This window comes from Arachis hypogaea, chromosome 1 (assembly GCF_003086295.3).
Source record: "Arachis hypogaea cultivar Tifrunner chromosome 1, arahy.Tifrunner.gnm2.J5K5, whole genome shotgun sequence".
In the NCBI taxonomy this organism is placed as follows: domain Eukaryota; kingdom Viridiplantae; phylum Streptophyta; class Magnoliopsida; order Fabales; family Fabaceae; genus Arachis; species Arachis hypogaea.
The window spans coordinates 19,077,945-19,150,033 of NC_092036.1; the positions used below are offsets into that span (position 1 = coordinate 19,077,945).

A 72,089-nucleotide genomic window follows, 5' to 3' on the forward strand; every position below is an offset into this window, starting at 1 on the left:
TTGAATTAAAATTTGGCCAATTTTAAAATGACATAGTAAAATAAATTAAACGCATGCATGTCATTATACAGGAGTATGAGGAAAAATCACTTATATAATATCAGAAATAATTTTGTTAGGTAGATAACAAAAATTATAAACAATATAAATAATAGACTATATTTAAAATTTATTAAACATGAATAAATTTAATTAATTTAAAATTTAAATTTTAAAATTAAAATTAATTTTTTTAACCTATTATATAGGTTATTCATAAAAAATTTTATTCCCCTATACTTTTTCTATCAGAAATATCAGTTTATCAAACTTAAATGTTTGAATTAGATTGTTTTGAATGAGATTATGATTTAGTTTGACAAAATTTTTATTTTTTAAAAGTAGTTTATAAAAATTAATTTTTAAAAGATAGCTTTTAAAAGATAACTTTTTAAAAAGTGTAGTATTTATGTTTGGTAAATTAAACTAAAAATGACTTTTAATAAATACAAGTAGCAATAATTATATTTAGTAAAATGACTTTTAAAATTAAAAAAAGACTATAAAAGACATAAATTTAAGCGTTAAATTGAAAATTAGTTAATATATGAGATTATATTAAACTTTTAAATTTTAAAAAGTACAAGCCAACTTTAAAAAGCTCCATCATAGTTGCTTTCAAAAGTATCGTGTAAAACACCGATTAAATGAAAATTAAATAAATAATTAATTAAATATGGACCGTTAGGGGTGAAAATTTTTAGAATCATAATTTAGAAATTTAAATGTGATATTTGGATTAGGAGGATTTTTTCGAGTGAAAAAATATACTTTTCTGTGAAAAAATGTGTAAGGACACGTATTTTAAAATTTAATCGACAGTACCGGCTTAGACTGTTTGATACTGTAAGTGAAAAAATAAATTATGAGCCAGAAATATTAAAAAAGTAAACTTGATGATTTGGAAAAGTAAAAATAATTAAAACACGACTTAAAATACTAATCTCAAAAATTTTGGTCTAAAATTGAGCCAACGAGTTAAATCAAGTGAACTGGCTCCAAGTGGCTCAAGCCTATATAAACCCCTTCTCATCATAAAACAACACATTCCTCCCCTTTTTGAAGAGAGAACAGGGTGAAGAAGAAGAGAAAGCCTTATTAGGTGAGTGACATTATTTACTCTCAACTTTAATCCTCCATAACTTCCTCTCCGCTGTTCCGATTGACAAGTCGTTTGCAGCCACGTGTCGCTCTCCTCACTTTCTTCAATATTATCTAGGTATTGTGGTAGGTATCTCATTGTCCTATATCCATTTTTGTTTTTCTCTCTGATTTTGTATTTTAGTTTGAATTTTGAAAAAAATTTGTGATTTTTGTTGTTTAGAAATGCTCTAGTATGAGCTATTAATGAGTTTTATCAACTATTTCTATGGATTAAAATAAAAAATCCTCAAACCCTTGTGATTTATGAGATTTTATAAATCTTAGGTTGATGTATGTATGAAATTGTGTATATTAAAGTATTTGGTGCTTTTGAGTACACATTTATAACTTGGAATTAGCTTGTGGAGCTTTTAGGTGAGTCTTGGAGTGAAGAACTCAAGTGTTGGGTGTGAACTGCCGTCATTAAATGTACGGTTTAAGTTTCATTTAAGTACCGTATTGTGTGATGAGAATTCCTAGGTTAGATGCCTCTAGGATTAAACTTGAATGGTATGTTTGAATGAATTGATATGTGTAGTGAATGTGTAGAGAAAATTGATATTGCATTTAAGAAATTGATGTAGGGTAATTATTGTGCATATATAAATTTGTATTGAATTGATGAATTTGGGTTGGAGGCTGTGAATTTGGGCCAGAGGTCGGAAAAATGTAAGGATGAAAAATTCGTATTGAATGTATGAAAAATTGAAATAATTAATGGATTAGTGAAAAGTGTGATGTTGTGGTATTGGATTAATAGATTTTAGTTAAAATATGAAGATCGAGTAGGTTTGAATTTGGTTGAATGTAAATGTGTGTTTGAGTTAGTTTGGGATCATTTTGTAGTATTGAAAACTATTTTGTCCTGTGAGCTTTGAAAAAATTGGTGAATTTTTCTTTTTAGTAAAAATTAGGAGTGAAAAAACGAGTTGAATCCACCGGGCTGACCTGCTAAACCCGCTAAAAAGGCGGGTCGGGTTAGGATTTGGAGTCCGCTAAATTGGCGGGTTTTGGTGGGGCGGGACGGGCCGGTCCGTCGGGTGGAAAATTTTTATTTTTCTTTTTTTATTAAATAAAAGAGTGATTACTATTATAAAATTAATAATTATAGAATTTTTAAACATTCTTTTTTTGTTTTTGTTTTTATTCTTCTTTTTGTTATTAACTTTATTTATTTTATTTTACAATTTCGTATATTTGCTCAAATTATGTGACTTATTTTTTAAAATAAAGATGATTCTATTAACAAATATTATTTTGAACAATTTTATTAAAGTTAAAAATTAAAAAAAGATAGTGAAAAAAATTATATTATAGTTTGACTATTTTTTATTTGTATTTGATTTTTTAATTATTATTTTTTAGTTAATTTTAATGATTTTTTTTCAAAAAAAAGAAAGAGTCAAGCGGGCTAGTCCGGCGACTCGCCAATCCGTCATAAAGGGGAGCGGACTAGCATTTTGAACTCATCTTAGTTGGCGAGGCGGGCCGGCCCTCTCCATTTATGGGGTGGACCTAGGCGGGGCGGGGTTGGGGTGGGCTAGCCCGCATTACCACCTCTAGTAAAAACTGATTTTTTAGCCAACTTCGGCAGGCTGTATCTCGATCCTTGGAGATGAAAATTTTATAAAACTAGATTTTTATGAAAGTTCAATTATCAATATTTACAATGCTTCAAGAATGGTTGAAAAAGAAATTTTGTTAAAAAAGATATGAAGATTTGAAAATTAGGTTCAGAAACTGAATTTTTCATTTATCAACTTTTTGCAATTCTGCAACATCATACATACACGGAGGTGCCACGCGACCTAAGCATTGGGTGTTATCCAGTGGTCTCGTGTACGCGGAAGTGCCATAATTACAAACTCGCATACGCGGACATGGTACGCGACGCGAGCATAATCTACTGTTTCAATTCTTACGACGCGGGTGGGGTGCTGCGTACGCGACATGTCAAAGTTTCACCTCATGCGTACACAAACCATGCGTGCTTATGCACAACCTCTAGATTTTGTAAAAGTATTTTTTTAAGTCTTTTAACCATTCTTTTGGCCTTTTTAAACTTTTATACACCTTAATGAGAGTTTAGAGCCTGTGTGATTAAGAATAGAAGAGTTGGAAATGAGAATTAAGAAGACGAGTTGGTAAACTGATAAGAGGAGGACAAATCGTGAAGTGACGAAGGACAAGGAATAAGGTAATGATGAATAGTAAATGATTATGATATTAAAGGATGGGGAGGAATGAATTTGAATGAGATATGATGAGTGTGAGCTTGATGTTAAGAGGTGATGAACGATTGATTTTGATTGGGGAATGAAGAAAATGGTTGTGAAAATGATTTACTTGCAGCGGAGTGATTTCACTCGTTGCAGTGGAGTGATTCCATTTGCCTTTACTTGCAATGGAGTGATTCTACTTGTTCCAGCGGAGTGATTCTACTTGCCTATGATTGCCATGGAGTGATTCCATGTGTCGCAGTAGAGTGATTCCACTTGCTCCGAATATGTCGGATTTGACTGTATAACCGACATATGATATCATCAGGCATAGGACAGGCATACATCATTTGTATATGTTTAATTTGTTTGGATTTTCTCTTTTTGTCTTGACTTGCCTATTTGTGTATAATTAAATATATATGTGTTAAATGCTTTACTTGAATTTACTTGTGTATTATTTGTTTATCTTGCTTGTGTTTTCACAACTGAGAGATCCCTCATGCTGGTGTCAGTTGACGCTGAGAGCTGTTTTTGTTGAGATAAAATGATGTGATAATTAAAATAACAAAGATGAATAATGAAATGAACTGATGGAAGTTACATGGATTGATGTGGTGGAGTGATTCCACTTCCTACTGGTGGAGGTTTGAGGTGTTGCTATAAAATTACTTAGTCAAGTTAGTTGAGAGTGAAGCCATTTGACAATCGAAAGGCTGCAGAGAATTAGGGGATAGTTAATGAGATAAAAGAGTTAGATTAGAATCCTCTAAGTTAGTTGCCTAATTTTGAATGAATGAGAACTTAGGAATGGAAATGACATGTTGAGGTATGGAGCTTTGGAAAGCTTAGTGAGTTCCTATTATAGTGCATTGTATTTATTTGGCACTTTTAATGTACTGAGAACTCATGGGTCGGGAATTCTCATTCCGTATATATCTTTTGTTTTTCAGATGCAAGTGTAGGTGCTCAACAGTGAGCTGTGGTTCATTTGAGAGATGATGAAGATCATTGGACTCTTGTTTTGTATTTTGTTTAAAGTCTTTCTATTTTTATTTTGAAAAATTTATATTATATAATTATTTCGTTTGAAACTTGCCTATAGAGGCTTTATGTATATTTTGGGAGAGATAAGACCTAATGTTGTCAAACTGATTTTTATTCAATACCTTAACTGGCCTAAACTTTGCAGGTCGCGACTAGTGGCTATATATATATATATATATATATATATATATATATATAGTCTTTATCTTATCCTTCTTTACTGCTTATCTTTACCTTCACTATAAAGACGCGCTTTATCTATCTGGTTATCGATATGTGAGCATTATCCATTCGTGATTTTATTTTTCTTTTTTAATAATAATTTCTTTCAATTATATATATATATATATATATATATATATATATATATATATATATATATATTAAAAATCTACTTTGAGAGTTGTAACACTTTATTATCTTGAATTATGACTCGAGCATAAGAATTTGATTATTAGAGTCTTACAACTCCAATCTTTTAAAAGCTACAAGTACAAACACATAGTGTTTTTAATTTATTAAATACAAAATGAGAAGCTTGTGCTTTCAAAAAACACAAACACCTCTTCAAAAATTTTAACAAACAAACCTATATATACTTACAAATTCATAAAAAGAAAAACTAATATAATGTCTCGGCAGCTTTTTAAAAATAAAAATGTGCCTAATATATTATATAAACAATCTACATACATATTAATTTCAAATTTTTATTAGAAATGGAACATGATATTTGTATGAAATATGAAAATTTCTATAGATAGATTATAATAATATGTTAGTATTTAATTTTATGATATTAAAGTACAAGAGTTAATAGTTAAAATCGTCCCTGAAAGATACTCCGATATCCATTTTAGTCCTCGAAAGATAAAATTAATCAAAATCGTCTCCGAAAGTTACTCACGTGGATCGAGTTTGTCCTTCCATCATCTCAGTTGGTGATGTGGCTAACAGTTGCTGAGCTGGAACATTAAGTGCCAGCGTGGTAGAGAGCAAAACGACGTAGTTTTATTCCTCCACCCCCAAATCAATGGAACGATGTCATTTGTGGTCCAGAGTGGGATATTCAAACGTTCTTCCCATCGCTCCTCTCATAACAACCCTCTTCAACTTTCGCTCCAAAACCTCTCGTCTTCTCTCTACTCTGGTATTCTCTGCCTAAAGATATTTCCACCCTCTATGTGATCCGGCTCATAGTACAGATTTCCACCCTCATCCTTTTTAAACTTCTCACCATGATGAAATACAAACGTCATAGAAGGACCCTCCATCTACAAGTGCAAAAATAAATAAATGTAGTCAACAACAAAAACTGAAACAACTACAGCCTTACAACTGCATGTAAACACATAGCAAACAACATAATCATAACCATCGCAAACCCTCCATTCCCCAGAAAAATCCACCGCATAATGACCAGTAAACCCCTAATGGCAACCGCATACAGAACATGTTCTTCCTAATCCAAACCCTAGTCTTACTAGATGGTTCTTAGAACTAAGTCAACCTAAACCAACGCATACCAACATTGCAAAATCAACAGAAATTGTCAAAAAAATTAAATCTTATCCTATGGCAGTTACTGTTCCTTCCTCCAACAGCGTAACTCCTCCGCGAGCTCCTCCAACTATCCAACGTAGTAGAGCCAACTCTTCTACAAGCCTCGACATGCACAAGAATCGTCAATAATGCTACGAGGTTCTGATCAAAGGCAAGTATCTTTGGGCAGAAAGTACCAGAGTAAAGAGAAGATGAGGAATTTTGGAGCGAAAGTTGAAGAGGGTTGTTATGAGAGGAGTGATGGGAAGAACGTTTGAATATCCCACTCTGGACCATAAACGACGTCGTTCCATTGATTTGGGGGTGGAGGAATAAAACTACGTCGTTTTGCTCTCTACCACACTGGCACTTAACGTTTCAGCTCAGCAATCGTTAGCCACATCACCAACTGAGATGGCGGAAGGACAAACTCGATCAACGTGAGTAATTTTCGGGGACGATTTTGATTAATTTTATTTTTCAGAGACTAAAATGGAGATCGGGATATCTTTTAGGGACGATTTTGACTATTAACTCTAAAGTACAAACTAACTTTTCAAATGTTTTTAATATCTTATTTATATTAATTATTATATAGAGTATTTTAGATAACTTTTGTATTAATAATATTTATTATTTTTAAATTTATTTATATCATATTATTAAGAATAAAATTAGACACATTAACAATGATTATATTTAAATGTGATTATAAAAATATGTTTTATGTAATTTTATTAAAACATAGTTAAATACAAAAAAAATACACCTAAGACAAATATAGTGTCTGAAATTTATTTAACACTTGAACACAACTCGACCAAATTTACAAGCTTTATACATATTTGAATTTAAACTAAATTTCCACCTAAACGTTTTCTTTTCTTTTTAAAATTCTTGGTCCCCAACTGAACTTATATTTTCATGACGAAAGTGCCAAGCACGATAGCAAATAAAAAAAAAATATTCTATTCTTCTCACATTTCATATGTCACACCAGCTACTATATATATATATATATATATATATATATATATATATATATATATATATATATATATATATTGTAATAATTTTGGAACCTCTTCATACGATTTAAACTATTCTTTGCCTATACAACACTTAATAATTTCTTCATTCCAGAATTACGCAATTAGTTATAAACTAACACTAATAACATCATTGATCAATAGATTAATAGTAACACGCGGCGCTTGCCCCATTTCAGATAGAAGGATCCTTTTCTTTTGTGATTAAGCTCTTCGATATATAACTCTTCCAATGTTGAGATTAAACTAGTTTCTTCTCTTGTGAATGAGATATATTTCTGGGACTAAGAATACAGAGTATAAATATCTACAAAAGATATCCGAACGCTCTAACTAATATGAGTATATATCTTGGATATAACGCAATGAGATAAGAACATACATCTTTCATGGTTTGAGTTGATTTATTTTTTGTAATTTTTTTTGAAGAGATGATTGGTTGCTTTAAATAATCAGTTACCGACCTTACAATAAATAGTTGTAATGATAATGATCAACTGTATAAATAACCGATGACCTATAACAAAGTTTTTAATTTTGTTAAACTACTAATCGTATTAGCTATATTAGATATATATTGAAATTAACTATTAAAATTAATTATTAAGATAGTATATATATTAAAATATAAAATATAAAATAAACATTAAAAATAAATTAAATCATATATATATATATATATATATATATATATATTTGGTGACTATATATATATATATATATTTGTAAATAAATATATGATGACGGATTTAAATAATATTTTTGTAATTAGATGCAAGTGAATTATAGATCAACCAACAATTATTTAAACTATAATATTTTATTTTGTCTCTATTTGTCGAAGTTAGTTCTTAATCTCACATAAAAATACAATGAAAGAGTGGAATGACATTATCTTTTTTAAGTTATAGATTGTTAGAAGTCTCTAAAATTCCGACAATTCTATATGAGAACTTTATAGTATTTGAGGTGCTAATTTGTGGCTGACATCCTCTACTAAATTATTTTTGACTTAATCTTCTATCAAACAGACTCTCTTTTGATTTTTAATATTTTTTTTCATTATTTTTTAGCTTTGTTCCACTAATATTCATATCAGATCCAGTGCTAATAAATGGGCAAATTTAGAATGAAAAAAAATGAAATATGTAAAGAAAACTAAAGCATTAAGCAGATATGGTTTTTTTTTTTTTTTGTGGTTAATAAATAGTAATACACTCATTTATAAGCCTCGGTAACTCTATTATTGTGTGTAGAACATCTAAACATATATCTATATAAAGGGCTCCGACATAAAACTAGAAAAAACAACACTTACATTACATATCTTCCTTTTAATCCATAATTAATCATCTTTACTTAACTTGATATATTGTGCCGGATATGGTTGAGCAGCACTGGAATGACAATATCCGGTGAGCTCAACTGCGGCAAATGTCCCTCGGTGGGCATGACCTCGACGATGGACTTCCCACCGAGCTTCTGTTGCATATATTCCGCAACAACGACCGGCACAGCCAAGTCCTTAGTGCTCTGTATGATGTGGCAGGGCACAGTGACTAGACTTAGAAACTCCCTCATGTCAAATTGAAATATGGTTTGTGCCAAACTTAGAGCTATGTCCGGCCTCATGTTGAACAATGTCCTGCTAAACTCTTGCACCGCCACTGAGTCCATGTCGCCACCAACCACCAGTGGCGCAAAGCCGGAGCACCATGCTTTGTAATTTGAGCGGATTCCGTCGAATAGTTGGGTCAGGTCTTCTTGGTGGAAGCCACCATAGTAATCCGTATCATTTAAAAACCTAATTAACAGGTTTCACAAGCAAAGGGAATACATCAATTTAAATTCAGATTGTTTAAACATATATAGTAGTAGATTTTTCATTTACATCAAACTTTATCAGAATTCTAATTTTTGAATCATATCATAAATCTTTTGCTAATAAAAGTGTGGGTGTAGTGATGGAGAGACCTGATAACCTGGCCTAAAGAAAATATGGATTCTACCTCTTAGAGAAAACGCTAACTAATAGAAAAACAAAGTTATGTAGAAATCGAAACTAATTTTTTACCAGTACTTAAATAATCAACATATTTTTATAAGCTAATATTAAGAAAAAGACTCAAATATGCTAGTAAAATATGTATATTGACTAAAATTATTGGCCAACATAAATAAAAATTACTGACTCCTCGACTTTTTCTTAGTTTTATCTTTTAAAATCTGAAATAAAAGAGTTTAACAAGAGAACTAACATTCTTTTGTTATTAGCTAACTTTTTAAACTGACCTTATTGTTGTTGTCAATAACTACAGTTAATTAAGATACATACAAATTCTTCTTCAAATAAATCTGATTCTTCTATAATTGATGCTTGTTTAGTTAAAGTACCTTGGAGAAGCAGAGAGCAAGATAAGCTTAGAGAAAAGATGAGGATGAGAAATTGAAGCGATGACACCAACCATAGCCGAAAGAGAGTGACCAACGAAGATGCAAGATTGAACCTGAAGCTCTTCCAAAATAGCAAGTAGATCATAAACAAATCCTTGGAGAGTAGAATATCGTTCAAAGTCATAGTAATCTGGGTTTGTAGTACCAGCACCCATGTTATCATAAAGGATCACACGATACTCTTCAATTAAATGTGGAACAAGGTGTTTCCACACAGATTGGTCAGTCCCAAATCCATGAGCCAGCAACACAATTTGGTTATTATTCCCCTCTACTCCCACTATTCTCACGTTGTGTGCTTCTTCCACAATCCCCATGAGTAGTAATACTCCCTTTCTCTTCCTCTTTCTATTTTTTGTGTCTCTCTTTTTTGGTTTTGGGTTGGAATATAATATTTTGGAAAGGAAAAGGCTTCAGTCTATGTAAAGAACCATGGTTTGCTTAAGGAGGGTGGTGTGGGGACGAATTTAAAGAATGCTGATTGGCATTGCATGCAATGATGCCAATGGCAAGTTGCTCATTATGCCACAGAGAAAGTATAAGGAACCAATTACATGTGAAACCAACTTAAATAACTTTTTCAAAATTTTTAAAAAATTTGATTTTAAAATTTGCAAAATCTAGAATTAAGTTTAGAAACACACGCCATCCAAACTCAATCTCAAATGCGACTTTCTGGCCCTTCTGTTTACTCCGCCCAACATCTTCTCTCGGTGGCACTGTCCCCTCCCCATACAATCGTGATCGCAGGCGATGCTCCACTGCATGCACGCAGCAACCTCCTTCCATCACACATGCGCCGCACCACAACCTCTTCTTTCTTATTTTCGGTTGTGGATAACTAGTTTTGAATGTTTTTTTTTTTTTTTCTAAGTTTCGGAATTTTTTTTAATGTTTTGGACGATATTTTTTTCTTTTGAGTTTTGGATAATTTTTTTATTATTTTAGATGTTTGTTTTCTTAGATTTTGGATGTTCTAGTTTTTAGTTTTTTAGGATTTGTTTTGAAATTGAAAAAAATCATTTTAAATATTTTTTTGTTAAATTTTGGATTTTTTTTGTCACGTTTTGGAATTTTTTAATTATAAATTTGGATTTTTTTATAATAATTTTAGATAAACTAAAAAAAACACAACACTTGTAACAAAAATTTTATAACAAAATTTGAATTATTACAAATTATAATATTTTTGTGACAAAAATTAGTTATTGTTATAGAATAAGAATGTTTTGTAAGTAGAAGAAAATTTATTGTAAAATGCTCTAATATTTTATAACAATTTGATTTTTTTTGTTATAAATTATGTTAACTTTTGTAATGAACTGGTATTTTATTAAATAAATTTTATAATGTTTTGTAACAAAATATTAAGTTATTGGAAAAATCAACATTTTTATAATAAAATATCTATTTATTTAAAAAATTCTAATTATTTTGTAGCAAAAATTTATTTTGTCACAAATTTAATATTATTTGTAATAAGTTATTTATTTGTCACAAAATTCAAGAATTTTTTGTAACAAAAATTATTTCAAAATGTTAAATCTTTTAAGGGCGAAAAAAATTGTTTATATATTTTTTTTGGATAATTTTATTTTGTTTTAAAAATTTAATTTTTCTAAAATATTGTTTTCTATTAATTAAGCATCTTTAATATAAAAAATAAAGATTAAAATATTAATTTTAAAAATTATAGAAATTATTTTTAAATTTTTTAAAAAAATTAATATATCTAATCTTTACTGATAGTTAACTTTTAAATTTATTTGAAAATAAATTTTTTAAATTTAAACGGTTAAAATAATTAAAAATGGTTAAAAAAATTAAGCCAAAAATCCTAATTTCTAACCCTTATTTTTTATTCTCTCACTCTCTCTCCCCAATTTTAACCGACCTTCGTACACTTAGTCACTCACTCGCATCCTTTTTTTCACTCATTCATGCCGTAATTCTTTCTCTCACGCTGCACTCTCTTCTCTTTTTTATAAAATCACCACCTTTGCTCTCAGATCTCTATTGTCGTTGTCTCGTCCAATAGCCGTTATTGTTCTCACTCTCTGTAAGACCTTAAACTTTTAAAAGTTTTATTATTAATCAGTTTCGTTTATTTTAATTGTTCAAGACTTCATTCTTGAAAATTATTTTTATTAAAAATAACTAAATCAGATTTTGATAATTTGAATTTAAATTAATTAAGCTTCTTATATCATTTTTATAATTTTGGGTATTTTTTATATTTAAATTTTAAAAGTTTTAGTAATTAAAAACTAATGAGAATTTTATATAATTTAATTTGAATATTGAGATTTTGAATCTAATTGTATGAACAAAAGAAAATTAATACTTCTAATTTTAAATTAAAGCAGTTATTTAAAATTAAAACTAGTTAGTAAGTTAACAAATAAATATTGTATTCCTAAAATAATTTGAATGAATTATATTTGATTTTCAATTATTATTCTATTTTTTAATTTTATCAAAATTCTTACACTATTTTTACTCCGCTTTTTTCCAAACCTAACCCTAACCCTAACCTATTTTTAAATATACCCACACACTAACCCTCACACATGCACACAACTTAACAAAAGAAGTACAAAAGAGAGGGACAGAAAACAAGAGATTGAGGGGAGATGAAAAAGAGAAGAAAAGGAGGAAATGGGAGGACGGCGCCGGGGAAAAAAACTGCCGTTTGACGTCGTCATCAGAGAGAGATAGAGAGAGAGGGAGGGAGGGAGGGAGAGAGAGAGAGGACAACGGCGTGGACGAAGCAAGGGGAGGTCATCACCCCCGTCGAGTTAGAGAAGAAGAGAGAGAGACAAATAAGGAAAGAAAAGGACAGTGCTGCTGTCGTTGCTATTGGGACTCGTCGATGAAGGCATGACCATCTTCGTCAAAGGAGCTCATCGGTGAGCTACACGCCATTGTTGGCATAGTTGTTGCCGTCGTTGAGCTATTGCACCGTTGTAGGAATTGTCTGGAGTAACACTACCTTAGCACTATTTCAGTTTTTGCTTCTTCCTTCCTTGAATCTGTTTCACTTCTATTTCTATTCTACTATTCTAATTTTGTTGAGCCTTTACTTTAACTTGGACTTTCTAGCACCATTTTTTGTTGTTTTCCATCTGATTCGATTCAGTTGCTTTTTCCTGGTTATGTGGTCACTGTCGTTATAATGGAAAGTTAATGCTACTGTTGCTGTTGCAGTTATGGTTGCTACTGTAGCTTTTTCGACAGCCTCAAATTTGTATTCTAATCACTAAATTTGTGACAACTTAAGAGTTAATTTTAATTTATTTATTCATTAAGTTCCTTAACCTCAGAAATTATTTTATTAAAGATAAATTAAAGCAAATTTTGATTAATTAAGTTTAAAGTAATATAAAGTTTTATCTGATTTTATAATTATCAAATTATTTTTTATATTTGAATAATAAAGTTTAACAAATATAAAATAATAAGAATTTTATATGGCTTGGATTAAGTAATTGAGATTTTGGAATTTAATACTAATATTTTTATAAATAAAGAAAATTAATTATATTACCTTATAATTTTTATTAGAGCATTTGATTTCAAATCAATTAGTATTTTAATACAATAAAAAATATTTTAAAGTAATTTTAGAGAATTAATTAAATTTTAGATGAACCCAAAAATCCCCAATTTTATCACAAAACCCTAAATTCCCAAAACACAATCCTAATCCTACTTTTTCTAACCTTAGCCGCCATACCCCTTTCCCCAAAATAATCCACACCCACAGCTTCAACTATTCTTTCATCTTTAAGGGTCTCTCCTATCTCCACATTTTAGGTCTCCTCTTGCTCTAAGACAAAATCATACTCCCCCTTGATGTCTTCCTTCACTAATTCTTCAACCACTTCTTCGACTTCAAGGGTCTCTACTACCTTCACTTTTAGTATCTCCTCTAGCTCCTTATGAAGTATGGATTCGTAAAGATGATCTCTTCTCTCTTGTTCCATGTCAATAGCATCATTGGGATCATGTTGCTCTTGAATTGGTGGATATGGGTACTCTTCCATGGATGGTGGTGATGAGATGGAAAGATCATTCTGTGATTAAAAAGAAAGTGCACTAGAGCTTGAGGGTTGATTGTTGAAGGTATTTGGTGGTCCAATTTGGGATATAAGATTTTGGAGTTTAGAGCTGAGACCGATGAGAGAGGTAAGTGTATTTTCCATGGAGGTTTGGGGTGGATAGGAGGGTTCATTTGTTGGGAGAAAGGGTTCATGGTAGGAAGGTGGTTCATCTTGATAATGATAAGGAGATGGTGTATATTGAAGTGGTGGTTCATGAGAGTAATTGTATTGGAATGAGAGTGGTTCTATGTATGGTTCATTTGGCTCATAAGGTGGTTGGTATGGTGGATACGGGATAGGGTCATATGGAGGTGAATGGTGGGAAGGGGCTTGTGAATATGGTGGTCCAAAGTCATATTGAGGAAGGGGTTCATAGGCATATGGTGGTGGTTGTTGATAATCAAAAGAATGCTCACCATAGCTGTTGCCTTGATATGCGTCACAGAATGGTTGTTGATAATCCATTGGAGGTGGTTGTTGCCATGAGAGTTGATCAAATCCTTGTGGCTCCTCCCATCTTTGATTGTCCTAATCTTGATTCATGTTCTCATTGTAATCTCCTCTTCCTGCAACATAATTGTAACCAGACTCATAGCCAAAGGGGTGAGAGTTCATAATAGTAAGAGAAAATAGAAATAAAAACTAACAAAAAGAAAATATTTTGAAAAAGATATGATTTTTGAAAAAAGATAAGATAAGATTTTGAAAAAGATATGATTTTTGAAAATGGATAAGATAAGATTTTGAAAAAGATATAATTTTTGAAAAAAGATTTTATTTTTGAAATTTAAAACTAAGATAAGATAAGATAAAAAAAATTTAAAAATATTTACAATAACCAATCATAAGGCACGCGTTTGCAATTCCTCGGCAACGGCACCATTTTGACGATCGGATTTTCTATCGGTAAAGAAATTCACAAATATAATCGCGTTGTAAGTATAGCTTCTAAACCAATAGAAAATCCTTTCGTACAAACGTTTGGTTGTCAGAAGTAACAAAACCCAATAAAAATAAGTAACCGAAGTATTCAAATCTCGGGTCGTCTTCTCAAGGAATTGCAGGGAAGTATGATTTATTATTGGTTATGAAAAACAGTATTTTTGGGTTTAAAAAGATTTGAACAAGAGAAATAAATTGCAGGAATTAATAAATTAATAACTAATAAAATTGTTGGCAAGGTATAAATAGTAGAAGTCCTATCCTAGTTATCATTATCAATAGTGATGAGAATTATATTTTTGCTCCCACTAAGTCAACCTCTAACTATGAAGGTAAGTCAAGTGGATAAATTAATTTAACACCTAAAGTCCTAGTCAACTCCTTAGGAAAGACTAGAGTTATAGGAATCTAAATCAATCAGCAATGATATCAATTATCAATCACGATGAGTTTGAAAACTCAAGAGTTACTAATTAATCAACCAAAGCCAAGAATGTAGAAAGCTAAATAAAAATCATATGTCTGAAAATACCTCAAATTTATATTAAATAAGAAAATCAATCCAAATATGAAGAGTAACAAATAAAAGGAATATTGAACCTGTAATTGAAGAAGATGAAATCCTAATTCCTTTAAGAGGAATCCTAATCCTAAATCCTAAGAGAGAGGAGAGAACCTCTCTCTCTCTAAAAACTACATCTAAAACTAAAATTATGTGTATGATCTGCTCTCCTGAGTCTATGCATGTTTCCTGACTTTAATCTGTGTTTCTGGGCCGAAATCTGGGTCAAAACGTCGCCCAAAATCATCTTCAGTGTATTCTGTAATTTTTGCAGATTGCGCATGTCACGCGTACGCATCGGTCACGCGTATGCGTTGGTCACGCGTACACGTCATTCAACGATTTTCTCTCCAAGCATACGCGTCGTCCACGCGTTCACGTCAGGCGCGCGAGCGCGTCACTGCGATTTCCTCCATTTCGCGTGGTCGCGTGTGCCATGCATCCACGTCGCTTCTCGCTGGTCATCTCCTTAATTTCTTGTGTTCCTTCTATTTTTGCAAGCTTCCTCTCTATTCTCTAAGCCATTTCTGCCCTATGAAGCCTGAAACACTTAACGCACAGATCACGGCATCGAATGGTATAAAAGAGAAATTAAAATACACAATTTAAAGACTCTAGGAAGCAAGTTTTCAATTATAGAACAAATTCTGGGAAGGAATTGTAAAACCATGCAAATAGTATGAATAAGTGTGCAAAGGCTTGATAAAAACCACTCAATTAAACACAATATAAACCATAAAATAGTGGTTTATTAGTGTCACTACCACCGTCGCCGTCGTTGTTGGCAGAGGAGAGAGGAGACCCGAGAGAGGAAATCGCGCAGTTACCGCCGTCATTCAGCTTGCCGCCGCCCCGTGCCGTCATGCCACCAACCGAGGAGGCCGAGGGTCACTGTCTTTGAAGCTTCCATCGTCACTGTGCAAAGCTGCCGCCATCGTCCTTATCGTGGGCTACTGCTGCTACGCGTGACCGCCACCGCCTCTGAGTCTGTCACCGCCGCTGTTTTCTCTGCCATCACCGTCTGTGGAGCTCGCCGCCACCGGAGTCACGAGTTGAGGTGGGGGAGGAGGCCATCTTCCCTGTGTTGTTGCAGTCACCGTGCTGCTACTGCTACGCTTTGTTTCCTTGTTTTCCTTAGTTACTGTAAGTTATTTTTGTTTCTGAACCTCCACTGCTACTGTCCTGCTATCCGTTGATTGAGAACTTTAAGGCGTTGATGTTTTAGGATTAAGCCGATGCAGCTGTGGGCTGTGATGGTTGATGCTCTTTAAGAATCGTTGCTGCTGGGGTGACTGGAATTGCTACTGCCAGTTCTAACATTGCTATCGTTGCTGTTGACTTGCCCCAATTCAAGTTCAGTGTCACTGCCCTAGGTCTAGCCTTTCTCCTGACTCTGTTTCACTTTTATACTCTAAACTGCCTTGGTCTCGTTTATCTGTTTGTTATTATTTTAATTCCATTTTATTTTCAATGTTGCCTTGAATTTTTAGAGTTGTTTCTGCATTTGATTCCATCAAATTCATTGTTGCTGTGAGTGTAATCGGAGTTGGTGATGCTTCCATCGTCCTGGTTGTGTTGGAATCGCCACTGCTATTGTGAGTTTAGGATAAGCGAGACTGTGGTGTTAAAATTATGCGATTGCGACATCGAGGTATGGGCGTTTTCATTAAAACTCATTTTATGCTTAAGAATTGTTGTAAACTGATATTTAGGTATATAAATATTTTTGGTGATTATGGAGTCTTCTGAATTGAACTGAATAGCTTTGAATGAATGTGATTGCTTGCTTGACTGTGGCTAGTTCTGAATATTGAGTTGGTATTGAGATAGTGAATGAAAGATTAGTTTGAAAATCTAATTCGAATGTTTATCAAGTATAATTTGGGAATTGGAAAACAATTTGATGTTAGAATTAGTTTGGCTATGGAAAACGATTTGAGATTTGTGAATGACTTGGGTTTGAAATCGTTGGAAAAAAATTGAGGAAATGTTAGTTGACTTTGTATTGGATTCTGGAAAGGGTTATAATAATGGAAATGAGCTTGATTTGTTGTTTAAAAAGAACTTAAATTGAAAATGGTTTGAGATATTGAAATTGTTCTGATTTTGAAATTGAGTTGAAGGGAGTTTGAGAAATGGTTTTGTTGGGACCTAGAAAGGGTGGTAGAGTCCGAGTTTTAGAGGAGATGCTGCCAAAATTTTATAAAGTTTAGAAGTTTCACTGAAGTAATTATTTAAAAAGATTTTGTTTTCTAAACTTTATATGTTTTAAGATTGATTTATAATGAACGGAATGGAAAGAAAGATGATGAGAATTTTCTTTGAAATATGCTTTTTGAATGAATTTGGAAATGAGATTTAGATTGATGAATGATTATAATGTTGAGAATGTTGAGATATGATCTTTGAATTATTCATGTGGCTTATGAATTTGAATTATCTGAGATACGAGGTTCCCTGGATAAAGTACCATGGCTTGCCACCACCTGTACCAGGTTGAAACACGATACTCTGTTAACCCTACGACATAAGTGTGACCGGGCACTATATAAATTCTTAGGAATGTAATCCCTATTGAACAATATTGATTATTTGAGAAAAAGCTATGTATAGACTCCTGAGGATGCACGTCGGAGGACAGTCTAAGTATTTTCAGACTTGTCGGGTTGGATGGATAACCGACAGATGAGCCTCATTAGTCATAGGACAGGCATGCATCATATGCATTTGTATGCTTTGCTTGGGCTTGAACTTATTTTGGTTTGCCTAATTGTTAAACTATTTTTAACTACTACCTGAACTATTTGCTGTAACTGCTACCTAAACCTGTGCTTTCCTTGTCTGTCTTGCCTGTGTTTGTCCTAGTGTGCTACATTGAGAATGAACTTTGGTGCTGAATTGATGATGGTGTTGATTGATTGCGTGGTTGGTTTCTGATTGAGATTTCTTATAAGAAAAGAAAGGTTTTGGATTTCTGAAAGGTTAAACATTGTTTCATTGAAAAGGTTTTGAACAATTAGCTATTGGTTTTTAAAAGGATTCATAAGGCAATGATAGTCACTGAACTTGAAAATAGTTTTCTTATTAAATATCTTCTTAGGATAATTCTGAAACTCCGTGGTGAGACCGTGTGGTTAGGTTCTCACCCTCCTACAGCTTTACCCTTTCAGAAACCGGATGAAGAAGCATTATGAAGAGTTATACTGCATTTTGGTTTATATGATATTGTATTAATTAGATAATTTCACTACAAGAGGCGCAGGACTTAGCAGCCTCAAATTGCTGGCCGTTGTCCCCAACCGCCCCAATTTGGTTGATTTGTTATGATTCCTGCTGCCTAATTAAGCCCTGCTCTAAATAATTTGACCCGAGGTGGTATTGGGCCCTCACCACAGCAAATAACTTTGGGGGGAGGGGGATTTTGCTTCACAAAAATGCCCAAACCAAAATTATTTTGCACATAAACCTTCATTATTTGGCGTGAGAACCCTTCATCAGAGCCAAGGTATAGTCAATCACTGGTCTCTTTCCCCGCCTTCATTACCCTTCCCTCTGTCAGATCCAACTGCGTCTGCTTTATTGTTCGTTCCGGTCACCAGGCTCCTCCCTCAGCCGTGTATCTCCCATGCACGAAGGTGAAGTAGGAGGTGTCGTCCGAGTCTTCTCCTTCTACCGTGCATGTGTGTGACGTCGTTGGTGTCGTCCCAAGCCATCTGTCCCTATGTCATCCTTGGCAGCCTTCTCCCCTTTGGCCCTGCTTTGCATTGCTGATTGCAATAGACTCTCCTATCAGTCGTATGTTCCTCTCCCTCGTCCTAATATAAGTTTCATGGCTGTTGAGAAATTAATCTTACATCAATTTAATCTTTGTGCTTTCTAAATTTTGGTTTGAACAACGTTCTTTTATTAATTTTGGCCAAATTTTTCTTCAATTTAACACTCAGATTAAATTTTTTCCTAATATCTGAACCCCTGAGTCTTGATGTGTTTGTGTTTATTGCTTCGGCTCATTTAGCTTGTGCTGCTCTACAGTTTTCTAAGACAATTTCATGACCTGGATTCTTGAAAATTCTCTACGTTGTAAGATTTGAAATAATGTAAATAAATAAATAAATAAAACTGACATGAACACATTTGTGATTTTAGCTTCATCGAACTAAGCTGGAAAGTTGTAGCTCTCTCATTACAACTTTTATGAATATAATGTTTACCCAAGTAAGCCACTCTGGCGGAGCTCTATTTCATTATTTGCTGCTATAAATCTTGAAGCAGATTCATTGCACTTGAGGTATGTCTTCTACTTTTATTTGGATAACCTTAGCAGCCAAATTATTTGGATAGAATTTGTATGGGCAGAGATTTTTATACTCTAAAGTGCTCTCAGCAGAACTCAGTTGAGAGACATGTAACTCTTCTTGTCTCGTACTAATAGTTTTGGTAATAAGACTCTTATTAGTATTCATCAATTTTTTAATCTAAATTGTTCTTTGTGTGTATAAACTCTAAGGGAAAGGGCTATGTATTATTATAGGGCCACACATTGGGCATTGCAGCTTCATTCCTAACTTGTGAGTTAGAACAAATTTTAATGGATTAGTTAAATTAGTGGAGAATGAATCATAATAAAAAGGTTAGTCTAATCTTTGTGATTATTGTTACTATTTTTATTTGTCAAGATAAATTTGATTATGGAATTAAAATGCAATATATTCTGTGCTAAATCTAAGGTTACATGTTGAACCCAACCACATTTTTAGTTGATGAATCAATGCCTCACGTGTTATTGAGTGTGGAATTATATTCCCATCCCCCTTGTCCACGTTTCAGATATGATTCTTGCTCTATGGGTCAATGTCTATCTAAGGGAGTACCTACATATTAAATTATTCTTGCATAGACATAATTTTAATACGTCATCTTTTATAAGAAAAAAAAATAAGTGTAAGATAGAGAGGGAGAGTGAGGGTTGGTTGTTTTGGTTGACCGGGTGGAACCCAATTTGAATGATGAGATTATGTAAAGTTTCTATTTATAAAAAATGGCCTTATTCACTATAATTTTCGTTGAAAGTTCTGCATTTCTCTTTTCTTGATCATTCACCAGGTTAATAACATCATGATTATCTTTTTTGAATGTTTATATTTCTTGTTTTAATGCTGAAATTTTCATAGTTTTATTCCCAAGATCTTTCATTAGCTTTTCAATTTCTTGGTTACCATTCCTCAATGTTTCTACTAATTCTCGAAGAAACATTATGATTAAAACTTAACTCAAGCTTATGTATGTATTCTTTTTCTTTGCATTGAAGCAAGTTCTCTGACGAGCGGCTACCTCGGAGATCTGAAATATTATTTGGGGTGTGTTCCTGTACCTGCATTTTAATTTTGGTGGCTGTTGGCCAAATTTTTCTTCCCAAATCTAACAATCAGATAAGATTTCTCCCCAATTTCTGAACCCACTCTTGATATGTTTGTGTTTACTGCTTTGGCTCATTTAGCGCATGCTGCTTAATAGTTTCCCCTAACGATAGCAATCGATGCTCAAGTTATTGTGACCTTTCTTTCAGTTCTCCTTTAGCACTGTTGATTTCTGCTTCAATGCCTCTTCTAATTCTTGCTTCTTTGTTAAGAGTTCTGCATTTTTCTTTTCTAGATCATTTACTAGCTTAGTAACATCTTTTTGAGAATCCGTTTTGAATGTTTTTATTTCTCGTCTCAATGCTAAAATTTCCATGGTTTTAATCTCAAGATCTCTCATTAGCTTATCAATATCTTAGTTACCATTGTTCAATGTTTCCTCTAATTCTCGAAGTTACATTCTGACTTTGTCTTAACTTAATTTGTTTGCCTTAAAGTAGGTTCTCTGACGAGCAAATATCTCGAAGCTTTGAAATAAATTACATGGGGTGTATTTCTATACCTGCAACTGTGACAGGTATTATCAATGGAGCAGAACCAATTAGTCTTGCACAAAGTCTTTTTGAGAATTTACCTAGTATTCATTTTTAATCTAAAGACTTATAAGTTAATGGCAAACCACTTCACATATCTATTTGTTCTATTACTCAAGATGTTCTACCAACCTAATTCAGTAAAATGAATTTAGCATTATTATTACAAATGTAATTTTAGTAATTGAATTTAGAAGGGAAGAATATGGTATGTCGTTACTTAAGACTAAAATATTAACATTGAAAAGGTCAATTGACCCTGAAGTTGAACTATAGCTTCTTGCTTCTTTTTCTTCTTGATTTATACTTCAATAATTGGAATCTAGTTAAACTCAATCATCATGTTCAAATCAGTTATCAAGTTATAAACATACGGTGAAACAGCTATGTTTCCTTTGGATATGGTTTAATCATCTACTGTTCGGCCTTACTGTGTAACAATTTTATATTGGTAACTATATTTAGAATCCTGGATAAGTTATAATGAACAAATAACACTCATGTTTTGTTTCTATTTTGAAAATGGCAGCGAAAAAACTCAAACATTGTTGTCAAGTGATGCACATGTTCATTTGAAGCATATTGATTTTCCAAGCACACTAGGAACCTTTCTCTAACAAGGTGAGCTATTTTATAACTTGGTTCTAGAGGCACTTTGAATCCAAATAATTAATCTTGTCCTGTTAACAAAGATGGCTTTCAGATCTGCTTTGCTAACTACTTTTAATATGAATTTTTTAAAAACTATACCAGCAAATGCTTGAATGAATGAAAGAAAGAAAGTAATTATTGGTTATCAAATTCTTGAATAATATACAATTAATATTTAGAAAGTTAGGTGAAGATAATTACAATTTCACAAGATGTACAAGATAATGAGTCCATCCTATGTATTCCATACTCTCAAGAAGTCTTCATTTCTTTTATTATATATCTTGTGTTCTTATGTGATATAATTAATGGGTCAATTAGATTTCATATAATTTCAGTTCTGCAATTTTAATATATAAGAACTTCAAACTGATTCTTTAAGAATTAAATATTAAACATAAAAAGGTCAATTGAACTTTAACACCCCCTAAACTCAATCATCATGTTCCAATTAGTTGTCAAGTTAGCTATGTGCTTTGACACGGCTATGTTTCCTCAAATGTGAAACACAGATACATATGGGTTAGGAACCAGCGGATAATTGCTTATTTAACCATGTATCATCAAATTATTGATGTGAATGAAGAAGAGTAAGAATAACCCACCTATACGCAAATGATTGTAGATAAATACGGGACGTGTTGTGTAGCTTCTCCTTGATATTGGTCATATTTATACTATAGATTTTTATACTTTCATTTTGGGTGTTTTCAAGCATAACACTATCCTCCATGTCATCATTTTTACCATTTTGATTTACCCCTTTCCATTTCTATATTGGTTAGTTTGCCAACTCATACATTATATTATAATACTATATTAAATTCACATTTTATTATTTCTCAGATTGATATAATATTCCTCTTTTTTTTCTTTTTTAAGGAAGGAATTTTATTTTCCATTTCAAATATTTGGCATTGGACCCAGAGTTTCTTTCTTCCAATAATTTTTTTTGAAAGTGCAGAATTATTCAATGAGTAAGCAAATTTCTTGCATTTTTCTGTTAGCTGTATATTATCCTGGATGCTAGTAAATGTGTGTTTTATTATTCGGTTTAAGAGATATTCTCCCATTCTATATCAAGTGTTAATTAGTTACCTTTTTCTCGTGGTCTGACTTTGTTTTATGATTTGTCATCGTTCTATTTTTTCATTAAACTAGATATTGATAAGAGTTGGATTTCAAAGTCACGAGTTGGTGCAGAATATAGGAACAATTTGACCAGATTCTTAGATTTTGCATTTGCCAATGCATTATTCGATGGGATGATACGTTGTCCATGTTCGAAGTGTGGGTTCTGCCTCTGACAAAATAGAGAGGATGCGTTTAATCATTTGGTGATAAACCCCTTCCTGTCTAGTTATACATTTTGGATCCATCACGGTGAGAGACGGGATCGAGAGCTCTTGTGACGGACAAGAGGATCAATCTGAACAAAATTTGGGTGCCCCGATGCTTGATATGGTCCACGAGGCATTCAACTTCTCAAGACTTCCCGACCACGAAGAAGACTCAGAGAATGAACATGACGGCGGCACTGTGGATGAGTTGCCTTACTTATACAATGAACCTAGTCGAGAGACCCGCAACTTTCATGACCTACTCGAAGATGGGGAGTAGGAGTTATACCCAGGATGTTCAAAGTTCTCTAAGTTGTCTTTCTTGGTGAGGCTCTATCACATAAAGTCCATGTGCGGAGTGAGCGATAAGGCCTTTGAAATGATTTTGGAGTTGCTCGCAGACGCCTTTGAGCAAGCCCCGATTCCATCTAGGGCAACGACCAAGAGCTGACTAAATGCAAGCATTGTGGGACATCGAGATGGAAGCATAAAACTAAGAATAACTCTAGGATGAGGATCAAGATGGTTGTTAAGAAGAACGGCAAACCACAAGTGGCGCAGATTCTTCGTTACTTCCCCCTTATTCCATGATTGCAGAGGTTATATATGTCTAGTAAGACAGCGGTTGACATGTTGTGGCATAAGAGATCCCCTAACTCTGATGGTATGTATAGGCATCCAAGGAATGCCGAGGCATGGAAGTCATTTGACATACGATATCCCGACTTCTCTGGTGACCCGGGCAGCGTTCGCCTAGCATTAGCTAGCGATGGCTTTAACCCTTTTGAAAACATGAGCTCGAAGTACTCAATTTGGCCCATGGTTCTTATCCCGTATAACATGCCGCCCTGGATTTGCATGAAACCCACTTCGTTAATCCTCTCTATGATTATTGATGGTCCTAAAATGCCTGAAAATGGCATAGATGTGTACCTAGAGCCGTTGATCACTGAGTTGAAGCATTTATGGGTTGGTGTTGAAACTTATGATGCAGTCAAGAAAAAAACCTTCAAGATGGATGCTGTATTGATGTGGAAAATTAGTGATTTTCCAGGCTTGGACAACTTATCTGGGCAGAACACGTATGGTGGGAGAGCCTGTCCTGCGTGTAATTTAGATGCTAAAACTAACCGGCTCACACATAACTAGAAATGGTGTTTCATGGGTCATCATCAATTTCTTAATCATGACTACAAATACAGAAAAAACCAGTACTCTTTTGATGGAAATATAGAGGATAGAGGTCCACCTATCAAACTCTCTGGTGGAGACATTGTCCAGCAGTTAGAGGGTGTGCATGTCCAACATGGCATCGTGCAATCGGTTACGAGAAAAAGGACATGCGGACAGCAAACTGCCGTGCAAGATGAGACTCCTTGGAAGAAGAGGAGTATATTCTTTGAGCTGCCATATTGGGAGAACAATGGATTGAGTCATAACCTTGATGTCATGCACATAGAGAAGAATGTGTGCGACAATATAGTGTTCACCATAATGAACGAGAAAGGCAAGTCTAAAGACCACATTAAAGCTCGAAGAGACCTCCAGTCAATGGGAATCAAGCATGATTTATGGCCACGGGAAGACGGAAAGTACCCATCCGCCATCTTTACTATGACCAATCCACAGAAGGAGCTCTTTCTAAGGACTATCAAGAACATGGTCTTTCCAGATAGATACTTTAGCAACATTTCCCGCTGTGTGGACTTACGACAGCGCAAGTTGTCGGGCATGAAAAGCCACGACTGTCACATTTTAATGGAATATCTACTTCCAATTGCGTTAAGGAATGCATTGCCTACCCCAGTGTCTTTTGTCCTGGCGGATTTGTCATCCTTTTTTCGCCGATTATGCAGCAAATCCATAGACCCTCAACAACTTTCTCTCCTTCAAGATCACGTGGTTTATACTCTGTGTCGCATGGAGATGATTTTTCCTCCTTCTTTCTTCACAGTCATGGTTCACTTGACAGTGCATCTGGTCGAGGAGGTGCGTCTCGGTGGCCCAGTGCATTATCGATGAATGTACCCAATTGAACGGTAATTATCAAACAAAATTATCTATTTTGCTTTTAATCAGTGCTTATGACACGTGTTATATTCCCAAAGGTACATATGCCGTCTCAAGCAGTACGTGCGTAACAGATCACAACCAGAGGGCTCAATTGCAAAGGGATACTTATCTGAAGAGATTCTTGTATTCTATTTAAGGTACCTAGATAATGTCGAGAGTAGGATTAATCAACCATTGCGTGTTGACGATCGACTGCGTGAACTTATGCCTGATGAGAGTGCAACCATGTTCCCCGAGGTTGGAAAGGCGGTCGGGGCTGCTTCTTTTTACACCCTCACACCAATTGAAAAATTCCAAGCTCACCGTCACGTATTGGTCAATTGCCTGGCCGTGGAAAAATTTCTTGAGTAAGTTCATTTGAAAGTATCGACTTTGTATGATCTTCTATAGTTGGAGAACCTGACATGACATTTTTGTGACGTTTCCAGTGAGTTTAGGGTGATCACAAAGAGAAAGTTACGAAGTAGGACAAGGTCCAGTCTCACATAGACAGTGTTGTGCACAAAGAATTTCTCGATTGGTTCAAGCGTAAGGTGAATCCTGGTATCATTTATACATTTACATTTTCAAATTATGTCATATTGTTCGTATCCCAAGATCATAAAACATGTAATTTATCAACTGCCAGGTTCCATTGGAAAGCACCATGCACCCGAACGAATTGTAGTGGCTTGCATGTGGGCCCAATGTTCAAGTTAGCCGCTATACATCTTACAACGTAAATGGATTTAAGTTCAGAACCCTCTCGAGAGAGGAAGGGTTGAAAACCGAAAATAGTGGAGTGTATGTCATTTCTGACACTAGGAGTTATGCAAGCAAGCGCGACAGTAATGTTGCTGTTGGTAGTGTTTCGTATTACGGAAAACTAGTGGACATTATTGAGTTAAATTACAGCAGTCAATTCATAGTCATCTTGTTTAGATGTATCTGGGCAAAAACCACCTCTGGCCGAGGCATAAAATAAGACTCTATGAGGCACACAGTAGTTAACTTCTCTCATCCAATTCATACCGGTGATCAAGAAGATGACGAACCGTACATTCTTGCATCCGAGGCTCGCCTTATATACTATGTGGAGGATGACGCTGATAAAAAATAGAGTGTGGTAGTCCATGTGAACCCAAGGAACATGTTTGAAATGGGTGAAGACATAAGACAGTGTCAGTTCGAACTTTCTCCCCAACCGACTCTGACTGGGTTGGCTGAGTTTGACGTTAAAGGTTTGTCATTGAGACGGGATGACGATTTAGAGGAACCAACCACTGATGCCATCGATAATTGCGAAGAGGCTGCCTATGTATAGATGTCTTTAAATATTAATTTAGGACATGTGCAATATTATTCTGTGTATAGCACTGTTGAGGGTTATAAACTTGCATAATTATTAATTAGCAACTAGCATACAATAGATATTAGACCATGAAATCACTTGATGTATATTGCTCATTATTTACAATTAATCCACCTGGAGAATGTGATTTTATTATCATATTTTGTCCTCAAGTTATGTAATTTGGTAACATGTTAGTAGATTGTAATTGACGTTGTATTATGACTGACATGATCGGAGTTACCAGGGAAATTGGAAGAGATGGACCTCTTTCTTTGTGCCTCTAGCATCTTGTTTTGCAAGGTGATGATTGAGGCCTCCCCGTTCTCTTTGCTGGAGCACTCAACATCATTCGCAAGAGAACTGTGGTTCAACACGTTGCCAATTCAGTCTTGGCTGGATACATTCTCAGCACACAGGCACATAGGTGATGCTATTACTATTGCGCATGGAGATATTAGGACGGTACATTGTCATATGTCTGCTCGTAAAAAGGCTGTTTGACTATATTTCAACCTACCAAAGTCAAACCAGATGTCTTATTGTCTGTAATTAAAACGCACTTTTGAAAAGGCCTAACATATTTGAAACCTTGAACACTGCAGGGACTGCTTCAATTCGCAATAAAGTACCACAAGAAATTCGGCTTCGGGTTCGTCACTAGCACGAACTTGTTTCTTTTGCAACAAATACTGGAGGAGGTGCAGGTAAAGTTTGGATTTTTTGTGATTTGTTTAGTCTTCTAGTTGGGTACAATTGTTTAACTCAATGGTGATATGCCAGTTGCTTAGCTTTATTTTGTGAAATGAGGTACTGAATGGGTAAGTAAATAAATATATACATTTTTCTAGAATCTTCCAATAAGCATGATTTGTACACTGAAACATGATGATGGATTTTCCAGATTATTAATTGTAGCAGTACTGTATTAGTGTGATAGTTTCTTGTTTCAGTTGGAATATTGTTAGTGCATCTTGTTAGTGCAGTGAACGTGATTGAATATTATAAATATGTGGGATTCTAGCTCTTTTTGATTGTATGTAGTTGTTGACAGCCTGGAAGCTGACCTAGGAATAAGATATATACAATGGTTGTGCACCGGTTTTAACCCCAATAGCTTTTTTTTAAGGAATGGATTTTACTTTGCCAACTGGCACCTGTTATTGCTTCATTTGTATTGCATAATTTTTAATTTACATGTCCATTTGGTACTTTATTTTGCACAGTATCGTTTGTTAATCTATTGAAAAGGTGGAGTATGATATAGAATGCACTTGGCATTAGGCTTTAGAAAAGATACATGGTTCATTTTATAATTTACTTGCTGATGTAGAAGATATATTAGTAAATTTTCATATTCTAAAATCAACAAGACAAATTTCTAATTTATTCACACATTTAAGATTATCTTATTTATACTCTTCTAAAAAATCACCATTTTTTATTATGTACGTATTGAGGTGCAATCCTTTGAATTTCTGTAGTGGAATGTCAAGGCGATAAATTCTTATTGAAGTGTTGGAACACGTTTTCTTACTTGCATAGATGCCTATTTATACGAATGGGTTTCAATCATAGCAGCCACACATTAGACTTGGATGCCGTGGGTTGCTATGTTGTATGCGGCTATTTAGATGCTTCCTTGAATGAAATGTTTCAATATAATTTTTTTCCTTCTCTTTTTTTTCCTGTTTTAGGAATGATCTAGTGTCTCTAAGATACTCCATGTAACCTTTCTTCTGTTTAGTACTTTGTATGCTTGAATGATTTTGATATCTTTCTTGGAATTTATTTTGAAGATTGTTTTATCAATCTGATTCAGGATGGCTTCATACATGATTCCTCCTTATTGTATCTTGTATTCTTTTTTTCTTCTATCTTATATTCCCCTTCCAGATTCCAGGTGTTGACCTTAGCATGTTCATGTGTAGGTAGAATAGAACACATATACCTTATTTATATTTTTGTTTGGTCTGGCTGGTTCTGAATGGTACTTTATTAGTTACTTAGATACCACGATTTCCATAGGGCATGTTCTTAATTTGAAACGTGAAGTTTTAAATGTTGTTGAAGTATCTAGAAGGTGCCTCTGATTAGTATTGTTGATGACTTCTTGCTACCAATTACTGCACTTTTTCAGCTAGAACCTCTTTAAATTTGTGCAGGCATGCTATCAGAATAGTCTACAGGTTGAACTTGAAATTGTGTCTCGGGAGGAATTCACTCTTATAGAAAAAGGTCTTACGAAACTTTGGGAACGTAAGTCAAACCAGCAGTTTATAACATGGAGCTATTTTGTGATTTGGTTTTTGTAAAATTTGTAAATTCTAATAACTTGGTTGCTTATGGTGTATCCGTCAGGTTTGGCTCGGGAAGAGACTCAAGAAGTTCCGGAAGAGACAGGCGAGATAGTTCAAGATTCAATGCTCGAAGAAGATGTTGTGCCAGATAGTTCTGATGAGGTTGTCTCTAAAGGACACCAACCTTCCATCACAACCTTTGACCTCAATAAAACTCCAAAGGAGAATGATATTTGTTAACTCAACGCTTTATTATTAGTTTGGCTTATTTATAAAATATTGGGACTAAATTGAACAAGGTGACTATTTGTGTTTTTTTCTTTGGATGTTGAATTTGACGAAGTAGCTATGAATTTGGTGGAGATTAATCTCAAATTAGTATATGTCTCTTGAATTAATTTATATTGTGACTTTTTGGATTAATGGTTCGTACGAATTCAAGACTTTTATATTACCAATTTGTCATATATATACGTTTTTAAATGTAATACAAATATAAATGCATAAACCTATGTGGTGAAACTGCTTATTGAACTACATTCTGTAACCATGACTATCATATTGGCAAAATGACATGAATTAATTAATAGGCATGAATTGATTAATTAAAGGTCTTATAATTTTTATAAATGTAAAATAATAATTATTTTTTAAATTAATTTTGAGTCTAAATTAGACTTACATAATTTCTAATAAGAGAAAAGGGTAATTTAGGTACTCATTTTTTCTCAATAATATTATTACTCTCTTCAGCCTTGATTATTATCTAAAATCACTACTCTTCTCAATGACAAACAAGAAATTAAATGAAACCTGCCTAATGAAAAACTTTGGATATTAATAAAACCTATAAAATGGAACATTATTGCTGGCTTTATTCTACTGGGTTTTTAATTAATTTGTGTTGTATTTTGTAATAATTTTTTATTTAATTAATTCTTCAATTTCTGTTGATCAGTCTTTTCTATACGTATGTACTATAATTCTTATATGATAAATAATATTTATGCATGAAGCTAGCTACTACAAACTAAAATTTATTCCGACCAAAACATTTCTTGGATCCATCTAAATTAAGAAAAGAGAAAATTACAAAGAATTACAAAATACACCAATACCCAACAAGTAGATTAAGAATAACAAGCAATAATATTCTTAAATTTTCACAAAATAATATTTTTAAATTTAGTGATTATTCGTTGAGTATATATTTTTTTATAACTTTTTTATTAAAAACTAATAATACTTTTTAAAAAATTACAAAAAAAATTAAATTTCAAATCAGAGAAGCCACCGCCACATCCATAATCCTTATTATTCCCCTAATACTAAATCATTCAATATTGTCGAACCACTAAGAAGCCTTCTTCGTCCTGGTTCTTCTCCTCCATGCCTGTCTCTGCGGTGATCCAGTGACCTAGAGCCCCTTCTTGCTTTGCCCGAAGCTCGGTGGTTCCACTCTCACCCTTAATCCAATCATCCACCTGCGGGTAAACACCACTGGACACCCTGTGCTCTATTGCTTGTTTAGTGTTTGAAAAAGCGGCCAATAATGAGTTTAAAGTTGACATGCAATTTTCTCCTAATGTGGTTAGCTGAGTTAATTTGTTAATGGGGAGTGGATTTTGTTGATGAGGAGCATGAGTCCATTAATGGTGGATTTTGAGTTGTGTATTAATTCTCAGTTTGACTACATTTTTTATTTTCTCACTGTTATATTTGAATCTTGTTGCTGATAATGGTTGCCTGCATTTTTTATTCTCAGTTTGACTGCGTTTTTTATTTTCTCAGTCAACACTAATAACGCTAAAGCAATTTATCATAATTCTCAAGTCTCCCACTCCCGACTTACCGTGTAGGATCCTTTAACTTATTTTTCATGCTAAAAAATGTCTAATGCTTGGTGATGATGCCACGAACAATTAGACCTTAGAAAAGGGAAAAATTTTCAATCTTTCAGAAATTAGTAATCTTCAAATACAGGAGAGGTGATGTAAACTAATAAGAATGGGCATGGAGTATTATATACAAGAATTAGGATTCTATCTATCAAATATTGTTTGCATGTGTCAAAGACTTTGCATTATTTAGGCGATAGTTTGCTTTTAGTAGTCAACTCTCAACTATCCAATATTACCCTAATTATTATAACTAAACATGATATTTTTCTACTTGATAAACATGCTACTGCTTAGAATGAATTATTGAATTGTGAATATATATGCTATATATTATTATTCTTATTATAGTTTATATGTATGTGTTTTGTTTGGTGATGACACGCTATGTCCCACCATTAATCTAATGAGCTATATGATGATAGATACAATTGCAATAGGTACGAGTTGGTAGTTTATTCCAAACCACAAATTTGGGCATAATTCCTGTATACCAAGTAAGCTTAGTATCACATGATATTGATTTACCATAAACATCATTATTTATTAATACCTTTAATTGTTAGTGTATTTCATAATTCTCATTAAATTATCTATTATCACCCTTAACGGCGGTCAATGGTCTCATATTATAAATTATTTAGTAACAATATGTCTTAAATAGCCGAGTTCAATTAATAGTAACTGAGGTATGTCAGTATCCTTTTTGCATGTTAATAAATATTATTATCTATATATTAATTATTATCACTTTGTTTTGATCTGAATGAAGTTAGAAAAGATGCCTAGGGTAGGTCGTTTCACGAAGAAAGCCTATGTAGACATAGCATGTCAGCAGCCTCAAGTAGGATTTGATGCGGCCTCAACTTCGCAAAGAGCGGACTGCCCAATTCCGCCGCCCAGTGGCAGTGGTGCCCCCGCATCCTCATATTTACGCCCCTTTCGTCTGCCCTGCAGTGAACCACTGCCTGCTCCAGAGGGCTTGCACGAATGATGTCCAAAACTCAGAGTCGGAAGCCGAAGACTTAGACCCAGAGGCAGATGAGGTAGATTCTTTTGACCAACATGCTGATAACCTTTTTGCTGCATCGGATGCTCAGAAGCGCAAGGGATGCAAGACCACAGAATTTTGGGATGTTAAAACAATTGGTATAAGAGAATTTATTTAATTCTATTTTTCATTCAGCTATTTTCCCATGATGTCATCGCAGGTTGGCTCCAATGGTAACTAACACAGAATAAATCTGTTTTACAGAATCCGATGGCACAATCAAACAGGTCAAACTGAGTGTGAAGGAAGCTATGAACCCACCTAACGGAAGAAAGATCATACTCAGATTTAACAGTGCAATGCAACCAGTTGGGGATGAAGCAGGTCTACTGAGCGGAGTTATGGGACTACTAGGATCTGACTGCACCAAATTTCCAATTTGCAAGAAGGACTGGAGAAAGGTTCGCACCAGGGACAATGTCTTTTTTCGTACCATTCCAAACTCATAATTTAAACACTACTGACAACTTAATTTTAATGTTGCTGGAAATGTTCCATTTTGAAGAAGATAGTAGAGGAATTATCAAACGTATAATATTCAAAATGCTAGGAAGGGCTTGGAAGGAAACAAAGAACAGATTATACCATCACTGCTATGACCCAGAACTTTCACTTGAAGAAAATATTAAAAACTACCCAGATGGAATTATTGCAGACCATTGGAGATGGTTTCTCGATTATTGCAATAGCAAAGAGACACAGGTAATATAGTTTTGTCTCATAATAGAAAAAGTCCATTTATGTCACATTGAGTTAGTCAGAACTAATGTCTAGTTACTCTTAATTTGATGGCATGACATGAGAAGTGTAAGAAAAATGCTGAGAATCGATCAAAGCAGCTTTACACCCACACCGGCAGATCAAAAATCTTGGCAAGGCTCAGAGAAGAAGAGGTAATCTAATTTTGAGAATGTTTTTAAACTATCTCTTCCTCTACTTATTCACTTTGTCATCATTATTGGTACAGTCGTAACGACAAGGGAGGAGAGTTAGTAGAGGAGAGTTGTATCTCTTAACGAACAAAAGAGCTAATGGCTCCAATGTCCATGATGCAGCTCGGGCTATTGGAGTAAGTAATGTGTTGAGAATCGGGAAGTAGTTTCTCCTATGTTTTAGTTTTAAAAATTTTATTGAAAGTCTGTGCAGTTAGTGACTAGCTAATAAATGCTTATAATTGCTTATCTATGTGTGTAGAAAAGAATTGAGGCTATTGAGCAATGTGATGAATCCTCTAGATTGTTGTCTCAGAATGATTCGCTTGCTCAAGCTCTCGGAAAGGAGCACCCAGGTAGGGTGTGTGGCATGGGGTTTGGGCCAACTTCTAGTCAAGTCTTCGGTATGAATTCCCATCAGCCGAGCAAAGGTTTTGAAAGGGAGGAGACCCAAAGGGTGCTGCTTGAACTACAAGCAGAGTTGGCAGCAGAGAAATTGAAAAGGAAGGCAGTGGAGGATGAAGTAGCAGCCGAGAAGACGAAAAGACAGGCAGTGGAGGATGAAGTAGCAGCTAGGAAGGTCAGGATACAAGCAATGGAGAGTGCTTTGATATGTCTACTTCAAGGGCAAAGTGGAAAGCTGCCATCAGACGTCGCCACATGGATGAGTGCATTGGAAGGACAAAATAGAAAGTAGATCTTAGGATTGTGGAACCTTTTTTTCTTTCAGATATACACGTTTTTGGTGTTGATTATGCAACTCTTAGAAAGGAGTAGACTTTATTGATATTTGGATAATTATATCTATTAAATTAATGTTTTTGCTATTGTCGTTTACCTTACAATTTATTTTTTGGGATATAAAATGATTTAACTTACTAATATTAATTAAGAAGGATTCAATACAAAATAATAAATTGTACATTAAAATAAAAAAGTGCGTTGATTGCCAGTGTACAATACAGTATTTTTGTGGCCATTTAATCAGAAAAAAGCGGCGATTGCGAAATAGCTGTTAGAAATTTGAAAAATCATGTTAGGAGATAGCGGCGGTTTTAAACCACCAGCAATTACATTTGAAAAAACGGTGGCAAGTAAACAGCAGCGTTTTCACACCGCCAGCCATTACATGTGAACAAAACCGTGGTCATTAAACAGCAGCGGTTTCAAACCGCAGATCATCTCGTGTGGATCACGGTTAGGCAGATCACGGTGGTTTTAAACTGACTCTAAACATTGTGACGCTATTTCTAGGTTTTGCGGTGGTTGTGCCTATAACCACCCCCTAATAGGCGATGCTTACGGAACCGCTGGAATCACATTTCACGGCGGTTTAAAACCGCCGCAAATTCCTCCTAGAACCGCCGCAATTTCCTGTTTCCTTTGTAGTGTTTTTCTTCCCTCGTCTTTGTTATTGCAATTTTATAAGAGGGATAGGAGTTGTATGTTTTATATGTAAATTATATTATAAGCTATTATGTAAGAAGTCTTGTGTATGAACATGCCTGTTTGTTTTTTTTAAGATAAAATATTTGTTTCTGGTTTTCAAAAAAAAATCAGCGATACACTGTCGGGTCATAGGCTCCTATTTTTAATATTAAGTATATAAAGTAGTCGTAATACTTTTTGCTATCAGAGTAGCGCAGTAGGAAGCGTGATATTCTGGTAGTGAGGGTGTTACAGATGACACTAATATATGTAAAACTTTTAACTTGTGGTTGAACTTATGAAACTACCTTTGATGTTATTTTGTTTTAAAATAATCTTAGTTAAAATAAAAAATATTTAAAATATCTATGTTATTATATATTATATAAATGTTGACTTACTCAATAAATTAGTGAATATATCAATTAATTAAAAAAATATAATTTGACAAATTATCTTTGTAATTTGTATTAAAACAATTGTTACAAAATAAATAGTATTTTTTAGCAAAATTTTATGACAGAAAAAATTCTATTGTTATAAAAAATATTTCACAGGCCAAAAATTATTGTTATCACTTTTGTAACAAATTTTAATTTTTGTATTAAAAATATTTATTACAAAATATTATTTTGTATTGTAACAATTTTATTTTTTGTTACAAAAACTTTTTGTGGGACATATCACAACAATTCTGTAACATTTTTTTGTTACAAATTTCTTTTATTACAAAATTTATATTTTTTTTGTAACATTTTTTATAAATACTGTTTTTTTTAGTGATGTTTGTTATCATTTGATTTTAGAATTTTTTATATTTTGGATGTTTTTTTTCATTAGGTTTCTGGATGTTTTTCATGATAGTTTGAATTCACGTTTCTTTCCACACAAAAAACTTAAAAAATTTGCGGATGTTCTTTTTTATTTTTTTTGAAATTGTTTTAAAATTTTAAAAATAATTTTGGATATCTCTTTTTTATTATTTTTTGAATATTTCTTTTGTTATGTTTCGGATGTTTTTTTTATTAAAATTTTTTTAAATGATTTTAGAAATTTTAAAATGAATTTTTAAAATAATTTTAGATATTTTTTATAATAATTTTTTATGTTAGTTATCATCTGATTCTAAATGTCTTTTTTTTTAGATTTTTTATTTTTTATTAAATTTTTGAATATATTCTCATAATAATTCACAACTAGAAAATAGATTAATACAGACAGATTTATAGACAGATTTAGTCTTTATTACAGACAGATTTTTTGTTACCGATGAAATTACCGACGGATTTTGTCCCTCTGTAAAAGTCCCGTCGGAAATTATTTACCGACGAATTTTTTTCCGTCGGAAAATTACCGACAGATTTTTACCAGTTACGGACGGATTTTCTGTCTGTAATTACAGACGAATTTTCAGACGGATTTTCTGTCTGTAATTACAGAGAAATTTTCAGACAGATTTTTCGTCTGTAATTACAGACGGATTTTCAGACAGATTTTTCGTCTGTAATTACAGACAGATTTTCAGACAGATTTTCCGTCTATAATTACAGACGGATTTTTCGACAGATTTTCCATCTGTAATTTGAACTTTAGAAAATCATCTCACACTCTGATTACAGACAGAAAATCCGTCTGTAAATCCGTCAGTAAAGTAAAATAGAATTTTTTATTTTTCTAATTACAAAATAAACTTATTTTCATACAAAATAAATATAAATTTAGTACAAAGTTTTATGTAATTTGTATTAGAATATTTATAATATTTCAAAAAATAAACAAATTCATCGTATTATCAAACTAAAAGAAAAGTACTATAAACAAGCAAGTCAATATAATCAAAATATAAACAAAATGTATTGATCATCAACTATAATTTCCAGTATATTGTTCAACCAAACTAAAACTATCAGCTATAATCTTCATTGTCATCTTCATCCTCATCATCATAGTCCTCATCCGAACCATACTAAAACTATACCAAGTCCATTTTTGCCCTTGCTAGTTCCCTCTCCAATGTTTTCTTCTCCTCCAGCATGATGGTGCAACTCCAAGTTACCACACATACTAACCAGTCAGATATTATATGAGAAAATGAGTTCAAGATATGCCTACTAGCAGCTCAAAAATCCGCCGTTGGTAATCACGAATGGCATTAGTAGTGGCTCGGCTTGCTAAGATGGTTTCCTCGAGTTCTCAAATAGTTGGGCTAAGCTTTTCAACTTCCAAAATCTTTTGGCGGTGTGTTTTCTCTAGGATTTTGTTTTCCTCCTGTTTATGGCAGCTGTTAGTTAGCTGCATTTCAGTTCACAACAGAATGAAAAAATGAGAAAAGATAGAGATTCTTACCTGACAAATCTCAATCTGTCTCAACTTCAAATGGAGCAATGATGCTGTCAATTGGGAGAGAATCCCCTCTTTACTTTAAGGGTGTGTTGGGGAATTTGGGTCTTGGAGGAAAAGATAGAATAAGAAAAGGCTTTAAGAGTAAGACAGACTCCCTTTTACTCATTGAGCTGTTTCCTTCTTAACTTGTAATTGCACCTTAATTAGCTGAGACCATAACTCTTACCTGACAGATACAACAAGGCTCAAGATCTGTAGAAGAATCCACCATAACAGACATGTATATTTGCTGTTTCATTGACTTCATAATGACATCCTCGCTCAATCCAGTGCTGACATCTCCAATTCGCTCCTCCAATGCCAACAATTCCTGCAGTTCGACTTGAAGTCAGAAGAAATCGCAGAAACATTGCCAATGTAGAGGAATAACAATCATTTGTTTTTTACCTCATAAGACGTGTTATCAACACCAAGGCGCATTTCTCTGTGCCTGTCATGCAGTTCAGCCATCCCATGATATATGAAAGGGTCAAAAAGCATATAATCCTGACATTTCACAAGTGGCAAAGGAGAACATCCTTAAGTTAGCATTTTCAATAGAGTAATACGAGGTCCACAAGATAACATTAAGGGTGATCAACCAAAGCAGATAAAATTTCCAAGATGGATTTCACAACACAACATATGATCAAGAGATATATGCAGTTATCACCCCTCCGCATTGCAATCAAGACTTGGCAAATCTGGCATAGAGAACAATTAAATTAGGTCAGTTAGACTGATGGTCGCATCAAGACGATTGTTAGTTGGCTAAAACAGTTAAGCAATCCTGTTGACAAGACAAGAATACTGAAAGAAAATGAAAAGATGAGAAAGAACTGCATACATAAATTAGATGATAACATCAAGTCAACAAGACCATAAATATTTTTACACAATGGTATGAATCTTGAAAATTCAAACTGTGTATAAACCAATGCATATTCCTAAGGTCTAAATTCTTAATTCATGGCTAAATCTCTGTTTTCTCTTTCTTTCATCCATTGCTCTAACCAACTCGAACTAAACCGTGCCAGTTAATATAAAAGTGTGATTAAATTAAAAATGTTACCAGTTAATATAAAACTATGATATTAATTTAAACTATACTTTTTAAGTGTTGTCATAACTAGCATATTCATAGTTATCATAAGATTCACCATTTTAAAATGGGGGTATTTTAAAATGGTTGATATATTTACACCTTGACGGCTTCTTGTTTGAGGGGCGAGGAAGGGGCATTAAAGCTCTAGCAGAAATCTGTCTCTGAAAGAATGGGCAAAAGATACTATTAAATAAAAAAATAAGGAGAAAAGCAATTACTGCTCATACTGCATACCTGATTTTTTTTTTCATCATTGGACATGCCACCAGACACTGCTTTGCCAGATGCACTAAACCCTTACTATGGATGCTGTTGTTAACAAAATTGAGCTAAAAGGCTTACACACAATGCATCAAGAATCAAAATCAAGTAGGAACATAAAGAGAACCACATGAGGGACATTATAGGTTGTGCTTGTCTTTTAGGAGCCAAAAAGAATAATAATAATAATAATAATAATAATAATAATAATAATAATAATAATAATGAAAAAAGGTTATTAATTATATATACACATACTCTTCATGATACATATACACTTCATGATAATATGCTCCACTTGAGAGAAATTTATAACACCCTTTTCACCTAAGGCCTTTATGAGTTCTCTGCAAAATAAATGAATATAGATAATAATTAAAAAAAGAATAAAAGGATGATGAAAATCAGAAGATAGAGATATGGATATACATACAGCAGTGTGGAGTCTCTAATGGATCCATTGAGATGAGCATGCAACTCCACCTTTGGCATTGACACCCACCACTCCATATTCTTGTTTGTTAATTAGTGAATCTCACAACAAGAAAAAGAATGGAGAGAATAATAAGTGAAAGAGCAGAAACAGATGGAGTAATATGTATATTGAAACAGGGGGCTAGCACTATATATATTTATAGAAAAGCATCAGTACTAACAGCTAACACCCACTACTAATAAACTCTTGTAACTAAGTTGCTCTTCTTAACATCGTTTACATTGCTTCAATTTGACCATACTAGCATCAATAATTTGACCACTCATTGACACCCATTTACTGGCTTCAATTTGACCATACTAGCATCACAAACAGGTATACTCCAGTTGCTCTTCTTAACATCGTTTACCTTGCTGCGAGTATATGAATTTTCATAATATAATAACTGCTTAAGTTGTAAAACATCTCTACCCACCTCGTACTTTTGTCTGTCCATTCATCATCTGTATCTGCTTCATCACTAGAACTCCCAACGAAAAAAAAAATCATCTTCACTCAGATCCAAAAGGCCATCATCCTCACCATCAGTCTCTGTTACAAAAACCAAAAGAAGATGAATCGTACAGAGATACCAAATAATGCAACACAAATACAAATAACAGCATGCAAAGTTTAGTGCTACACGTCCATGTTCCAACTTCAATTTGAATACTTGTGCACTTGAATTTTACTTAAATGAGCTTTATATATATATATATATATATATATATATATATATATATATATATATATATATATATATATATATATATATTGGTGAATCTCAAACTTGCCCTACTGAAAATGTCAGTAAATGTGACAAAACTAGCACATGTATTTCTATTTAAAATTCTGGAGTTTCTTGCTTAATTGATAAAAATAATGTCCAATATAAATTACTTAATATTCTCTATGTTCCTCAAATTACTCAAAACTTATTAAGTGTGTCAAAATTACTCAAAACTTATTAATTGTGTCAAAACTCATCTAGCATGACTAGAGATTCTATTTGTAATCAGTTTACTGCACAAACACAAACTAAATTAAGAAATGAAAATATAACCGAATGCATGAATTATGTATATATAATTGAAAATTATTATTTAATTATATATAATTAAAAATCTAGATTGATTATAATAAGAAAAGGAACAAGAAGAAAAAGAACAAAAGATGTGGACCAAAGGAATACAAGAATGAAAAATAAAAGAGCACATCCCTGTTGACAAAAACAAAGAAAGGTGCACCACATTAAAACTAAATAAATAAAGAAAGGTGTACATGTTCATATATAGTCCAACAGTTATGCATAAGTAATAAACACTAAGCAAGCATAAAAGGCATGAAGTCGTAAACATAAATAGCCTAAATTCCAATAATATACTAATCTATTGCTCATTATTTTCTTCAATGTAAACTTAATCATTAGTGGGGCATATTCTTCTTCCTCTTTCCCACTTTTTTCCCACACATTTTTCTTACACTCATATACCAACCATTGCCAAATGTGTCATTCTAAATCAATATCCCGTTTCTGAGACTTTTCATCAAACATCTTACGTGCATCATTCCAAATGCTTTGATTAAATAAAAAATTCATCATAGCAACCAAATAAATCACAAAATCAAAGGTAAATGCTAGCTTAATCCCAAATTGAAAATGAAATTAAACATCAATTAAACTAACACGACATGAAAATTATATTGTAATAATGAAATTTCATGTGTCAAAAACTGGAAGAAAATATAGTAGAAAATTCAAATACTCACCATCGGTGTTAGGTTTGAAGAGAAGAAAAATTCGTTGAAGGAGGATTAGGGTTTGTCCTCGTAAAAGAGGGGAAGAGAAGGGACAGGACGGGAACAGCGATGATTGACGACGACGAGAGTGATGGAAGTCCCAAAGGTGTTGATGATGGAAGAATGCGGTGGATGAAGGCGCTGAGGAGAAAGGTTTGGAGCGTGAATGGAGAGGAAGATGACTCTGAAGTTCTCATTTGGAGTGTGGAGCTCGAGAGGATAAAGGGAGAGTTAGGTTTAACTCAAAATTACCGACGGAATATTTTAAATTACAGACAGATTTTTTGTCTGTAATAATTTAATAAAACGCAGCATTTCGTTTATTTAATTACTAGACGGATTTTTTGTCTGTAACTATTTCCTACGAAAAAAATTAATTTTACAGACAGAATTATCGACGGATTCTATTTTTTGTCTGTAATTTATGTTAATTTATATTTTTTATTTTCCGACAAAAAAATCCCTCTGAAGTTCTGTCTGTATCTCCGTGGGATAAAATCCGTCGGAAATATCCGTCTGTAATAACTAATTTTCTAGTAGTGATTTGAATTTATGTTTCGTTTTAAAAAAAATTAAAAATGGTAATTAGTTGCAATTAGTTATATCCTTTATTAGTTATCTAATGGAATTGTATTGCATATTGTGAAAGGTACGATGTCACGTTAGGAGACTAAAGAGAAAATCTTTTGGGTTATTAACTTTTTCATTATTAGTTGTGTGTGCATTATTTACATACATTGTAGGTTTAAGGGTCTGTCTAAAATCAGCCCACCTCTTATGAGCTTATCTGATACACCACTAAATGAAAAGCGTTAGATTAGATTGACGAACGATCTAATGGTTTATATTTAAATTATTATTAATAAATTACACTACAAGATAACAACTCTTTGGATATTTTAATATTGCCCAATATAAAAGTTCAGAACCAAACCCTTGTTTGCAGCAGCTATGCGCCCCTGCCTCTTCCCTCCACCCACTTCCTCTGTCTTCTTTGTCTGAACCTCCATTTCTTCTTCTACTCCCCTCTTTCCTCTGCTTCTTCCTCTACCCACTGTCCTCTGCCTTCTTCTACAACAAAAATTGGTTGGGTTTTGGTCAAATTCTGTTATTGCTCGGCTTTTGCTTATCTTCTCAAATCTTTGAAACCTTTTTAGGGTTTTGCTCAAAAGAGGTTGACTTTTAATGGAGCCTCGAGTTGGAAATAAGTTTTGTATCAGTCGAAAAATTGATAGCGGATCCTTTGGAGAGATCTATCTCGGTGAGCTTTTTCTCCTCTCTCTTTTTAATTTTTTTTTGTGTGCATAATTGAACTTCTAATTTCCAAATTTTTCTGATTAAGTTTTTCCAATTATGGAAGTATTCCATAGAATTGTGAAAAGCAGAACAGAAGGGGGTGATTCTCTTGGAAAGAAAAACCTTGCTAATTAACCTTTTTTATGCATACCCTTCAGTTTTCGTTGTTAGATTTTGCTTCCTTAGAAGCTGAAAATGGAGATCAGAATTGAAAATTAAGCCAACAATAAAAAACTTAGGGGGAGGATTCTTGTATCTAAGAACCGTGTAAAATATATAGAGTTTAGATTAATTAAATTTCTGCTAAGCAACTAACCGACTTCTTAAAGTATTATTAATAAGGCAAATTCAATGATTCCATTTACACTACACTATTATTATTAACCTCACTAAGTAGATCTAATCACCAAGTAAAAATAAAAATTTTTCTTCCAATATGGATAGAATGGTGATGATGATGATAGGAAGACAAAAAAGGGGCAATATGAAGGTCCTGATCCGGACTTAGCTGAGATGCTTGAAAGGGACGTGTTGGAGACGTCTCCCGGAGTGAGATGGGATGATGTTGCAGGCCTCACTGAAGCCAAGAGGCTTCTTGAAAAAGCTGTTGTCCTTCCATTATGGATGCCTGAGTATTTCCAGGTATTGATGGTTTATCTATACATACTATTCTAGAATTCTGATGTGTATATGAATGTTATACTTTATGATTGTTGTGATGTCTGGTGCTTTTTATTCCCTTGGTAGTTGTTTCGCTATATGTTGAAATTTGAATTAATCTTGCATGCTACTGTTTCTTGTTTTTCCTTGGAATTCTCTCATGCTTGTGTAGTCATGCACACAAATTCTCTTGTTATGCTGAGCTCCGATGGCCTTAAGCAGGCTGTTGTTGTATTTCTATCCCATTGTTGTTGTCATGGAAAGACCTTTTCTGTGGAATTCATTATATGTGATTCTTATAGGGGATTAGGAGACTGTGGAAAGGTGTTCTCATGTTTGGGCCTCCCAAAACTGGGAAGACACTTCTTACTAAAGCAGTTGCTACTAAATGTGGTACCATTTTCTTTAATGTTTCTTCCACAACTTTAGCTTCCAAATGGCGTGGTGAGAGTGAACGGATGGTGCGGTGTTTGTTTGATCTTTCAAGAGCATATGCACCATGTACAATTTTCATTGATGAAATTAATTCTCTGTGCAATGCTAGGGGATAAGTCTTTGATATTCTTTTCCCTACATAAAAATCTTGAGTTTTGCATCATGTATGCCATATTTTTATTTGCATTGGGAGATAATGGTTATCAACTACCCCTTGGGTTCACCCTGAATTTGTAGTATCAGTTGAGATTATTTGATTTCTGATCGAGTTGCATTTCAATTCATCAGGGCTTCTGGGGAACATGAATCATCCAGAAGGGTGAAGTCTGAACTTCTAGTTCAGGTTGATGGTGTAAACAATAGTTCCACAAATGAAGATGGTACCCGTAAAATAATAATGGTTTTGGCAGCCACAAACTTCCCTTGGGACATAGATGAGGCACTGAGGTTTGTATTTGCTTTTTTGCATCCTTTTCTTATACTTCTTAATGTGCATTGCAAGTGATAGAAGTATGCGATGAATTAGTTATATCTGTCAGAAACTTCTTTTAATGTGCATGTACTGATACAATTAGATGTTGATGCAAATCAAATCAGGCAAAGGCTGAAAAAGCGTATATACATTCCTCTTCCAAATTTTGAGAGTCGTAAAGAGTTGATCCGTATTAATTTGAAGACTGTGGAGGCAAGTTAGGACGTTGTGATTTACCTATGACACTGTCTTAAAGATATTATTATTATGTATTGCCTTTAATTTATTTCTTCAATGGATTCAAATGAAAGACATTGAGCATCTAACAAATACAAGATTATCATGTTTTGCCTTTGCATCAGGTGGCCTCTGATGTCAATATAGATGACATGGCTCGCCGTACAGAAGGCTATAGTGGAGATGATTTGACAAATGTATGTCGTGATGCTTCCCTGAATGGTATGAAGCATAAGATAGCGGGAAAACACGCGATGAGATCAAGAACATGCCCAAGGATGAGATTTCAAGGGATCCTGTTGCTATGTGTGACTTTGAGGAAGCTTTAAAGAAAGTCCAGCGAAGTGTTTCTTAGGCTGACATCGAACGTCATGTTTTATTACGATGTTTTATTTTCTTTCCTTGTAACCAATGACCATTTAAAAATTTCAGGATCTTAAAAGTTCTTAATTCATATATATAACCATATTGCTGTGGTAAACCAATTTTAATTTTAAGGAATAATTTTAAGGATTATGTAAACCAATTTTTATTTTATTTTATTTTTATCAATTCCAAGTTACAAATTTATAATTTTCAATAAAATGAATAAAATTTGAATTTTGTTGTAGTTTTAATGCATTTGAGGATTTACCTTGATATCTGTTAAAAAAGTCAGAATGAATGATCAAGAAAGAGGACAAAATTTGCATATTAATGATTATGCACTAAGAATGATTCAATATCATAGGTTTTGATTACTTATTACAAGTAATGATATCATTTAATTAAAGCACATAATATAAAGTTAAAATCAAATCCAACAATACACATATGATATTATTAAAGCGCATGATACAATAAAATTAAATTAATTAGTTGGTTATCTAACTACTTAAAAATTTGTAATCTTTTAATCTATGAGCATCATCATTAGATACAAAGTCAGTTGTATTTTGAGGTACATTTAGAAGTAACACACAGTTCCTTCCCATTGAATTGTAATAAATGTCAAGAAGTTCACTTAGCTTTTTTTGGTGATTCTGATTTGTGCAAAAACCACCCTGGCCTAATTTGGAAGCATTGGCATCTATTTATTATTGATTGAGATAGAAACACTAGCAAGGCTCACAAGTAATGCAACTTCATTATTGTTTTTGCCTTTTTGAGAGAAAGTGCACATTATTATGGAAAAGCTAGCACTCATGCTACACCTTTCATACCTTATCATATCATACAAGTTACTGACTACTTAGCTTAGCTTTAAAGGAAAACGTAGGCCATAGGTAGAAGCCATTATGGTGCTTTGTAGTTAGCGTCATCAATGAGATTCCTGCCTCTGTGAATGTGTTGACTCCAAGGTGCTTTGCAGTTGCTGCATCTTTCATGGCCTGTTTTTCATTTTCTATCTGTGAATGTGTTGACTCCAAAGTGGAAGAACATTATGATCTCCCTTTGTTGCCATTTTAACTATGAATATGATGGGCAGTGGCAGAATTGGCAATGGTGGTGGTGTTGGTAGTTTATGAGAAAAAGATGTAATAATGCTAAGTTTAATTAATAGTGTAACTAATTTCTGAATTTACAAACACACTAAAAAAATCAAACAACAATAATAAATAAAGCTTTTCCAAACACTGTATATACATAAGAGTGTCAGATATCTTAAATTTAAAAATACTAGTTTGGACATTTACTCTACTATGATTATTAGTTTAATAAGCTCAGACATACTAAAATAAGACTTATTTTAATGATTATTAGTTTTTTTTTCATTTTATCTATTTACTAACAAGAAAAACAGTTGTTGATTGGATATGCAATCATATCTCCTTTCTAAATTCCAACAGGCAAAGGATTTTTGTATACAAAGAAAATAAAAAAAAGAATCTATTGATGATCTGCATAAGCTGTAATTTCAATCCCCAATCATACCTCCACATTCTTTTTTCTGCCACAATAAACCCCTTTCTATAGGAATTTAATTTCTATAGAAAGAAGACATAAAAATATATATTGGAAACAATATATCATGGATACCAAGAATTCCTTAGCAAAACTATTTTGATCAAATAACATAATGAAACTCAAAGAAGAAAAAAATTGGTCTTAAATTAGATTTTTAAACTGAACAGATATACTTCAGCCACCAATAAGGTTTCATCAAGCCCCAAAGAACATGCAATGCCTAAAGCTCTAGTCAGATCTTGAAGTTTTCCATTTTTTGGGACGGAAATAGTGTACGGTGATAATTGAGTAATTCCATTAATGCCATTATTCACAACAGTCAAAGTCATTGTTCTCATTATTCTCAAAATTTTTTAACCCTAACTCAGAAATTTTAAACAATCAAGTAAATCGAACAAAATCACTAATTGAATGAAATAAGAAGAACAAAACTCAATTAAATGACTTCAACAAAACAGATTTATGCAGCAGAACATAAAGGGATAACAAAAAATGAGCTAAATGAACCAAGTTCATAACTAAGACTGAGGTTCCATTGAAACTCTTGAAGTGTAGCGATGAAAGGAGAGACGGTGCTGAGGACGACGGGAAGACGTGGTGCACGATGAAGGCAGAAAAAATGACAGCATTCTGAAGCTGAAAAGAGAATTCTCAAATAAATTGGCAGTAGACGTGGGTTATGTGAAAAGGAAAGAGAAAGAGAGGCTGACGGCAGTGGGTAGGGATTATTGTTGATGGCAGTGGGTTCTGTGAAAAGGGAAGAGAAAGAGAAGCGGATGGCAGTGGATAGGGATTATTGTTGTGGGTGATGGCTGATGGTAGGGAAGAGAACGAGAGCAAAGAGTGTGTTTGAGGGTGAAGGTAGTAAATTTAGGGTTAGCAAAATAGATTTTAAAAATATTTGTGACAGAAGTAAAAATTTAATATTTATTATTTAACCCCCATTTGGGTTATGTTTATAAATTATTGGTTGTGCTTATCACAACAGCTCAAAACACTTGAGCTCACTAAAGACAGACCCTAGGTTTAAATGTAGTTCACTCACTTTACAATTTTTTTCAAAAGAAACTTAGGTGATTAAAATTTTGTTAACTAATAGGCTCAGTTTTTTGTATATTAGAAAGTAACGTGTGTTATTCAATGATATTTGGAGAGCATTGTGTATTACTCTACTATGGGCCTGCTTTAAATTTTTGAAAGAAAAAAAACATCTTTAACATTTTGTGGGAAAGTGACTTTTTTTATATAATAAATTAGGTAAAACGGGGTCGACAAATTGAATAAATTTTTTTCAAATTTTACATGAAGAAAACGTCAGCGACGTATTGTGTAAATTTTTTTTTTATTTTATTATAGGCAAAACATCAACGGCGTGTTGTATATTGATTTATTTTTAAAGGAAAACGTCAGTGACGTATTGCTAGAAGATATACTTTTAAAATAGTTTTTAGTCAAAACGTCATTGACGTGTGAAAATGTCAACGATGTTTTGTGCTGAGGGAATAAAAAAATATAAAAGTAACTATAAAAGAAGTTTTGGATTGTGTTAAAACGCAAAAATGGAGTATGAGACTAAAGTTTAAGTGAAGTAATGAGAGCTTTGTTCTACAAAATGTTCTCAGTTTGAGAGAGTGAAAAAAATTTGTGAGTGAGTGTGATGAGTGTATGAAATGAAGGGTTATATTAGTTTAAAAATATATTACAATGGTCAGATTTTATCTCATACACATGAAGGTGTGAGTTTTTTATGTGAGAATCCATGTGTTATTGTTGTTCCTCTATCAATAACATATGAAGGGATTAAGAGTATACTTTCTCAAAGTGTAGAACGTGAAGTGCAAAAAAGAGTCATAAATATTCTGTATAGGCAACCTGTGCTAGTATTTGGTGGTTTCGGCCAATTTCAAATAATGCATGTGACTGATGAAGCTAGTATGCAAAGAATGTTTTTTACCTATCATCAAACTAGAGCACAGGCCTCACTTATCGAGTTGTATGTTGAGTTCAAAGAAATCGATGATGTTGACTTTCCAAAACCCAACATAGACTGGGTGGGTTATAATACTGAAAGCGATGAAGAGTTTGAAGGTAATTGTGAAGTTGTTGGTCCAACTGAAGATGTAGAGGAAGATGAGATAATGGTTGAAAGAGATGTGGCTGATGTTGCAAATGCACTAACCGGACAACATCCATATGGAGAGCCATCTTTTATGCATGCTTTGAATCTTGATGCCATGCATGCACCATAATTTCCTGAATACGTCAATACAGGTAATTTTGTTGTTGTTGTTGTTATTTACTTTTTTAATATTAGTAATATTATTATTTGTTTTGCTTTTATGTTAGTATTGTTTTTAATTTTTAGATTCTTATTACTATTTATTGTTCTCATCATTATTATTATTATTATTATTATTATTAGAATATTATTTAGATTTATTTTTGTTTTATTATTGGTGCAGCCCCAGCTGTTGTAACTGCTAGTGAATTTGCCGTTAGAATGGAATTTAACTCTAGAGAGGCTATTATTACATCAGTTAAAGAGTATACCATTCGAAGAGAAGTTGATTACAAGGTATATGAATCAGAACCAACAACATTCTATGCTAAATGCGTACAGTACGGAACAAGTTGTGATTGGCTTATCAGAGTTAGTCTTATGAAAAGACAGTATTGTTGGGTGATAAGGAGGTACAATGGTAGTCACACGTGCACCAGAAGTACCATATCTCAGGATCATGCTAAACTGGACTCTGAAACAATTGCATAAGCAATAAAGCCATTAGTTGAAGCTGACCCGTCCATAAAGGTAAAATCTGTCATTGCTGAAGTACAATTAAAGTTCAACTACACGATAAATTATCGCAAAGTATGGTTGGCCAAGCAAAAGACAGTGGAAAAAATATTTGGTGGGTGGGAATCATCTTATGAAGCTTTGCCCACATAGTTTTAGCAACAAAAGGACTGTATGCGTCACACACAAACTGAAAAAACATATCAAATAGTAGAGGTATAAGTGCACCAATAATCAATTCAATTCAACATAACGAAAGGTCTTAGCAAGAAAACACTTACCCCATCCAGAGGAAGATCATCCAACCTTCTCCTGACGTCAGGAGTTGTCCAATTTTTATAGTGCTCATTGGTGGGTTGATAATCATTCCACCTGCCATATCATGTTCATATTAAAAACTAATTAATACATAAAAAAAAACCAAAATCGACAACTTAGTTAAACATTACCTGTGAGCGAGTGGAAAGCTGGTATCCACCAGCAGAGGCCCTATTATTGGCATTCGTATCCAGGCCCACACAAGGAGCAACGCCAGAGGATCATCCATGTCCTTGCAATCATATCTCGATGCCCGACATAATGATTAATACATGTGCACAAGGCAAGCAGAACCCCAACTAAACTTATGAATTTGAGAAAAGTCGCGAAGCAACGGCAAATACTTTCAGTGCACAGAGATTCCAGACTTGTCACTAAATAACATCGTACCAAATAGACACATTATGGGACATTTCACATAAATTTTCTTACTTATTTGACCAGTCAAATGTTGGTGCCGCTTTAGGGTGCGGAACCATGCTAGTTTGATTCGGCTTCATTTGTGGTCGTTCGGCCCAGGAGCAACACCAAATTGGGCCAAGCACTTGTTTTCTAACCCACTTGTACTATGATCGATTGATCCAGTCACCAGCAAACCATCAGTTCGGAGTCCAAGAATCATTGCGACGTCCTCCAAAGTGATCGTGCACTCACCATATGGAAGATGAAACGTGTGCGTTTTCGGATGCCACTTTTCAACCAGTGCGTCTACAGTCGGCCTATGAGACACAATTCCCCCAATTTGAAAAACATAATAGAACCCGCTCGCCTTTAGTTGTTCTTCCCCTCTATTATCATATGAGTCTATTTGGTGTAAGTGTCTCATGTGCAAATTTCTTGAACCCTGAAAACAAAATTTAATCATTAATAGTAAATTACTATAACCAGTTCATGACTACTATTATATTCAACACTTACTAAATCACTACATATTTTAATAATTGATTATTACTAAATAAACTACTAATTATTAACTATTACAGTAAACATAAAAATTACTTACATATACAGGATGTCAAAGATATTTTACAATATGATCTTCAGTACGTATGATGTCACGTTTTTCCATCTTCCACTTTTTTAAACTCTGGATTAAAAAGGACATATTTGAATAATTAAAATATTTTTTAAAAAAAATATTTGAAATGAATGAAAATTTATTTATTATTAATATATCTTTAATAATTCTATTTTTTTATTAAAAACACATTCCAAAATTAAACAAAGATTAATAGTAATAAAAGTAACGTAACTATATAGTTAATTATATTTTCTAATAATAGTTCAAATTTAACTAAAAATATTTCAACCAAAACTAAACTAAACTAACATCACTAAAAGCATGAATTAATAATAATTGAAACTAATGTTTTATGTAAATTAAAAAAATTAAAATAATTTTTAAATAATTCTACTTTAAATACTTTTTATAATAATTTAGAATTAATTAAATATTTCAAGCAAAACTAAAATATAAATTAATAATTATTGAAACTAATATTTTACGTACGTTAAAAAAATTCTGAAAATTATTAACTAATTCTTTTTTAATTCTGTTTTTTAAATTAATAAAGTTGTAAATCAATTATAAAGTAAAAAAATTTCTTAAATAATTCTGTTTTTCAAAATAGTTATTTCAAATTTTAAATAACACTAACCTAACCTAACGCTAACAGTAACTAAGTCACTAACAATAATTAATTTACTAAAACTAATCCTAACACTAACTAACACCTATAGTCCTATACTAACGCCGATAATACTACTACTAAGTACTAACAATTAATTAACTTACTATTAATTAATAGTAAAATAATCTAAAAAATTACAAAATCTTAGTCTATTTTTAAAAAATTTTGTTCATACTTTCAGTTCGGAAAAAAAAAAACAATCACTAAATCATTTACCTAAATGGAAGGCTTTGGTTTAGTTGTAGTGACTGGTCCCAATATGGAAGCTGCGTTTTGCTTTGTGGGTTTTCTTATTTTTAGTGGGGTAAGATTGATAAGGATGGAAGGAGCCGTTTTGTGGTGGAATTAAAAAGAGAAGATACGAAGAAATGGAAAAGAGAAGGAATTACTAAGGTAAAAAATCTTCACGCTGGTGAGAGGGAGAATTTTTTATCGGTGTCAACTATGCACACACAAAACGTCGCTGACGTTTTATGCAAAACGTTGCTGACCTTTTGTTAAAGATAAAAGTGACATTGCTGAGAAAACGGCAATGATATTTTCCTGTATTTCCACAACGACGTTAAACATGTATTTTTGGGCATTTTAATGAATTAGCCCATGTATGTAGTATGTATTAGATTAGTTTTCAAAAGTTTTCCCTTTATGTGTTATCTACAAATTAATTGTGGCATGATTGATTAAACAACTATACTACATATATATTAAAATTAGTCATTAAAATAAATTTTTAGTATAAAATTTATATTAAAATATAAATATATATTAAAAATAAATTAAATCACATATATATTTATAAATACATTAAAAACTAATTTTAATAGCTGTTTTTGTATACAAATAATATTTTTACTAATTAAATTAGCATTGTAATTTAATAGTCTAGTAGAAACCTCCTATGTTAGTAGGTCGTTATTTATTTATTATGTGAATAGCAAAAGTAAGATAATAACGTTTAAGTGATTCTATCAATAAGATTCTAGCTATTTTGTGGTTTTTTTTTTAAGGTTGTGATAGTTTAGATTTTTTACGAAAAAGATTATGATAATTTTAAAATTTGAAATCTTTTGAAATGTTATGAATTTATTTTGACGGTTTTATACAACTATTAGGATATTATTTAGTGTTAGTTTTTTATCTGTTCTGTGAGGATTTTAAGTTAATATTTTGTGACAGTTTAAAATATTTTATAAACTAAATTTTCAATTAAAATAATAATTCGCCACAATTGAACAGCAGTAAACCATGTGAAAATAAAACTAAACAACTCTAAAAGTTGCATTTAACAATTAACAGAGTATGCCAATAAGAGGAATCAATCTATAATAAGATGAGTTATTGGTTGAGAAAATTTCATCAATCAAACTAAGATTATTAATTATTTAACTTGTTATACAATAATGTATGCAATTTATTGAGCAAATAGTGTATGCAAATTCCAAAATATGCACATATCTTGTTATACATCTTGCACTATTATATTCATAGCTCTATGCAAATTATATTTGTTCTTTAATCCGTCAAATTATATTCATCAAAATAAAAAATATCGTGTACTCGTCAAAATTACATGTATATTTGTTCTGGAGTATAATAATTCATAGCTCTATGCAACATGCTTGATAGAAACCTCACATTATCCGATCCCTTAGCTTTCACAACAGCCAAACGAAAAATAATCAAATAAGCTACTTACAATTTAAGCATCTCTTTTGTACCAACCAACAACAAATGAGTAAAATAACACGACACATTCAGAAATCTCTCCATAAGATTGGTGACATTGAAGAAACAATTCCGTATTATACTTTTTAATAAAACTAGACTAGCAATTCAAACCCAATAATTGGATTACTTACTATAAATAAATGGCAATATAAGAGCATCCATAGGCAAACGATCACAAATGGTTTGAGACATTGCTTTAGGGACAAAAATTGAAATTTAAATAGTGTAATCAAATAAGGGTAAATAAAAAAAATTTCTAACTCAGACTCTCTCCTTTATAGAAAAACTCAATCATATATAGCATAGAATCACATAAATAGATTAGCACATCTTTAAAAAAGAAAGATTATATTAGGTTTGAAAAGGCATTTCAACAATCATAAATAGCTCAAGTCCACGACTAGTCTTTATATTTATAAAGTTCAGAATAATTTAGTCTTGAGAGGCAAGTACTAAGATGCAAAAAGACAGTGCAGTTTTCCAATTTTAAAATTGAAAATTTTTAATGATTTAAAGAAGGGATTGAATTAAATTTGAACACTAAAACAGATTTTATAATAAGTGGTTTTTCTCTCTAAGTTAATTCTCTTTGTCTTTTCTCTTAAATGATTTTTTTAAATACTTCATACATTGTCTTTTATCATGAGAAATCAAACAAAGATAAACTAAAAAAATAAGATATATAATGTAACTTCATGAAGGAGAAGAAATATGATAGCTTGAAAGCAATGTGAAAATTATATTTAAGTTTTTTTATAGTTGTCTTTCATATTGACAGAATGTTCCTTTTAATGTAAGTGCATTGCTTCCAAAATTTTAAACTTTGAGTAGTAGAGATGCTAGAAAAACTCAGAATTTTAAGTTCATTCCCCTTACTTTAATATCCATTTAATATCCATCAAAAATTGAGTCAATTTTCCTTTGGTTTGCTTTACTATTTTCGGATAAATATTTATCCATAATTTGCTGGCCTTGTGATCTATTTGGGCTTTTAAAACAAAAATAATTTGGGCCTACAATAAAAACATACATCAAACAACATTAAAACTTTTAATCTAATAGCCAACTTGGGTTGGTCGAGTGGTCAGCTCACTCGTCCGCTTAAGCAAGTGTCGGCGGTTCGAATCCGCTTTATACATGCAGCAACTCATTGGCCAGCAGCAGACCCTTAAATAGAGCTCAGATCTGCGACGGATTAGTCCTTAACCTATTGGGTTGGGAAATACCATGGACAACCCAAAAAAAAAACTTTTAACCCCATCAAAAACATATATTTATTATCATCAATAAATTATTATTTCCTAAACTCAACAAAAACCTTAGTGTAGACAATAATCTTATGTTGCCTAAATCAAAATCCAACGAATTAATTAAATTATTAGTGCTGTTTCTAAAATTCTATGACTTAAAACCAAACTCAAACTCCCAAATCAAGACATTGAATTTTGATCAGGAAAATGCCATTGCCTAGCCTTAAATTAAACATCATTATTGGAATAACTTGCAAACTTAACAGATTTAGACATGGAGAAAAAAAAATAAAGCCGTAATTTTATATTTTATATAAGATATATATATACCAGAAAACTTGACCTACACTCTATCTCATTTTGTTCTTGTATATAAATTATAAAGCTTAAAAAATGACAAGTGCCCTTGGGAAGAAGACTCATCATTTAATTAAAGAAAAGTATGAGGAGCCAATAAAATATTTATACAATGTGTACAATAGAAGTTTATGAAGTATTAGAGATATCATCATTAGTGTTACCTTTTTTTATCAACTGAAGTTTTTGGGATAAGTGGTATCATGACATGATATTAGAGCGCTAGATCTGAAAGGTCAAGAGTTCGATCATTGTTGAACCTACATATTATATATTTAAAAATAAATCCACCCATTTTGGTATTCCATTCCTCTATTTCCCTAGAATCATTTCATCAAGTGAAATGTGTGAGAATTCTAATGATTAACTCCATTACTGTCTACCTTTGAGGGAGCAACAAGCTTTGTAATGAAGCATGATTATTTGATACGTGACAACTACTCACCAATATCAAGCTGAAACCATTTTAGGGTCGTAAACAAGGAACCAGAGAGAAAGGTACTGATCAAGAACGTGTTGGAAATAAAGGAGGGGAAGCAACAGCAGAACTACTGTAGAAGTGTAACAAAAATGAATAAAATAGATACGAAAAATTTATATAGTTGGCTCAAAATCTACATCTACAGACAAAACTGAAAGTAGAGTCCAACGACAGAAATAACACAAATATCTAATATAAGAATAATATGAAAGTACAACACTCTATCACACAAAATTTTATGCTTAAGTCATAAGACAGAGATAGATGGCGAGGTGTTACGACTTCTAAAAGTAAAATTATATATATAATAATAATAGTAAAAAAGATTTTTAACTAGGAGCCTTTAAAGAAAAGGGTAAAGCAAAAATCGTTAAATTGAAAAGCGCAACACTCTCGAAAGCGATAACGTAAGCAAAACATGTAACAAATAAGCTAACACGAATACACGCACACGCACACGCACAGGCACACGCCCGCCCGACCGCACACACGCGCGTGCGCACGCACGCGCACACACATATAAGAACCCAAAAGAAACCCAAAAGACAGAGTTACAGGACCTGTTTCTCCAAAATAACCTCTAAGGAATTAATACGTCATATATATAAACAATGGAGATAATAAGTATCCAACTAAATACAGATAATCAAAATAAATCTCCGAGAGATAAGGATCTTCGCTAAAACAGAAGCTTCCAGCATGCGTCAGCGAAGAGCCTCACGTCCTGCATCTGAAAACCACAAAATTCGCATGGGTGAGAACTGGAGGTTCTCAGCATGGTAACAGTGCCCACATATCTAACATATAATGTCCTGGAAAAGCCGAAGGCAATCCTAGAACTTCCAACAAATAATTAAAGCTTATAAATATAACTAAACCGTAAAAATGAAATAGGCAACTAATTAAGGATCTTCAGTCTATCTAAAACTTCCCAATCCAACTCCTCCGAACTTCCCAACCACCAACAGAACTAAAAGCAACAAACACAATTATTACAAGCAAGGAAATCAGAAATAGAATTCAAATATAGCAGATAATCAAGTAGCAATTAGTTATGCAATTATTTAGGCAATCCAAACAAGACATACCAAACAAACATATAGATGCATATGATGCATACCTGTCCTAGTGGCTGATGAGTCTCATCTGTCGGTTATAAAGCCAACCCGACAAGTCCTGGTAGCTAACCATTGGACTGTCTCTCTATCGTGCATCCCTAACTCGAGTAATTCACAATCATAATCATAATCATACAATACCCACACTGGTGTTTATCCACGGGGGCGAGCTCATCCAGAACTTTCAGTGTCCGGCCACACTTACGACATAGGGTCAGCAGAGTATCGAGTCTCAATCTGGAGCACGTGGTGGCTAGCTACTGCTTTCATCCAGGGAAACTCGTATCTCAGATAGTTGGAAGTGCATCAAATCATATTATCAATCAACAAGCATGTATGCATCCATACTCATCCATAATCAATATTAATACAGACATTCGACTCATAATACAATCCACAACTAGCCATAATTCATTAACAAATACAATCCTTCGACTCATGACATATACAACACTTCCACCATCATCCTCAGCAACTCATACAATCATCATTAATCATGTTTCATCATTGATTCTCCCTTTACTTCATCCTCAAGTTATCACCTTTCCTAACTTCTTCTCATTACTAGGCATACGATAAAGATTTAAGACAAAAAGGATGAAAATGGAGGCTTAGAGGTTTGAAATCTAGTTTTTTAAAAACACAAAATTCATATTTGTTGAAAACAGGGTCACGCGTACGCGTGAATATACGTTTGGACTAAGACGCGTACACATTGCTTTTCTCGCACACGCATGCGCACCAGGCAGAAATGACTGGCCGTGCATGACGGGATTTCACGTATGCAAAAATCCCAGGTCACGCGTATGCGTGGGCATGCTTTTGGCCCATTTCGCGTACGCATATCTATTTTCGCGTACGCAAATGCGCCAAACAGAAGCACATATTTGTGTATGGGAATGTATGCGTACGCATACAATGCAGCAGCACCAAAAAACTGCTAAATCCAGATTTTTCAATTTACACACCAAATTTTGACCGAGCATAACTTTCTCATTTTAAAATATTTTTCCTCCGTTCGTCGAACGACATAAACATCTCGAACTAAATTTTATTTCTAAATAAATTTTTGACTCACATCGGAGGTCCGGAGATTAAGTTATGCGTCGCCAAAGTTAGCCAAAATCACAATTTTTCACAAAAACCAATAAACCTCAATTTTCAAAACAAACCAATTCCAACCCTTTCTAAAACCAACCAAACCTTAGCCATTCAGCATCAAGCCATTCTCAACTCATATTTCAAATTCGACAATTTATAATATACATTCATCGTCTTACCAATTCTCCATTTTCATAAATTTTCAACCCAATACTTCCAATTTTCCAATATTCAATATACCACATCAAATGTCCATATCAAACACAATTTTAACTTCAAGTCAACCTCTGTAATTACAAATCATCATCATCATATATAATTCACATGTATCATCAACAATAACATCAATTACCCCCTCCAAAACCAATAATCACATAATCAGTACTATTCATTCAACCAATCAATCAACATCACAAATTCAATTCCTATCCTAGGGTCACTAGCCTAAATTTTCACATTACATTACATTTTAGATACAGAAAATCGAAACCATACCTTAGCCGATTATCCGCTCAACCCGAAACACCTCCAATTCAACTTTTTCTCAACTTTCAAGACTCCAACACCACACCAACAGATTTATAATATACATTCATCATCTTACTAATTCTCCATTTTCATAAATTTTCAACCCAATACTTCTAATTTTCCAATATTCAATATACCACATCAAATGTTCATATCAAACACAATTTTAACTTCAAGTCAACCTCTATAATTACAAATCATCATCATCATATATAATTCACATGTGTCATCAACAATAACATCAATTACCCCCTCCAAAACCAATAATCACATAACCAGTACTATTCATTCAACCAATCAATCAACGTCACAAATTCAATTCCTATCCTAGGGTCACTAACCTAAGTTTTCATATTACATTACATTTTAGATACAGAAAATCGAAACCATACCTTGGCCGATTACCCGCTCAACCCGGAACACCTCCAATTCAACTTTTTCTCAACTTTCAAGACTCCAACACCACACCAACAGATTTTTCCAGTATATAGCTCCTCTTCTAAGCTTCCCAAAACCTTAATCAAGCTCCAATATACATACATATATTACCTAGTACACATAACATACACCCACACATACAAACTCAATAACTAATCACAAAACTTCAAGTATTTCACTTAGGATTGAGAATCTTATCATACCCAATGATCAAAGGGGTGAGATTAAGCCTTTCCTTCAAGCTAATTGGATCCTATAACATCAAAGAGCTCAAAATCTCAACACTTTTGTCCAATAATTTCGAAATCAAGGGCTGGGAAGACAAGCAAGAAAACGTGGCTTACCTCTTGAACAATATTATGGGATTTGTAGAGCTCAATGGTGTGGTTGCGTAGCTGCAAACAGTGTGGCAATCGGAACTTCGAATCAAAAGTTATAGTAGATTGAACAAAGAGCAAGGGTTTGAACTTTGAGAGAGTTCTTTCCCCTTTCCTTGCTGTGTTTCAGCGTGTTTGGCTTAAGGGAAGGGGAAGAAGAGCTGTGCTCTTTTGTTTTAATGGGATTAGGTTGGGCCAAGGGACCAATACGGGCCCAGTTGGTCCGGTTTGATCCGTTCGGTCCAATTTTAGGCCAAATTTTTTAAAATTAGTGTTGAAATTATCATTTTAATTTTCTCTATCATATTAAACCATAAAAAACACATTTTTATTTTCTAGAATAAATTTTTAATTTATGAGTTAATTATTCATTAATTAATCGGGTTTTACAGAAAGCACTTACAACATAATATGACAACAACTATAAGCAAGCAAATATATTAAGTTATTAACTAAAGCAACAACAAGAACACACAGATATTTTAACGTAGAAAATTTTTTCAATATGAGAGGTAAAAATCACAAGTCACTAAGACCAAGAAAATGACTTCACTATAATCAAATATGAGGTACAAGAGTCTCAAACAAAGCATAAATCGTACATATAAGCAGCCAACACATGAAAACACTATTCAGAATGAAGAATAAGAAATTGCTGTTTGAAATTTGCTGCTCTGCACAAAAATGAAAATTCTATTTTTTTCTCTCTTCTCTCTCTTTGTGGTTGCTCTCTTTTACTCTCCATGATTCCTAAAAATTTGATTAGGGTAGTGACATAAGGATACATGAAGATACCCAAAAAATTGGATTTAGACCTCTCAAAGGAGAGAAAAAATCCAACAAATCTCCCCCTTCTCGATTAGGTGGAAGCCCTCGTCATCCTGACGATCAAACAACATGTTTCAAATTTATCTCTTGGCAATACTTTTGTTATCATATCAACACCATTATCATCAGTGTGAACTTTTTCAAGTTCCGACAATTTGAAATTTAACACATCTCGTATCCAATGATACCTAACATCGATATATTTAGATCTTATATGAAAAGTAGAATTCTTAGTAAGATGAATAGCACTTTAACTATCACATAACAATACATAATGGTCTTACTTGAAACCAAGCTCTCGAAGGAACTTCTTCATCCACAACAACTCTTTGCATGCTTCTGTGATAAAAAGTGCAACACACTTTTGTAACCTTGACTGACATGAAATATCTTTCCCTATAAACTTGACCAAATAACCTGAAGAAAACTTTCGAGAATCAACATCTCATGCCATGGTTATACTTTTAAAATATCTCATAATCCATTTAACAGCATTCTAATGTTCTTTACTTGGATTAGAGAGGAAACAACTCACAATACCAACCACATGAGTAATGTCTGGTCTAGTATACACCATAGCGTACATTAAGCTTCCAACCATTAAGGCATAAGGAATTTCGTCCATTGCTTGTTTCTCTTTGTCAGTGGTTGGACACTTCTTGGTACTTAACTTAAAATGACGAGTAAAAGAACTAGCAACACATTTGGCATCATTCATGCCAAACCTTTGAAGAACCTTCTTTATATACTTCTCCTATGATAAATAAAGCTTCTTGAAATTTCTATAACGAGTAATCGTGCCCAAAATCTGTTTGGCATGACCTAAGTCCTTCATAACAAAGAACTTGCTCAACTGTTTCTTCAAGTTATTAATCCTCAAAGTATTCTTTCCCATAATTAAAATATCATCCACATAAAGTAAAAGAATGATAAAATTACTATTAAAATTTTTTTGCACAAAAACACAATAATCTAAAATTATCTTACCATAATCATGCCCTCCATAATATATTTAACCTTCTTGTACCATTATCTTAGAATTTGCTTCAATCCATAAAGACTCGTAATATATTTAAACTTCAATTATTAAATTTTTGTATTTATATGTATATTTATATATTCTGGCTAAAATTAGTAACTGAAATTAGTATATATAAAATATAACTACTAATTTTTTTATGTATATATATAATATTTTTAAATTCTAAATTCCAAATATATTCATGCATAAGGGATGTTTTTCTTTTCAAAGTTACGTTTGATAAGGTGAAAAAGTATCATATTTTGATGTGGTTCAAAACTTTTTAAAGGGATGAAAAAAAGAAAGAAAGAAAAGGAGCATAGAGACACACCGAGAAGACACAAACTTTTACACTGGTACAAAAACGAGAAAAAGACAAGAATCCAATAATTAATTAAAAACTTTTTTTATTTTCTTTATTTATCTCTTTACGGCTTTCCCAGCCACCGTTGCTCGCGTGACTTTGTGCAGTCGTTCCCCGAATCTTATTCCCACTATTCTCCACCCAGCCAACCATAAAACATAGAACTTCACACTTTAATCATGACAACCATAAGCACCAACACATATTTCACCTCTTATTTTTGGCACTTATCAATTATCATCTTAGACTCCATCATGGCCACAAATCTCACGTTAATCCAACTATAATCAATCATTACTTTATGCCCACATATTCTTTTGCAAGCTAAGTATGTATCTTCTATTATTAAATAATCGTACATTCGTACTAATACTTTCAGAGTATAGACAAACAATGTTATCTCAACTGAAATTTCATTAAAAATGAATCATGCAAGAAGAACCTTGCCCATTCAATTCATTCCCATATTTTTGTGCATACGCTAACAAATTTTTTTTTTCTGCTATTAGTATTTGAATTGGAAATTAAATTTTGAGTTATGTTATGTATACACTAAAATCAGTCACTAAAATCAGCTATCAATATAAAATACATGTTATAATATAAATACATATTAAAAATAAATTAAATCACACATATATTTATACACAAATATATTAGTGACTAATTTTAATAATTAATTTTGATATACAAATAATATTTTTGTTAAATTTTTAGTATCTGCTATTAGTATTTGAATTAGAAATTGATTACTTTATTTTGATGGCTGCCTCTTTCTCACGAGAAAGTAAGAAATATAGATTACAGAGCCTGCACTACAACAATATTATAAATTCAATTCAAAATAAAGGGAAGCAAAAGCTACATCCGCAAACTCAACAATATTATAAATTCAATTCAAAATAATCATATTCCAGATTTACCAATATTTATCAACACATTTTCTCTTCCTCATCAAAAAAGCACAGCAACACCATATCTCCTAATTTATAGAGGAGGTCAAACACAAAACTGCAGCAAGAGAATATGAATTTGAAGGAATGAATATTATTAGTATATGACAACATAATTTACCAGATTTTTTACAAGAGACTGAATTTTTAAACCAAATAATTAATTGAATAAAAAGAAAATTCAACAATTGCAAATAGAATTATAGAAATCGACAATGTATAAATTACAAACAAAATACAATTAATTGCAATTACAATAAGCAATAAATTATGAATTAATTACAATTACCAGTACAAATAAAAAGAAAAAGAGGCCGAGAGGGAGAAGTGGCGATCGTTACTTACTTCAAAGTTCAAATGGCGGCGACGGAGAGCAAGCTGAGCAACGAGTTTGGCCACCAAAGAGAAACAGAATAGCAGCAACAACCATTCGCAGAGAGAAAGTGAATGCAGTGACAACGTCGTTTTCAGAAGAAATGTGTTGACAGAAAGGGCTTAGGAATTGCTACCTAATCTGGAATGCATTGGCAAAGGAGGTGCCTTCGCTTGATCCCAGAAGCTTTATGGCAACAGCAAAAAAGAGATGACCTAAGGCGGCGACGGCGGTGATAACGGCGACATCAAGCTTAGTGTTTTGGCGGTGAGCTCTCCCTTCCCTCTGAATCTCTATTGCTCGAACTCACTCCCTCTGAGCTTTGACTCCCTCTGAGCTTTGGTGACTTTTCGTGTGTTTTGGTGGGGAGCCACTCAGATAAAGACGTTCAAAACGTCCTTTTATAAAGATGTTTTTTAATAATTAAAATTTAACACATATAATCGATTAAATCGTATTATTTTTGTCAAAATTAGGCTAGATAAATTGATTTGACCGAAAAATGGTGAATCAAATCTTGAATTGGTCTAAATTAATATTTTTTTTTATAAAAAATGACTACAATGATATACTCTATTATAGAAAATTACTAAAATACTTCTATTATATATATTAATTTTGAGAATCCTAAATTTTAGTCCTTTATTTTTCTATTGGGTATTGTAGTAATTTTTTATAAAAAAATAATATTAACTTAGACCAGTTCAAGATTTGATTCACCATTTTTTCGGTTAAATCAATTTGTCTAGCCTAATTTTGACAAAAATAACATGATTTAATTGATTATATATGTTAAATTTTAATTATTAAAAAACATCTTTAAAAAAAGACGTTTTAGGCGTCTTTATCTGAGTGGTTCCCTTTTGGTGACATTTCTTCTCTATTTGCCAATTAACCAACTAATGTAAAAAAGAATATTTTAATAAAAATAATACTGGCTATAATACTATGGTCACTAAAAATTTTTCATTAAAAATAGTTTTTTTTATACTTTTAGTGGTCATAATAATAATTGCCACTATAATATATAATATTAATTGCAAATATATAATGGCTACAAAAACATAACTTAAATTAAAAAAATTGTGACCATTGTATTATTGCCGCTAAAAGTTTGTCGCTAAAACTAAATATTTTTATAGTGTCTCAAGCTTGATGCTTATTGGGGGGGGGGGGGGACTTCAATGAAATGTCTCCTGTCTGCTGTTGTAACCAACAGTGGGATCTTCAAGGTGCTTGCACACTGTTCTTGTCCAGTGAAGTCGCTTTCCTTGTTTTGTTTCGTGGAGAGAGTCAATGCCTGTGCAATCAGGATTCCAAAATGGCAAATTCGGACAGAGCGGAAAATTTAGACAGCCATAAGCCTTCCGAAGGCCTTTGGATTAATCAAAGGGAAAAAATGAAGAACCCTCTAATTTTTATTGTGCAATGAGTTGCTGCCACAATAAAAATTAGAGGGTTATTCATTATTTTCCTTTGATTAATCCAAAGGCCTTCGGAGAGCCTGTGGCTGTTTAAATTTGCCGCTCTGTCCAAATTTGTCGCTTTGGAATCCCAATTGCACCACTGACTCTCTCCGTGAAACGAAGCGAGAAAAGCGACGACTTGCTGGTTGATGATTGATCATGTGCAATGTTGACAAACATCAATGTTTTTGAATCACCACCAAAACATGGCTGCAATGCACATGCATACAACATAGAAAGTTAAGTAGTAACAGACTAAACAGAGCCAAAAATAAAAAACAATCAGCAAAAAAAATTAAATACCAGCAACAAATAATCACCCTAACCCTAAAATCAATAACTATTTCAACAAAAATTTATAAACATCATACTCAAAAATAAAAAAATGGCAACAATAGGCCAGCACCATAACAAATCCATTTCAACAACATAATTTTAACAACATAAAATCAATTATTTACTTAATTGAAGATTCAGAAATCACTATAATTATCAGACATTCAAGTTTCAACACAGATTCAACAGAGCATAAAATAAAATCACTAAATAGTGCCACTAACCTTCGAATGAGAGCAAGACAATGATGATGAGACGAGAAGACACGACGGCGAGCAGCTGGAACAGCGAAGCTAGAAGACGACGCGATGACGATGTGCCTTGCTAGGGGCTTAGGTTTGGAACAGGGGGAAGGCGGAGGCCATGGAGGCGCCTACAATGACAGACGGTGACGGCGGATCTATTGAAAAGTCTAGGTTTTTGGTTTGGGTTTTGATATCTTGAAGAAGCTAGGGCTGGTGAGAGGAGAGAGAAATTTGATTCACAGAGAAGTTTTGAGGGGGGAGTGATGCGGCATGGGTTTGGGTATCAAAACGACGTCATTTATTAAAGACCGGCCATTTTCCAGTCTGTTCCAACTGACCGGTTTCAATTTGGTCCAACTGGCCAGTTTTCGGTCCTATCCAACCGGCCAATTTTTGGTTTGGTCAGTTTGGCGGTTTTTCTAACGATTTTGAAATTGGTGATTTCAGAGAGAGGATCGGACCATTTTCTCGTTAGTTTTTAGTTGAATTGGTTCAACCAACTAGTTCGATCCAGTTTTTAAAAGTTGGAGTTTGGTAATGGTTATTAGAAAAAAATGACAAAAATTTAATTTTATTATATTTAATAGACTTATTAAAAATACATTATCTTAATAATTATAAATTAAATAATATTTATACTTTTATCTTGAGGCAATAAATCAAAATGAAATAATATTTTTACAAAATTAATTGAATTTTGTTTGGTTTTACTTTTATTTTATTTTATTTTATATTTTTGTGTAGATTAAAAATAATGTTACTAATATATGAATAATGTTAAAACATATTAAACTAATTTTTTAAAGGCAAAAAAATTTAGTTACTATAAAAGACAAGTGCATAAATAAGCACTAACTTATCTATTAATCTAATTTTTTAAAATATGTATAATAATAAATGAGATGTTAATTAATATGATGATTATTTCATATTTTGATTAAAAAGTTTTGAAATTGAGTCTTAGAAACAAAAAATATATCTTTTTTTATAAATTATATATAATTGAGTCCAAAATGTGTTGCTAATCTGTATGAAAATTTTGGCGCCATCCAGGAAAATTTGGTGCCGAAATTTGGAACAATATTTAGATAAATTTAGAACAGAAATATTCTTCCATAACCTCTCCACTAAAAGTTATTCAGAATTTTTCTCAAATTTGTCCGAAATTATAAAGTCATTCAGACGAAATAAATTTCTTCTGAAATTTTTGTCTGAAAAAACCTTATTTCTAGTAGTGCTTGGAGTCCATGCAAAAATCTTTTTCAAACAAAGAAAAATATCACAAGTCTAGAAAGCACACTCATCTCTCTTTGAAGGGTGTATCCTACCCTAAAACTCATATAAATTAGGGTTTTTGGTAAAAACGGAAGCTAAACATATTTTTCTCGTGTACTCCTCATCCCGATTAAGGTTTTGTTTAGCTTCGGAGTCCATGCAAAAATCCTTTTCAAGAAATGAAAAATACCACAAGTCTGGAAAGCACATTCATCGCTCTTTAATTTGGAGGGTGTATCCTACCCTAGAACTCATGTAAATTAGGGTTTTCGGTGAAAACGGGAGCTAAATATATTTTTCTCGTGTACTCCTCACCCCGATTAAGGTTGTGTTCAGCTCTGGAGCCCATACAAATATATTTTTAATTTGGGCACGCATATCGAGGTGAATAGTAACCGCGCGCGACCCAAATCTGGGCCCAATCCGCACCAAAAGAACGACATTGTTTGGTCGATCTGTTTCGGGGAGTGTGCAGGCTTACCCAAAACCCTAAACCCTAACCCGAAGTATCATCTACCAATCTATCAATGTTCAGGAGTGGATAGGAATCTTTCGGACATGCTTTGTTCAAGTCTGAAAAATCTACTCACATGCACCATTTACCCGAGCTTTTCTTAACCATTAACCATTACCAAATTTTCTAACCAAGATGAAAATCTAAGTTCTCGAATGAATCATGCATCAAGCAATCTCTGTATTTCTGTTATTGCTGTATTTTTTCGTTCTGTGCCAAAATTCCTTTTTTTCTGTCGTATAGGTCGGAAATTGGGATTGACTACTAGTTTATGGCATATAAAGTTTGGCTCAACTCCTGACATGTCGGCAGGTGTCCATGCAAAAGGTCAAAATTGGATTTCAATAGTTCGATGAGGTGTTGTTTGGTTTCTGCAGAGAAAACAGAGCCGATGTTAGTAAATTGATCAGTTTCTCCTAATTGTACCTTTTCTAGGTCATTTGTTGAAGAGGGTTGACTGCTATTGTCTATGGGGTCCAGCTCGACCAGAGTTGGTATGTTCTCTGTGTTGTAGACAAAGTGAACTCTTGGGAGGATCTCCTTTGGAATGATCTTTAAGCATGCATTGTAGTATTGCCGAGCTTCCTTGTGATTGGTGTACACTGTTACCACTATGTTGTCCTGCACAAGAAACTTTACACAAAGGTAAGCTGTGGAGACGATAGCTCCAAAAGAGTTGAGAGATGAGCATTCCAAAATGATATTATAGGGACTAGCACAATCAACTACTAAAAATTGGATATCTAGGGTTTTTGAATTTGAAAATTTTTCTAGTGTTGTTCTTAACCATGCATAAACTGACATAGGTACCCTTTCTCCGGAGAATCCTACCAATTCCCCAGTTGAGGGTGTAGGGCCTTGTCGCTGAGTTGCATCTTTTTGAAAGTGGAGTAAAATAACACATCGGCACTGCTTCTAGGGTCGAGTAGGACTTTCTTGACTGTTAATTCTCCTGTGTGTATCAAGATTACCACTGGATCGTCCACGTTCGGATTTTGCAATTTGAGATCGGATGCATTGAACGAGATTTGTTCTACTAGAGGTGAGGTGTGTGTATTGTGACGAGCTCCGTCCATTGTCATCATGGCTTGGTAACTTCTCTTTCTGGTTGTGTTGGTTGTTCCTCCTCCTGCAAAGCCTCCTAAAATGTAGTTTATTACTCCCTTAAAGTAGGAGATTCAACCGCTTCGGACCAAACTCCTTTGTCCTTGTGATCTGAATTATGGCTCGGTTTGTTAGTGTCTTTGGTTGTTTCTTTTTTATTTCTAGAGCTGACATATTTGTCCAGTAAGCCTTGTCTGGCCAATCTCTCCAATAGGTCCTTAGCCACTACGCATTTATCGGTGGTATGGTCGTACTTTTGGTGGAATGCGCAGTGTTTGCTTCTGTCTACATACCTTTGATCCTGATATGTTCCCGCTTTACTTGGTGGCTTTATAAGCTTTTCTTTAATTATATCTTTTCTCTTGGTATTGAACTTGGTGTATGAGTTGAACTTTGGTGTCAATTTGAAAGGTTTTTAGGGTCCTTGCTCTGAGGTCTGTGCGTCCTTTCTTCTTCTTTCCGAGATGATGGTCTTTCCACTCTCTGGGCTTCCCTTGGTTCCTCGATTTCGATTTGTCCAATTGCCTTATCTTTAAATTCATCCAATGTTTTCGGCTTTGCCATTGCTATTACTTCTTGGAATCTTTTAGGTCGAAGACCGCTTTTTAAGGCATGCAGGTGTACCTCTGGATTGAGGTTTAGAATCTCCATGTTTGCTGTTGTGAAACGTGTCATGTAGTCTTTTAGACTTTCGTGTTGCCTCTATTTGATTGTACTGAGATAATCTGAATCTCGTACGTAAATTTTGGATGCTGCAAAATTGTTTATGAATAACTTGGTGAATTCATCAAAGCTCGAGATTGAACCTGCGGGTAAATTAAAAAATCAAAGTAAAGCAGCTCCATCTAAAAAAGTAGGGAAAGAACGACACAAAATAGGATCAGAGTCACTATTCAGGAACATCATGGATTCGAATTTAGTAAAGTGAATTTTAGGATCTTCGATTCCTTTGTAAGGTGCCAATGTCATAATTCGAACCGGTCTGACCGCGAACCAGTAGCTTAGGCGGTTCGATTTTTAGCAAAAACCGGATACAAACCGTTGAACCGGCTGGTCAAACCGGACCGGGACCCGGCCGGTTTACAAGAAACGACGCCATTTCCTTTGTTGAAAGGAAACAAGGGATTGCACGCGTTTGGCTCCCTTCTCCAACTGCTTCCTTAGTCATCAGCAAAATGCCCTAGCCTCCACCAAAGAAAGCAAACCCTAGCATCCACCAATCTTGTCGCCGTCTGTCGGAGTGAGAGACTGCTGCTGCCGCCTCCGTTGCACTCAAGAACTTCCGTCTTCCTGCTATCGGCGTTCGTTACTTTGCTCTCCATCCCCTATTCGCTCTCCATCCCCTATTCGCTCTCATCATTTGCCTGTTCACCGTCGTTCGTTGCGCTCAACGACTCTCCGTCGTCCGTCGAAGGTCAATGCTCATAGCTTGTGCTTGTTCTTCGTGTTTTTTTATTGTCTGTTCAAAAACCAAACCCTCTTCATGCTTGTTCTTCAATGGTTAGTGATCGTCGTTTTTTAATACTCACTGTTGGTATTTTATTTTTCATTGATTAATGATTATTGATTAAGTGATGTGTTGCTGTTTTGTTTTTTTTACTTTGTGCTTGAGTTAATTGGATGCTCTGTCAGTGCTTAGTGCTTGTTCTTGGTTGATTGGCTTTGCTCACTACTCTACCTTGTTCTAGCCTATTCTTAATTAATTAACTCTGTTTCTGGCTTATTGATTGATGTTAAATTGGTACGGATAAACTGTTACTGACTTGTTCTTGGCTTTTTTGTCTGTTGTTAAATTTTGTTAAAGTTTCTTGATTTTGTGCTCATTATCTCATTCAGTACTCTTTTTTGTTAATCATTGTGCTGAGCTTGTTAATCATTGGCTTATTGATTGATGCTAAATTGGTACTGATAAACTGTTACTAGCTTGTTCTTGGCTTTTTTTATCTGTTGTTAAATTTTGTTAAAGTTTCTTGATTTTGTGCTCATTACCTCATTAGGACTTTTTGTTGTTGTTAATAATTGTGTTGAGCTTGTTAAAATTGGGTTAAAAACTTTGTTAATCTTTGTTAAAACATGTTAATTTTTGTGTTAAACTTGTGAAAACTATGTTAAAAACTTGATTGGCTTTGCTCACTACTTTGGCTTGTTCTAGCCTGTTCTTGATTAATGAACTCTGTTACTGGCTTATTGGTTGATGCTAAATTACAATGTTCTAAAAATCAGATCGGACCGGTCTAACTGTGAACGGGCAGCAATTACGGTTCGATTTGCCCCCTAAAACCGTTTCTCTAAAAACCAAAGAAAACCATCAAACCGACCGGTTTTTGGTCGGTTGGACCGGACAGAGAACCGACCGGTTTAAAAAAAACGGCGTCGTTTTTGCCAAATTTGCTTACTTTCACTCTTGGTTCTAGAGCTCCTTTGTTTCTTTCTCCCGTTTTCCCTCCGTTTCTTTCATTCACAGAAACTCAGCCAAAAAACCCTAGCACTGTAAGCCTACACCACCGCCGCCGCAAGTAGTGGCATACTGCCGCCGTCCGTCCGTCTATCTAGCTTCCCTCGTGCTCCAAGTCTTCAAGCCCCGTTCGCTGTCACCGATCGCAGCTGCTTCCTCGAGCTCGGCGTCCGTCGTCTTTGTCTGCTCAGCCGCGCTTCCGCCGCCGTTGGTTGCCGTTAACGTTCGCGTCTTCGTTCAGCCGTCGTCTTCGTTCGCGTTCTTCGCCGTTCAAGTTTGCTCGGCGTTCACCGTTCGCGTTCACTCGCCGTTCACGTTCGTCTGGAAGCCACGTTGCCCTGCTTCAAACTCTGCGACCAACCCGTGCGCTCCACCTAGCCGTCGAACTGCTCTCTTTTGTCGCCGCCGTGAGTTCCCTAAACCCACCACCAGACAATACACTCACATAACACCAATACTCTGCTTCAAACTCTGCAACTTCTTATTTCTATTACAATAAGTAACTATTTGATTTGGCAGTGGTTTGGATTTTTTTCATAAGACTGAATTAAAGTATACAATAGTTATGTTCTCTTCTCTATCACATTGATACTAAGCTTTGAATTCTCTTATTTCGTTTCAAGTTTACCGTACTCAACATGTTTGATGAAATGCTTTAACCATATTTCGGGTTGGTTTTATCATTTCTAGCTTTTAGAAACTTAGTAAGTTGATTGCATGTGAAATTAGAATAATTGGATCTTAGTAATTAGGAAATTTTAGCTGCACAAATAGCATCTTTGTAGAAAACATATTAGCATTGCATTAGTGTTCTTCTGATAAATTTTAACTGTTAGTGTGAACTTGTTAATTTGCTAATTGTTCTTGTGTTGTTGTTCTGTTATTTTTATTTTTATTTTTATTTTGTTGTGATTTACTGCTCTTGAACCTGTTAAGTTGATAATTTGCTAAATTGTTGGGCTGCTGTTGTTTTAATTTGCTAAATTGTTAGGTTTCTGTGATTTAATTTGTTGGATTTTCTATTTAGGTCTTGTTCTTGTTTATTTGCTAAATTGTTGTTGTGTATTTATTGTTGTCTTTGAGATTCTTGCTGGATATTGGTGATCATTGATTTATTATATGCTTCATGTTTTCATTGTTTTCTTCTTCTAAAGGAAAAAAATTCTGTTTTCATTGTTTTGTTGATTGTTTGTTTTATTTCAGAAATTATTTTTTGTTGATCAATGCTTAAACTCTAAATGCTGTTCTGTTGGTTTTGCAGTGTTTGTTTTGTTTCAGAAATCAATTTTTTGTTATCAATGCTCAAACTCTGAATGTTGTTCTTCTGTTTTTGTTTTGTTTCATAAATCAATATTTTGTGATCAATGCTCAAACTCTGAATGTTGTTCTGCTGTTTTTGTTGTTTCAGAAATCAATTTTTTGTGATTAATGCTCATACTCTGAATGTTGTTCTGTTTTGTTTTAAGGCTGAGTTTAGAAGAGGTGATTGATTTTTGAGAGTTGTTTTGTTTTTGTTTTAAAGGTGTGTGTTGTGTTCAATTTTCATTTTGTAGGAAATTCTTTGAGGTATATAAGAATTAAGAAGGAAGACTATTTTAACGGTATTATTCTGTTGATTCTAGTATGCTACAAGCTTGAACATAGAATTGAAGAGAGAACCCTTTATTATTTTATCATTGGCCTATTTTTGGCGTTGCATATAATTGTAGTTTGTTTATTCATAGAACTAGTTGTTTATGATCCCCTTTTGAAGTAAAAAGATGCAGTAGAAGAGTGTTTAGAACCAGTTGCTTTATTCATTGAATTTTTATAGAATCAGGTGTATATTATAAAACGGTTTTTTCGGTTGAACTGAACTGGTTGTACCAATGAACTAGTGAACCAGTAACTAGAGTAGTTCGATGACCGGTCCGGTTTTCTGAACCTTGCTAAATTGGTACTGATAAACTGTTATTGGCTTGTTCTTGCTTTTTTTCTGATGTTAAATTTTATTAAAGTTTCTTTGATTTTGTGCTCATTACCTCACTCAGGTTTTTTTTTTTTTTTTTTTGTTAATCATTGTGCTGATCTTGTTAAAATTGGGTTAAAATTGATCATCTTTTGGAGTTTGATGTATAATAGGTTGATTTCAAGCTGAGATTTTCTTCTAACAATGATACTGACAACTGGAATAACTTAACAATTGGACTATTCATTTTAGAGAGGAAAAACATCTACATAATTTTCATATTTTATTGATGAGCATTTGAGCTGTTTATATTTGAAGCTTGTAAAACAGATGGAATGCTTTCTATAAAAACCACGAGTAAGTTTAATGTTCTTCTCACAGTTAGTTTTGCTTTGATTTCATTGAATACATGCATACACCTCAAGCTTGAATATGTTTTGAGCCATAGTATTAAAATGTTTTGAAATTTCTACTTGAAACTTTATTAGGGAGCAGCTCAAAGTTAGGAGTGGAGTAGCTTGCAGCATTGAAAACCATCAGCACAATGAACTGGTGATAGAGGCAGTCATAATAATAAGTAACATGCCAGTAGACATGTTCTGTAATTTTATATTATAGCAATACACATATTCTATCATATTCTATAATTTTTATTGTGTTGATGATTTATTGATTGTTTTTTATTGTGTTGATGAGAGTTGTTCTATAATTTATTTATTATTTTATTTTAAAACAGTTTTTCGGTTGGATTACGATTGGACTGGTTGAACCAGTAAATCAGTGAGTAAAACGGTTCGATGACCGGTCCGGTTCTCAGAACCTTGGTTTGTAGCTTTGTGCTAAGCCTCAAGCTGTCGAGCACAATAAAAGACCAAATGCATATGAGGTACCTTTTTGGTGTGACTCTCCAATCTGACATATAATGATAACTAAGCTAGCCTTTCACATGGGCCTGTATTGATTGGACAACCAAAAGCCCAAAGTAGTGACAGAAAAAAATTAAAGGCCCAATCCAAGTCCAAAAAAATGTTCCGTGGCTTAAACCCTTTAAAGTTTAAACCCTTCCGAATGGCTTATTTCGGGTAGAGGAGGAAGAAGAAGAAGAGTGCAGGTTCAATAGCACGACAAGTTCGGATTTTTGGGATATAATTCAGAGACTTGTTTTACTCTTCACTGCATAGCTAGGTGTTGAAATTTTTCCATTTCAGCTCAGGTGATTCCATTCGGCTTTCATATTTTGGTTTGCTTGCTCGCTCTCGCGTGTACCCAAATGGCTGCACCCTAATCCCTGTTTTGTATTTGATTTCAATTGCAATTTCAAGCTCTAATGTTTTTCCCTCTTTTCGTCATCAGATTTATGACCTGAATCTCGATTCCTTGACTGCTTTTCAGTTTCATAAACTTGGGGGATTCTTCCCTCTTACGGAACTTGAGTTCTGAAACTAAATGTGAAAAGCTATTTGATGACAGTGAATAGGATGGATCACTTTGCGGGAGAGCATCTTGCTCAACAAAGACTGAGGCAGAAGCTTGATGAAGTCAACGTAGCTGCTCAAAATAACCTTGCCCCTATCCAAGACCATGTCAATTTCACTCTCCAGGTTTCTTCTTTCTTGACTGCTTCAATACGATGACAAATTTTGCACTTGCAAGCTTCCTATTCTATATAGTTCATTGTTTGATTGGATTTGGCCTTTCCAGAAAGCATATTTCAAATGTGCGTATGAGTGCTTTGATAGGAGCAGAAGGCAGGAAGAGATAACTACTTGTGTCGAAAATTGCAGTATTCCTCTTGCTAATGTTCAACAGACTTTTGATGCTGAGATGCAAAAGTTTCAGGTAAGTCTCTCCTTCCTTTCTCAACTGCTGTTGCTTCTTTAATTGCAAAAGTATTGTGAATTAA

The 72,089-nt window shown here is 33.5% G+C and overlaps 3 protein-coding genes and 1 pseudogene across 21 annotated transcripts in view; 3 read left to right on the forward strand and 1 right to left on the reverse strand.

Moving 5' to 3' along the window:
• Positions 1–8,205: 8,205 nt before the first annotated feature.
• On the reverse strand, positions 8,206–10,332 carry LOC112800002 (probable esterase D14L). The gene is made up of 2 exons (XM_025842034.3): positions 9,434–10,332; positions 8,206–8,843 (listed from the first exon to the last, which is right to left on the reverse strand). Exons 1-2 carry the CDS (start codon positions 9,808–9,810, stop codon positions 8,399–8,401), a joined length of 822 nt encoding a protein of 273 aa, XP_025697819.1. The 5' UTR covers positions 9,811–10,332; the 3' UTR covers positions 8,206–8,398.
• Positions 10,333–18,450: 8,118 nt separating this feature from the next.
• LOC112800011 (uncharacterized) lies at positions 18,451–29,142 on the forward strand. Of its 7 annotated transcripts, XR_003201295.2 has the most exons (11): positions 18,489–18,895; positions 19,247–19,388; positions 20,409–21,034; positions 21,580–21,671; positions 22,863–25,080; positions 25,150–25,461; positions 25,543–25,647; positions 26,692–26,871; positions 27,050–27,151; positions 28,610–28,703; positions 28,806–29,142. XR_003201295.2 is itself a non-coding variant. In XM_072196386.1 (8 exons), the coding sequence occupies exons 5-7, from the start codon at positions 25,064–25,066 to the stop codon at positions 25,601–25,603; spliced, it is 390 nt and encodes a 129-aa protein (XP_072052487.1). In that variant the 5' UTR covers positions 18,470–18,895; positions 19,247–19,388; positions 20,409–21,034; positions 21,580–21,671; positions 22,863–25,063; the 3' UTR covers positions 25,604–25,647; positions 25,743–26,603. The 7 variants fall into 7 exon arrangements, 2 of the variants coding, with proteins under 2 accessions (XP_072052487.1, XP_072052488.1); XR_003201291.3 differs by lacking the exons at positions 22,863–25,080; positions 25,150–25,461; positions 25,543–25,647 and having other exon boundaries at positions 18,451–18,895; XM_072196386.1 differs by lacking the exons at positions 26,692–26,871; positions 27,050–27,151; positions 28,610–28,703; positions 28,806–29,142 and adding an exon at positions 25,743–26,603 and having other exon boundaries at positions 18,470–18,895.
• An 11,003-nt stretch (positions 29,143–40,145) lies between these two features.
• Positions 40,146–43,544, forward strand: LOC112701886 (katanin p60 ATPase-containing subunit A1-like; annotated as a pseudogene).
• Positions 43,545–68,195: 24,651 nt separating this feature from the next.
• The window catches only part of LOC112800050 (uncharacterized), a 4,726-nt gene continuing 832 nt past the window's right edge, over positions 68,196–72,089 (forward strand). The window contains exons 1-6 of one of the 13 annotated variants that reach the window (XM_072196394.1): positions 68,212–68,645; positions 69,792–69,839; positions 70,675–70,763; positions 70,923–71,399; positions 71,657–71,787; positions 71,888–72,025. In XM_072196394.1, the coding sequence (XP_072052495.1) occupies positions 71,665–71,787; positions 71,888–72,025 (261 nt within the window). In that variant the 5' untranslated portion in view covers positions 68,212–68,645; positions 69,792–69,839; positions 70,675–70,763; positions 70,923–71,399; positions 71,657–71,664. Of the gene's footprint in view, positions 70,544–70,674; positions 71,400–71,507; positions 71,788–71,887; positions 72,026–72,089 lie in introns of those variants that run through there. The other 12 variants (XM_072196393.1, XM_072196389.1, XM_072196396.1 and 9 more) reach the window with 12 other exon arrangements.

Coding starts and splice junctions, on each gene's coding strand:
- LOC112800002 (XM_025842034.3), bottom strand. CDS start 9,810: ATGGGGATTGTGGAAGAAGCACACAACGTGAGAATAGTGGGAGTAGAG. Junction 8,844..9,433: donor TTGCTCTCTGCTTCTCCAAG/GTACTTTAACTA, acceptor CCTGTTAATTAG/GTTTTTAAATGATACGGATT.
- LOC112800011 (XM_072196386.1), top strand. Junction 25,462..25,542: donor GCCGTGGAAAAATTTCTTGA/GTAAGTTCATTT, acceptor TGACGTTTCCAG/TGAGTTTAGGGTGATCACAA.